Genomic DNA, 72,089 nt, shown 5'->3' with positions numbered 1-72,089 from the left:
AACCCACCGCCTCTCTTGGGAACAATGAAGTAGGGGCTGTAGAACCCTGACCTCATATCGGCTGGAGGGACCGGCTCTATCGCATCCTTCGCCAGGAGGACAGCGATCTCTGGGCGCAAGACAGGAGCAGCTATCGCTTTCACTGAAGTGAAGTGGACACCCCTGAACTTGGGAGGACGCCGGGCAAACTGAATCGCATAGCCGAGTCTGATGGTCTGGCGGAGCCAACAAGACAGACTGGGAAGCCCTAGCCAGGCCCCCAGAAACCGTACAAGTGGCACGTACCCGCGGCAGGGCAGCGAGGAGGAACGCAGGGACCGTGCTTGGGCGTCTCTTTGCTGGTCCGAAGCAGGGTCAGCATGTGTGGAACACCAACCTGCGTTTTGGCAGAGGGTGCATGTGTAGTACGGTTGACCGCACTCCCGAACCGCCCACAGCTGCTCACTGGCGAGAGAGGCGGGAGAGTGTGAATCAAGACTGACTCGTCCACAGCTCCCCGTCCCCTCGGGGGACCCAGAGATAGAGCCTCCATCTCTGGGTCACCCGTCTCAGGGCCACTTGCTCTTACGCTTGCCATCAGGTTTGGCTGGGGCCTGGATGGCGGGGCGGGTGCCCTGCGGCCGGCTCCACGGCGCTGCTTTGCTGGAGGCTGCTGCGTTTGCTGCGCGGGAGCGGGGGCACTGTGCAGCGGAGAACTGCTGAGCAAAGCTATCCACCACGTCATCGAAAAGGCCGGTCCGGGACACAGGGGCATTCAAGAATCAAGTCTTTTCAGTGTCCCTCATGTCAGCCAGACACAGCTAGAGATGGCGTTCCTGGACCACCATAGTGGACATCACATGGCCCAGAGACCGCACCGTAATCTTCGTCGCTCGTAGTGCGAGGTCCGTGGCGGTACGAAGTTCTCTGAGAACTTCTGGGTCGTGGCCACCCTCGTGCAGGTCTCTCAGTGCCTTGGCCTGATGAACCTGGAACAACGGCATAGCGTGTAGGGCGGAAGCAGCTTCACCACAGACCGTATACGCACTGCCGGTCAGGGCCGACGAGTGCCTACAGGCCCGGGAGGGGAGCAACGGATTCCCACGCCAAGTGGTAGCGGCATTTGGACACAATTGCATTGCAACCGACCGCTCCACCGGCAGGATACCCACATACCCCCGCACTGCCCCACCATCAAGTGTGGTGAGGGAGGACGAGCCACCAGATCGGTTTCAGGCAGTGAAAGGTGCCGTCCATGATCTAGTGAGCTCATCATGCACTTCCGGGAAGAAAGGCACCGGGGTGGGGCCCTGAGAACCAGCGCGAGCCACCCCGAGAAACCAATCGTCCAACAAATCGTCCAACCTAGGATTCCACTCGAGCCCGACCCTTTCGGCGGCCCGGGCAAACATAGCCACCATCTCCGGATCCGTATCCAGAATCGCTGGCCGCCCAGAAGGTGGCAGCAGTGCCAAATCATCATCTCCAGAGAGGTCTGACTCACCCTCCGATGCAGCGATCGACAACTGGTCGTCGAGGGGAGCACCAAAGGATACAGCTGGTACTCCATGAGAGAGTCCAGCATGTTCCCTCGGCAGCTCCACAGGCTGTGAAGTGCCGGCGGAAGGAGGAGAATTCCTCACCGTCACCGTAAGACCAGTCCGGCCACTGTCAGAAGTAGTGGTCCCCCGGCTTCCACCAGGAGGAACCCTAGATCTAGGCAGAGGCACGGGCACGCTGTCCCTTTGCAGGAAAAATGGAGTCTGGTCCGCAACGGTCATTTTCCTGCAGCATGACTCGTCCACGAAAGCTGCCTCAGCGTGATTAGTTCCCAGACACGAGAGGCAATGATCGTAACCATCACCCGGCGCCAGGTAACGACCGCATCCATTAACGCACGGGTGGAAAGGCATCTTGAATGTTCACTCCACCCGTGAATGCTCTTTCAGAGAAAATCACTCTTTTAGTGTGCTGAAGCACACAGGGGAGATGGCCGCTTTGCAACACAATCAGAGGGTAGTGCAAGCCGATGTGTGCAACCCACTCGACAGGAAGGAAACCACCGGCGCTGACGCGCCGTACCACCAGCACAAGAATGCCTTTTGAACAGTAGGTTGGTCAGGAGCAGAACGACGAACGCTCGGCTCTGAAGCGAAAAGCTGAATATGCGCTGCAACCGCTACCTACTTATACTCACGCTGTGATTAGTGGCAGCTGGATGCAATAATCGCATGCCAATATGCATTGGCTTGTTTAGATACTCTCATAGGGGATTGGTCTCTCTAAGCGAGATCCCAACTCATCGGTCACCGACGTGACTCGGAGTGACCGATTGATAGGGAACCAGATTATCAGAACAAGCTATTTATTTAAACACACACACACACACTGTCCTGAATGTGCCAGATATTGATCTGGTGAAATAACAAGCAAACAACAAATTTTTATACTGTAATATATCGTACTTTTAATTGCAATTAACTTAACCACACAAGTAGACAATGGTGTTCCCAAATGTGGTGACCATCAAAAACCAGGGATTAAAAATAAAAATTTAAATTTAAAGCGGAATGTGAAAAAAAGTTTACGACGCAAAAAGAATAATAAAGATTCTGCGATATTTCTAGATCACTAATCAAATGTGTGATAGGGATCTAGTGACCTCTTTGGACAGACATTACAGATGTTAAAGCTCCATTGAAGCTCTTTGGATCATCTCAAATCATGGTGCAGAACATGATCATCAGGTTTGACACAAACTTGTGGGGATCATGCAGCTCAAATTATGCTGTCATTAAAGCAAAAGCAAAATACTTAAGACATCCAGAAATGCATGTTAAAGGGATAGTTCACCCAAAAATGAAAATGCTGTCATTAATTACTCACCCTCATGTCGTTCCAAATCTGTAAGACCTCCGTTCATCTTCGGAACACAAATTAAGATATTTTTGATGAATTCTGAGATCTCTCTGACTCTCCCGTAGACAGCAAGGATCGTAACACGATCAAGGCTCAGAAACGTAGTAAGGTGATCGTTAAAATAATCCATGTGACATCAGTGGTTAAACAGTAATTTTACGAAGCTATGAGAATACTTTTTGTGAGCAAAGAAAACAAAAATAACAACTTTTTGACAATTCGTCATACATTGTTTATGCTTTGATCTGAACTTAAAAAACGTATCCGCGTACATACGTTGCATACGTTATATACATATGTGATACTCTCCAAAATGGCGCTATAGGGTTATTATAACAACAATAGGCACAAATTGTTGAATAAAGTCGTTATTTTTATTTTCTTTGCACACAAAAAGTATTCTTGTAGCTTCGTAAAATTATGGTTGAACCACTGATGTCACATGGATTATTTTAACGATGTCCTTGCTACGTTTCTGAGCCTTGATGTGTAAGGATCCTTGCTGTCTATGGGAGGGTCAGAGAGCTCTCGGAATTCATCAAAAATATTTTAATTTGTGTTCCGAAGATGAACAAATGTCTTACAGGTTTGGAACGACATGAGGGTGAGTAATTAATGATATAATTTTCATTCTTTGGTGAACTATCCCTTTAAATATGTCATTTCAAAAATAAAAAAATCATTAAAAATTAAATATAGTTTGTATGTATCTATGCACCACATGCATTTTAGCTGTATAAAAGCCATATTATGGGTAAATAGCTTTGAAGTTATTCATTTTATGCAAATTCCTTTTCAAGATTAAGATTGAAAAGAACAACATATAGACCTACACATATTTGTTTGTAGTGACAGAGAATAAGGAAACAACACTTTTATCTACTGCAAAAACAAAAAACAACAACAACAAACATACTGTATAGAATCACCGGAAAAAAAAAAGAGGATCCAAGCACTGCAGCAGCTAGAAGCTCAGTTAAATAAAAACATTTGCGCGTGTGGGTGCTGAAAATCATTCAGCCTTGGGGAGGAAAGCATACACTGTTTTGGGCAGCACAGGATATCACAGAGAAAGAATAAAGAGCAGTAAGAAGCATTTCTATGGGCCATGGTTAGATTTCTCAAATGTAACATGTTTTCATAATTTATACTGTGATGTTCACAAAAACTATTTCTAAAAAAGGATGGTCATTATGAATGAATGACAGGCACAATTAAGCAGTTTGTGAGGGTTTAAATATCACAACGGAGTGAGATGAACAGATATTTGGCCAAGACTCCAGTTTGTAATAAATCATACCTTATAAGCCCATTCACTAATTAATCATGCTTTTAAAATGCTATGTTTGACATACATAAAACTGTGTTTTTATGTTGTATATATACACCAGTCAAAAAGTTTGGAATAATTAAACACTTTATGTTTTTGAAAGAAGTCTTTTATGCTCACCAAAGCTGCAAAAATACAATAGTATTGTGAAAATGTATTACAGTCTAAACTAACAGTTTTCTATTTCAATATATTTTACAATGTAATTTATTTGTATGATGGCAAAGCTGACTTGTCTGCAGTCATTTTTCCAGCCTTCACTGTCACATGATCATTCAGAAATAATTATCATAATTTCGAATGGTGTGTATTATAATTTCCACAAATATGTGAAGCAGCAAAAACTAGTAAAACATTTCTTGAGCATCAAATCAGTGCTGAAGACTGGAGTAATGGCTGCTGAAAATTCAGATTTGCTATCACAGGAATCACTTTTCTCATCGTAAGATGGGTAAAATTTTAATGCATCCTCTAACAATGACAATCATTCATGCAAGAAAGAAAGCAGTAGAGCATAAGAGGGCAGACATACACACAGTAATATTAGCAAAAGAACACAGAGTTCAGAAACCCATGTGCTCAAAAGTCACGAAATGCACAACTTGCATGCACACCCACGCATCTATTTTCAAAATGCCCTGAGAATCAAAAGACTTGGCCCTGTGAAGTGCACTTCTAGGTCTGGGTTAATCGTGTTGTTTCTGCCATGCCCTCTTGTTGAGCACAAATGAAAAGGGGATTTGAATGTTTTCTCTGTGGGGCTACAGTTGGCCAAGGGCATGAGGCAACTTATCCAATTTCAGAGATGGTGTTTGGGAAGAAGGATTGAATAAATCCACAATATAATAAGCAAAAGTAAAAAAAAACCTCATCCATCAGTTTCAGTCTTGAAATGGAAACAAAACAGATCTTTATATTTTGACAGATCTTTATATGTACCTTTACATGATCACAAAACTGAAGCATCAACAGAACAGGGTACGTAAGATGCCGTTAGATATTTATGACGTTAGATATTTAATTTGATGGACTGGATATATTGTTCAGTTGACCTCTTATCTAATGTTTACAACTGTACTCGGTTACTTGCGTAACCTCGGTTCCCTGAGATACGGGAACGAGTACAGCGTTGCTAGACGCTATGGGAAAAACCTTTTTCTCTGAGGATTGAAGACTTTTTCAATCACGCAGTGTGACTGCACGGCCATTGGTTCGTGCAGTAAATAAAAACTAAGCAATGGCGGCAAAGCCCGCCAGAAAGGGCGGGGCCATCTGGCTATATAAGCGGGCGCTTTGCCATAGGTCATCAGGCCAATTTGACTGAAGCGATGGCCTGAGTCATGCAGCGGAATGGCATGGCACGGTACGCAGTACTCGTTCCCGTATCTCAGGAAACCGAGTACGTTCCCTTTCGATATTTCGTATTGCGTCGCTAGACGCTATGGGGAACAAATACAATCCCATCATGCCATGAAGAGGAACGACTGATACAACTGGCCTTGAGCAATAAAGACTCAAAGGGACCAATTATGAGCAGGAAGAATCCTGCAGGAGCCATGAGAACTGAGCTCTTAAGAGGTCAGCCCGGGCCTGGATAATCGTTCATAAGTCCAACGGTCATAAGTACAGCCTTAGCAGCTTCTTAGCTGCCTTAACAGCCTTAGGTCACACCTCTCGTGGAATGGGCTCTCACTCCAATGGGGCTCTGGAGGCCCAGGGAGGAGTATGCTAGTGTGATAGCGTCAACTAACCATCGAGAAATCCTCTGCTTTGTGACCGGAGACCCCTTGGTGCGACCGTCAAAGCAGACAAAGGGTTGTTCCGATTGCCTAAAGGGTGTGGAATGCTCGATCTAAGTTCTCAATGCCCTGATGGAACTATCCCTCTCCCCAGCATCTCCACTTCTAAGCTTCTCACAGAAAATGGAGGAACTGGTGTATGCAGGGACCAAACTCTCCCACTCTTTCGCTGCAAGCCCCCAGATATCAACTAAAAAACGGCGGGCCCCACAACCACCAAAGACTGCAGGCCCAGCTCACCCTCCTCCTCCTGCGAGAGCTCTCCGGCTGCTGCCACAACGCCAGGGCCCAAACCCCTCTCCATCTGGTGTAGGTGAACCAAAAGCAACTGATAACAGCTCTCAGTGATATGTGTCGGGTCCCTGCTATATTAGCCACAACATTCACAAATGTTTACAGAAAAAGCGGGAACCCAGTGTGCCTGTAGCCTCCTCTATTTCTGTTTTATCATGCGATAGAAAGTCTAAGGCCTTCTCAAGCCGTACGGCTGACCCATCTAACCTGCGGCCTATAATGCCTCAATCTAAGATTTCTGTAGAGACAAAATGTAATTCCATCAAGTTAGCATTTTTAAACATTCGCTCACTTAAAAATAAATAATTTCTGATCAACGATTTAATAACCACAAACAACCTGGATTTTATGTTTCTAAATGAAACATGGTTAGAAGACAGCTGGAGTGCAACAGTCCTCAATGAAACAGCCCCTCCTAACTTTAATTTTAAGTGTCTGCAGGACTGTTAGGAGAGGTGGAGGTGTAGCTGCTCTGTTTAAAGATGTTTATCAGTGCAAGTAAATGTCATTTGGTCAGTATTTGTCTTTTGAATACCTAGGTATTGTGCTGAAAGGTGCTCCACGCACCCTGTTTATTATTATTTACAGGCCTCCAAAATATTCTCCAGCCTTTGTTGATGAGTTCACTGAACTGTTATCAATGATTTCCTCAGAGTTTGACTGTTTTGCTATTGCAGGGGATTTTAATATTCACATAGATAATGCAGAAATCAAAACTACAAAATAAATTATAACTGTTTTAAACACTTTTGACCTGAGTCAGCATGTGCACGGACCCACACACAATCGTGGACACACTCTAGATTTACTCATCAGTAGAGGTCTAAACATCTCATCCATTGTAATTAAGGATGTAGCACTATCTGATCACTTCTGTATTTTCTTTGATATATTGATCTCAGTCACCACTGAATCTAGATCTGTCTCTATCAGAAAGAGATGCATTAACGAGAACACCAGTGCGCTATTTATGAAGGCAATATCATTAACACCAAGCATTTCTGCAGACCATGTTGATCTTCTCCTGGAGTCATTTAACTCAAAAGTTAAGAATGTTATTGATGATATTGCTCCGATAAAGGTCAGCAAGAAGACTGGCAGACAAAAATCAGTTTGGAGAAAATCAACAGCAGTTCAGAGCATGAAAAGACAATGCAGAAAAGCTGAGCGGATGTGGCGGAAGACGAAACTCGAAATTCACTATAACATCTATAAAGACAGCCTTCATGCTTTCAATGTGGAACTAGCCACAGCTAGACAGACTTTCTTTTCAAACCTTATAAACAGTAACTTAAACAACACTCGCAATCTTTTTGCGACTGTTGAGAGACTGACAAACCCCCCAAGTCAGATTCCCAGTGAAATGCTCTGCTAAATGATATTCGCTTCAATTCTGATTCGGGCTAAATACCAGTGCTGGTACTACTAGATCTTAGTGCTGCGTTTGACACTGTCGATCATAACATACTTCTAGAGAGACTGGAAAACTGGGTCGGCTTTCTGGGATGGCACTCAAAGAGTCTGCTTTTAGCTATTATGCGGCCCGCAGTTGGAACCAGCTTCCAGAAGAGATCAGATGTGCTAAAACATTAGCCACATTTAAATCAAGACTCAAAACTCATCTGTTTAACTGTGCATTGTTGAATGAGCACTGTGCTATATGTCCGAACTGACTGCAATGAATTTTAAGTATAATAATTTTCTTAAAATTTATTTTAAATATCCTTTTAAAATCCTTTTAAAATTCCTTGTTTATTATTTTTATTTCCATGTTTTTATTGATTTTTAATGTCTATTTCACTTTCTTTTATGTAAAGCACTTTGAATTACCATTATGTATGAAATGTGCTATATAAATAAACTTGCCTTGCCTTGATGGGGCAGAAAAGGTTAAACTCCTGGTCCTCCTCAGAAGGAGGAAGCGCAGAGAGAGTAATAACATGGGCCCTAAACAGAGTGTAGAGCACCTTAGGGACATAACCGTGTCTTGGCTTTAGGATGACCTTAGAGTTGTTAGGCCCAAGCTCAAGACAGGCAGGGCTTATCGAGAGAGCCTGCAAGTGACCTACTTGCTTCACCGATGCTAGCACCAGCAATTTGTGCTTTCGTGCTTCAGTGACAGTGTTTTTAAGCTTGCAGATTGTAGTGGCTCAAAGAGGAAGCCTTTGAGGGCTCTCTGGACCGTGGGCAGGTCCCATGTAGGGACTGTGAGGGGTCGGGGAGGATGAAGCCTCTTAGAACCCTTCAGGAAATGGACAACCAAGTTGTTCCGGACAACCGACTGTCCGGCTATAGGAGCGTGATAAGCTACTATAGCTGCCACATAGACTTTGAGCATGGAAGGGGAGCAACCCTTATCCCCCAGCTCTTGTAAGTAGGACAATATCACTGATATGTCGCATGTTGTTGTTTCCTCGCCGTGGGCCTCACACCAGCAGGGGCGTGTCTACGTGGTGAAAATTGGCTGGCCCCCTGAAATTTGGCTGGCCACCCCAGGTGCCCCCCCCCTACCAGATGTCTTGCGATATGCTTGTTTTTAGTTAATTTCTAACTGCATCTGGTGTATCTTGGCATGTGTAGGCAGCTGCCTAGGGCCGCTTTCTTCTCTTCTTTTTTAATTTTAGGCATTTTAGCGTGATCTAAATGACAAATGTCGAGAACGCATAATGTTACGCGATCATGTAATGCGCGAGCACGAATCTCTCCACTCGCAAGCGGATTTCCTTCACTCGCACAAAACTGGACGTGTGCTTTTAAATCTATATTGTTCTTTTATGAATTGGCTCGGGTCTCACTCAGATATTGTGTGTATGCTCAAACGTTATCCTCGCATCACTGAAGACCAGAAAAGCTTTTTTTTTCTAATTCAAGTGAAGAGTAGGCTTTTCTCACTAAATGGAAGCAAGCTGAATATAGTTAGCCTTCTCTAGTTATTAATTTTATTAATACTTATTTTAGTTAAGTGCTTAAATTGTAAATATTCATTTATTAAATTATTTTATGTAGTACATTTGTATTTTGTTGTTTTTGTATATAGTTATAGAAGCATATCAACCAGGTTCCAGAAATAATCACTAAGGCTGCTTCTGAAATAAGTGGGGGTGCTCTCTTAATGCACATTTTCACATATTTTGTCCCTTCTATTGCTATAAATATGCTGCTACTTTGAGAGCGAATCCCGCATAAATATGCAGATGTCATTCCCAAAACTTCGCAACGTGTGTGTGGGCAAAAAACAAAGTTCTACATTTTAAATGGATTGCTTAGAAAGCTTGCAAAGAGTGCTCATAACCAATAAAGCTGTCACTTTTTGTTCATCGCGATCTCACAAAGTTCTGTGAGGACCAATGAATCTCACACTGTGCAATTAATAGCCTATATAATATAAGCCTATTAACATCGTGTATCCAACCCCTCCCCCCGGCCACCCTCTTTTAAGGCAGTGCCCCAGACTGGCCCCCCCATTTAAAATGCTCTAGACATGCCCCTGCACACCAGGCGGAGAAAACCGACCACTTAATGGTGTAGAGGCGTCTCGTGGACGGGGCTCTAGCCTGCGAAATGGTATTTAGGACATTTTCTGGGAGATCTATTGATTTCCGTCGAGAGCCCAGAGATGCAGGGCCCACAGTTCGGGCTGGGGGTGCCAGATCGTTCTGTTCGCCTGAGAGAGGGAAGTCCCGCCTCAGGGGAATGAGCCACGGAGCTGCTGTTAGCAGCTAAGAGAGAGCTCTGAGATCCAGTGATGGTTCTTCCAGAGCATGGCCACCAGAAGCACTTTGTGCTTGTGTTCCCTGATTCGCCTGATTACTTGAGGAATCAGAGCGATCGGGGGAAAAGCGTACAGTAGGAGGTTGGGCCATTCATGGGCCAACGTGTCCTCGCTCTTCGAAAAGTAAGTTTGGCAGTGAGAGTTGTCTTTGGTGGCGAAGAGGTCGACAAATATCTACCAGATTTCCTGAACCGTCTGTAGGTGGAGCATCCACTCCTCTGCGGGGACGTTGTTCTAAGAGAGCATATCTGCTCATTGGTTCAGTAAGCCGGGCACATGAACTGCTCTCAATGAACGCAGGTTGAGAAGTGCCCACTCCAAGAGGCATTCTACCATCTCGAAAAGGCGTTTCGAGGAGAGCCCGCCCTGGTGATTTATGTATGACACATAACGCTGTCTGAACGGACTAGCACGTGGTGTCCCTTCAGGACTGGCAGGAATAACCAAATGGCTTGATATACTACCGACATTTCTTGACAGTTGATGTGCAGCTGGCCTTCCGCATTTGTCCAGGAACCGATGGTTCGCACAGAGCTCCCCAACCTGTTGGGGAAAGTTGGACAAGACAACCTTGCTTCTGTGAACTAAACCCATCCTCATGCCCCGCTCGAACCCCTGTAGGTCCTTCCAGGCGGCCAGGGCTGTCACGCAGGCCTGGTCCACCCTGATGCGGATGCGTGCATGACGCTACTCATGGGGCGGAATTAGAGGTTTCAAGCAGTACTGAAGGGGTCTCATTCTGAGAAGGCCCAACCGAAGCACTGGTGATGCAGAGGCCATGAGGCCCAGCATCCTTTGAAACACTTTGAGAAGGTAGGAGGCTCCAATTCTGATGGAAGCCGCGAGCTACTGTATAGCCAGATCACAATCTGGCACAACTATTGCCCTCATGCGGGCTGAGTCGAAAACTGTACCCAGGAATGCAGTTCGTTGGCTGGGGGACAGAGACCACTTGGCAAAATTGATCCTGAGTCCCAGGCACTCTAAAGTGACTGAGGAGGAAGGACCTGTGGGCTATTAGCTCGGCCTTCGACTGCGCTAGAATAAGCCAATCGTCGAGGTAATTCAGGACACAAACTCCTATCGGTCTCAGAGGGGAGAGTCTGACCTATCGGTCTCCTCGCACTTTTTTTTTTAAAAAGTGCGATGAGCCAGAGCCAGCCCAAAGGGCAGGACCGCGTATTGATAAGCCACTCCCTCGAAGGCAAATCTCCAGAATCGTCTGTGACGGGGGGGGGCTATCTGGATGTGAAAGTAAGAATCTTCCAGATCCAGTGAAAAGAACCAGTCCCCTGAGGGAATTTGTGAGAGAATCTGCTTCAGTGTAGTCATTCTGAACGGCCGTTTCATGCGACACGGTTCAGACGCCTGAGATTGAGGATGGGCCAGAGGCCGCCATCCTTTTGGGGACGAGGAAATAACGGCTGTAGAAGCCTGACTCACTCTGAGCTGGAGGAACTGTTTCTACAGCCCCCTTTTGCCAGCAAATGCTTCACCTCGGCTCGCAGGACGTGAGCGTTGCTGCTTAGCACTGAGTTGGACACCACACCGCTGAACCACGGGGGTCTTTGAGCGAATCAAAGTGAATAACCTCATTCTATATTCCCCCGAACCCAATGCGACACTCCGGGGATGGCCCACCAGGCCTCGGCCCGTGTGGCATGGGTGTTGGATTAATTCGGGTGGTGAGTCACCGTGTGGGGACTCGACACACCTGTTAATAGGAAGAGAAAATTACTCCTTGAAAATGTTTGTGTTTTACTTTTCCTCACTATAGTAGTGATCGGCTGTGTGGGCGCTATTTGAACCGGCCCAGTTCACAACAGTATGTAGACAAACACATTGTCGTCGACACCCCAAGCTAAACGGGGTGTTCGGAGGCGTGACAGGAGAGTGGTCAACCCCCCGTGGGCGTGGTCTAGAGTCTGAAGCTGACAGAGATAATCATAATGACATCCTTTTCTATCGATCTGCCTAAAAAGATCAAACCACTCATTAGAAGAGGGGTACGGATGATCCGTTCGTAGCGGACGAGGGGAGGCAGACAAGACACATACTGTCATGCTGTCAGATCTAAGCTGTGTGGAGAGTGAAACACGGGGCTTTGGCCAGTGTAAATTCACTCAAGCTTGAATGCTCAAACCCGCGATTTGCTATTTCTTCTCCGAGGTAACTGGGAGAGGAGAAACGCGAGAGCAGGGGAGGCGGGGCCAACTTCGTTGAAGTAGGATAACCACGAGCGCAGCATGGACAGCTTAATAGTGAAAGTAGAGCTAGCAGATCAAAAAGCTGCGAGAGGCGCTAATCCTTAGCGTAAACACACCGGCAGATCAAAGTGCTGCGTGCAGAGTGAAACACGTGGGGCTATGTTGGCGCGCGAAAATCACTCGAGCCTGACCGCTCAGCCCCGCGATCTCTCAGTGTCCAGAGTAGTATTGTAAGATCTGTATAGAAGGATTGTGCCACTCAATGCGATGAGGGGCGCTGATCCTCACGTGTTAACACACTCTAGCAGATTAAAGTGAGCACACGAGATAAACCGACATGCAATCACTCAAGCCTGATCGCTCCGCCCCGCGAGTTAAGTGTTCCTTCCTCCAAGGTGCCTGGGAGAAGAGGAACATGAAAGCAGGGAAGGCGGTGGGTGCCTTATAGCGAGCGAATCAGGGACAGCTTTCAATGAAGAGAGCAGCTTCAGTGACTCACACGTAAAGCTGTCAATGATAGCTTTCTACTCCGGTCCGCCCAAGAGGATATAGCCGCTCATGTAACGAGGGGCGGCGATTCTCACGTGTAAAAACACCAGCGGATCAGAGCGCTGCGGTAAGAGTGAGTACGTGGGTTACTTAGCTCCGTGGCTCTGTTGTTTCATTCTCCAAGCTTTGCTGAGAGAGGAGAAACGGAAGGGCGGAGCTGCCTTCATAGAAGGCAAGCGAGTGGAGAAGAGCGAGACTCATACTTGAGTGAGCATTCTGTCTCAGTGAAACGCGCAGTCTGTGTGGGCGTTGCCCATACAGGCAAAGCGCTCACTGCCCTTCTGCATCATGCAGAATTCCCTGCGTGAGCCACACTCGCAGTATATAGCCAGATGGCCCCGCCCTTTCTGGCAGGCTTTGCCGCCATAGGCTTGTGCAACGCCGCTGACGAACCATTGTTTCGTTTTTATTTACTGCACGAACCAATGGCCGTGCAGTCACACTGTGTGATTGAAAAAGTCTTCAGTCCTCGGAGAAAGAGGAGTTTTTCCCAGTACGAGTGAGGTATCAAAAGGGAACTATGTTTTCGCTCACTGGAAATTTGCAGAAATACATATTTTACGTGTTTCTCCTCCTGAACAGTCGATTCATAACAGTACAATATATTGACTCTTATCTATCTCTCAAAACCTTATTTCCGCTTGTGTCAAATGCAATATGCTGTCTACCCTGACTAATGTCTATTATTCTTGTGTAACGTAGTGCTTTGAAGTGAAAAAATGCCAATATTCTCTCTGACAAACACAAGTTAGTTTACCATTTACAGAGAAAGTATCCTCCTGATGTCTTGTAAATAAGAATTTACAAAATGAGGCTGTGTTGAGATTCTGTTTTTACAACAGTTAAATGAACAAGAAATTGTCACTTACACTTCTAGAACTGCCAGATCCTTGTTCCATTGTATTTTCTTAACAAAAATAGTTCCAAATGATGACCAAGTTCAGTGAATAATTTAGTAGGCCTAAATATACTGATTGATTCATTCCTGAATCAATCAGTGTGTTAAACGAATCAGTTGGGTGATAATTCAAAACTGTCAGAGTCGTTCTAATGGCGAGTTCACACTACATGATTTTAGCCCCGATTTTCACCCGCTTACAGGTTTTGTGAAATCGCAGACAAATGCCTGAAATTGGAGGCAAATTGGTGTTTGTTCATGCGAGTATCAGTCACGCAGTGTAAATTATCAAAGACGCGATCTGGATCTGAGAGAATCCAAATATTTGGGATGTTAAATATCTGGACCTATCTGCGATTCAAACCCCTGCTGTATGTGTTCTGACTGAAAAATTAATTGGTGATGACCTACAGCCAATCAGAGAGCAAGATACAGGGCAGCGGGAAGTTCAGCGTGGATTTATATGAAACGTAATTTGTGGACCAAAGTCTTCCTATTGTAAATTTATGCAGTATGTAAAGCCTGAGACACGCTGCACGATTTTCGGCTGTCCCAGACGAAAGACTGGCATCGTGAAACAATCGCGGCGATTACATATTCGCCACGATTGTTTCACAATGCCAATCTTTCGTCTAGGACAGCCGCAAATCGTGCAGTGTGACTCGGGCTTAAAGCCAGGCGCAGACCACGATTTTTAATAGTCCTTTACGACTGTTGCTTGTCAGACTGTACAAACATGATGACCATGTCACACTGTGGGATCTCACTTGTCATTAATGTCAGACTTTACGACAGTCAAGATGAGTTAAAAATGGGTGCGCGCAAGACAACTTGTCTGGAGTTTTACATTATCAAAATGATGGCTATCATGAAAAGTATATGAATTGGCGGCAATACCGGCGTATTAGTATAGTGTAAGCAGCACTACACACCCACATGAAAACAGCGGCGCAATCGGTGTTTATCATAACAAAAGGCAACATTTCATATGAAATCCATGAGCGGAGGATGGGAGCGCCAGAGTTTATGGTGGCTAGAAGAAATCTCTAGCATTAATTCGGATCATGGCTTGTCTTGAAAAACAAAGAAAGTTTGATGTTCATCATAGGAGAAGTCACACTGCAAGTCTGTGCTTCAAAAATTCTGACACTGCCAGAATTTAGTCGGACGTAAATTTTATCGCAACGGCCATTATTAGGCTGTCAGTGAACATGTCAAACCAGCATTCAAAGAATACAGATTTTAGCCTAGGATTTTAGGAATTTTTTAAGATTTTCAAATTTGTCTCAGACGATCAAATCGTGGCCAAAATCGCAAAGTGTGAGCTGGACTTAACCTCCTGTCGCCGATCCATTGTGCAATGTGAACACAGCAGCAACTTAATGCTACCCCAGATAGTCATACAGTGTGAAAACAACAGTTATCTGACGACTTTGAATGTCGTGCAGTGTGAATTTGGCAAAAAAAGAATAAAAAAAAAAAAAAACTGTTTTTTGTGCAGTCGGCACATTCACTCATAACATTCACTTGTCGCCATGTACTGGTGTATTGTAACCTCCACAATGAGTCACTTAGAGTGTAGACATATAGCCTACATTCATCCATTGCTTAAGACCAAATGCTAACACAGGTTTTCCCCTCACTATACTGCTGCCAAATCCATGTATCTAAACTTCATAGGCTTTCAATTGGATGAGCTTTACAGAGCTAACATGATTGGGACTTTTAATCACAGGGGAACTCTCAACTTTACATTGTTGAATGAAGTTTTAAGATTTAATTATATGATTTCCTTAATTTGCATATCATTCTCTGCTCTAAATAACCCAGGCACACTGCTGGCAGGCTTGTAAAACAGTAGTGAGAGCATATTTAAGAGTATCATTTCATATAATTTACCACTTTCAATGGTGATATATAAGTGTGTGTTTTCTTCCTCTGAGACATCATTTGGTTGTACCTCTCTAGTGTGGTTGTCAGCCTCTGCTTAACAGCCCTCTATTTCTAATATGATATTACAGCGTAACTTCAGTGAATCTGATGGTGCTGGGTGATGCATGCTCGAAAGTCGCATGTTTATTCAGCAACAGACCCAGAGAGTAAAGTTCACTCACATCACCTTACATCACGTCAGCCTTAATACAGCAGTTAATTAATTTACCACAGACTGGCAGTAAACTTTCATAGTCAACAAGCAGAAAAAGAAAAGTACAAAATAATGAGGGCATAGTTTTAATGTATGATGACCTTTGGACAGACACCGAAAAGTGCTCTTTCTGGGTGCACTGCACTTGAGGTCTTTGAGCTTGTTAAGTGTTGAGACAATTGCTGAGGTTTCTCCATGGGGAATAATAATATTGCTGCAGAGACACAATTTCCTGCCAACCATAAGACATATCGCTACTACGGCGCACAAGAGGTCTCCAGGGATTCGTACAGCAATCATTTGCTCTGCTTGGTGGTCTGTCTGGCAATTGATGTTGCACAAGCTCATATTGTTTGTTGTCCTGCCCTCTTTATCTACATGGATTTTTTTGCATGTTGCAGTATAAAATCACTTCTAACTAAAACATATTTAATCTCCCATACTGTCAGATTTGTCCATGTTGTAGAAATATTAAACCGATATATTAAGTTGGGGCACAGTATGTACTGTAACAGGTTTGACATAAGGGCTGGAGAGGGCGGGAGGAAATAAGTCCTGTGAGAATATGGGAAAATATTGTTTTATCTCGTCCCACCCTTGCCAGTGCTCTGAAATCACTGCATTGTGCTTCTTTTAAGTCATGTTTTTTTGTTTGTTTTTTACTGTGTCCTGCTGTTCTGGATTTGGCAAATTAATCATTATCCGTACAGTTTAAATATTGCCTTACTAATATAAAGAAGAGTCTAATCAGTTTATTTATTTAATGAACATATGACTTATATTATACATATGATGCAACTAGATATTATTTAACAAATGTACACTCATGATAATGCCAGAGGATGATTCCCCATCTGGGTAATATTGCTTTTATACAACAGTTGAATAAACAAGAGAAAATTTGATTTTAGAAACAATATTGCCACAGCAGAACTAACCATTGCTCCGAGCAACACAGCAGTGGCATCCTAAATGAATCAGTGTTTTGAATGAATCAGATGAGAAAATGATTCAAAAGACTTTTTTGAAAAAAAGTGGCTAGCACATTATATAGTATTTTTATTTCAAATGGTAGGCCTAACAGTAATCTATTCCAAGTCACTTGTTTAATTCTTAAATGAATCCATGTTTTTTTGAGAGAATGATTGGATGACTCATTAAACAGTTGTTTCATTCATGAACAAATTAGTGTTTTTGAATTAGAGTCTAGATCAACTAATTGACTAGTAAAGAGGTTTACATGTCGTTGCCTATTGGCGTAATGGTGTAACCTGCAGAAAGAGTCAGTAAAGACCAGCAGATAATTGTGGCTTTATTTATAAGCATATGGTGGTGGAAGTGCTGTATCATTTCCAATAGCCCCTATATAAGATGTACATTGTATACTCAATGAATACCGCAGTGATTATTATTATTATTTTTTTTTATTATTCTGTCTCACATGGGTCTCATGTAGCTTATTTCTGATTTGAGAATATTTTTGTGTATTTGAGTAATAAATAAGCTCCATTACTTGTACTCCGGCCTGTTATTGATTCACTGATTCTAACACATTCACCCAGTAACTTTAAAACCAGTATTGTTTAAATAAGTTTTTGCCTAACATAGCCTAATTATTTACCTCCATTCATACTGTTATATTAATTAATATAAAATATTTCCATCTGCTGAAATTGTAAAGCCTTTAGTTGATATACCACCTTAATTTTCATAATAATTGGTACAACAGTGATGGATAGTCCTCTTGTACATAAGAGTCCTCTCTATTTAGAGGGTGATTAAGAGGAAAGTTGTCTGATTTGTGACCCTAAGCATCTGGACCGGCTTTAGCTTCCTGTGACATACCATCTGTGTTGCCAGGTCAAAAACAACCTATTCAAGTGGGACCACCTAATTTTCAAGACTAATGCACTGAAAATGAGCACAGAATTGCACATCCACCACTTTCCTGGTGCTCTGCCAACAGTTGTTCAACTCTTGCCAAACTCCCTCGTTCTTGCAGTCTTTTTTACATGCTTGTTATTCAAACCTCCCAGTGCTAAATGTGCTAAACGAACTTGAGCGAGCCAATTTGCTAAGCATTTGTAAAGCCCTTCAAGTGAGATTATGTTATAGATGAACAGACAAAGGTTTACACAGCAAAGATGAAAACATAACATACAGTGATGTTGTTGCTTTTATTGTATGCCAACATGATACCCAGACACCTCTGCAAATCCTCATAATCTCAATGATTTAAAGTGTCGTTACTTCTTTTCTCCTGCAGGTGGTTCACTAAAATTTCAAGCGTCCCAGGAATTCCATGGATATTAGTTGTTCAATTCCACTGAGGCTTTGCAGAGTTCTTCATATTGGATTCATCACTCCTTTGCCGTCAACATAAAAGTCACCTGTATCCATCTTTGCACCTAAAGGTTGTTCCAATGCTCATGGGAAACTGTCTGCTGCTGTTCCTCTGGTGCCTCTTAGACAAAAGCTTTGTTTCGCCCCTCCACTCTTCATCCCAGAGCAGGATGGGGAAGGAGCAACACAGGAACATGATGGTACATAGGAAACATGGCATGATGGGAGTTCACAGAGTCAAGAGAGGATGGGTGTGGAACCAATTCTTTGTTCTGGAGGAATACATGGGATCTGATCCGCAGTATGTAGGAAAGGTAAGATTATATTGATTCTCAGAGCCGATATTTAGGGTCAAAGGTATTGAGAATAAAACTGTATGGGTGTTCAAAGGCTTGAACTAGAGCTTGTAGTTATTCTTTCATCTTCCTTTCTTTGTTCATGACAAGTTTTGAGTTGCTTGAAACTAAATATTCTATGTACCACATAACGGTTCATGAGTTGAGCGACCAGATGTTGCAATGGAGACTGCAAGACCTGGTTACATATAACAAGATAAAAACATAATATTGAGGAATTATTTGTTGCAGTTCATTGGAATTGGCAGAAAAAAATTGCATATTCATACATATTCTAAAAACTCCTGGGTTAAATACAAACCAGTGCTGGGTAAAATATGGACAAACCCAGCGATTGGGTTGTTTAGACCCAGGGGTTGGGTTACTGCCCAGAAGGTTGGGTTAAACATTTAACGCAACTGATGGTTTTAAACAACCCAGCATGTGTTCTGTCCAATATTTACCCAGCACTGGGTTGTATTTAACCCAGCATTTTTTAGAGTGTACATATAATTTGTACAATCAGATATATACTAAATGTATAAACATTTATTGCCGCAGATTTGCAAGAGTAGAAAATAATGCAAGAATCTCTCCGAACGTAATTTATTCAAAGCAGCAGATAAACTGATTAAAGTGTAGCGACTGAGAGCATGCAAATAAAACATTTTCAGCATCTTTGAATTAGGACGTACATGCATTTTTATTAATTGCAAACTATTCATGTGATTTTAAAGCGGTTCTTTCCTTAGTTTGACTTCAGAATTCTGATTTTGCACCAACCAACCAAAATGACAATCTGACATCAATGGACTTGGATTCACAGCATCATCTTTCTATCAGTGGGACATGTTCTAGTCCACCAAAACCGTTACATGTCAAACATAAAAATGTGGATGTTATAATCTGAAACCATTTAATTAGTATTCACAGCAAAGGGAGAATGTTAAAAAGGCTCCACATTGTATCCCAGACTGAAAATTCAATATCAAGGTCCTCTACAAAGGAGGTTGGGATTGAGCATCCTCAGTTTAAATGGGATCAGGGGTAAATTGAATAGTCTGCAGTCAATGCCAGTGCAATCAGTGTGGCTTAACTGAGTGCTGTCTGTGCAGATGTACATTGGAAGACAGGGGCTTGTCACAGGGGTGTTCTCAACCACATGCAACTTCTGCTTCTGTTGCTGTAACACACTGAATAACAACTCACTCTTTTTCACTGAAGATCAGTCAAATGACCAGAGGTGGGTAGTGTACCCAAAAACTGTACTCAAGTAAAAGTAAAAGTACTTCTAGAAATATTTACTCAAGTAAAAGTAATAGTATCGGATAAAAAAAACTACTCAAGTAGTTAGTTACTTTGGATCATATACATTTACATTTATGCATTTAGCAGACACTTTTATCCAAAGCGACTTACATTGCATTCAAGTTACAGTTTTTACATTTTATCAGCTCTTGCTTTCCCTGGGAATCGAACCCATGATCTTGGCGTTGCTAGCGCCATGCTCTACCATTTGAGCTACAGGAAAGCTCAACTGAATATAGTCTATTTTTATTTAGATATATAGATTACATTTATGTAATGCGTATGTGTATACACACACACACACACTGCCGTTCAATAATGTAATTTATTTCAGTGATGCAAATCAGAATTTTCATCAGCCTTTACCCCAGTCTTCAGAGTCACATAATCCTTCAGAAATCATGTTGATTTATTATCAGTGCTGCTCTTTTTAGCTTTCTATTCATCAAAGAATACTGAACAAAATGTCACAGATTCCAAAAAATATTAAGCAGCAAAACTGTTTCCAACACTGGTAATAAATCTATATATTATAATGATTTCTGAAGGAACATATGACTCCGAAAACTGGAGTAACAGCTGATGAAAATTCTGATTTGTATCACTGAATTAAATTCTATTTTAAAGTAAATTAATTATGTATTATCCTATAACCTCTGACACTGAAACCTCTGAAAACGCCTCACATGACTACTCTGAACATAACAAAACAAATGCATATTGACGGATCTTCTGTTCTGCAAAATGCAAACAAATGTAGCCTATATTTTTGCAAGCGTAAATATTGTAAAAATATGAATATTAATTGTGTCTAGAACAGCTCGCGCGCTTGCTGCGCAGAGCTGACGCGGGTTTGGCGGGTGTTCATTTCATACTCTGTGACAGCTTATTTAATGTATAAATTATACATTGTATTTAATGTAAGGTACATGTACAACAAACTGGTAATGTCATAGTGGTATCGTGGCCTATACCTGTGGAACAGTAGACAGCACACGCGGTGTTCATCTAATAAAAGATCTTCATATAGCTCTAGCAAACAAGCCTTTGCAGATTTGCTTTCAACTGACTGTAGATCCAAAGCCACGTCTTCAGCGCTCTTGATGTTCTTAAACTCTCTGTTATCTGAGTGAGAACCGCTTCAGAGACTCAGCGCGTGCGGCAGGGAACTGAACGAATCATTCAAACTGATTTGCGAACCGATTCACTGGTTTGCCAACTGGTTTGATAAAGCCTTTAAACAGAATCCACTCAAAAGAATGAATCATTCGCGAATGGGCATTGTTCATTGCCCAGAGAAAGTAGACGGCGCGTTTGGAATAAACCAAAGCATTTTTAACTTGTATTGCATTAAGATACAGTAACGAGAGGAGAGTCGCCCACAGTAACGAAGTAAAAGTACCGTTTTTTCTCTAAAAATATACTTGAGTAAGAGTAAAAGTACCCATTTTAAAATATACTCTAAAAGTATTAGTTACCCAAAAAATGTACTCAAGTAAATGTAACGAAGTAAATGTAACTCGTTACTACCCACCTCTGCAAATGACTCTGTTGCCTGTATAACCTCTGATTTATATAACCCCAAGAACAGCAGTAGCAAGAGCGAATAAAGCTTTAATTGCAAACAAACATGTTAGCCTGTCACTATAAATAGAGTTTGTTGGCTATAACCTCCTTTAACTCAGGACACTGGAAGAATATTGCTTACAGGCTACTTTTGAATTGCATGGATGATGCTCATGTTAGCATTAAATGAGCAAGCTGCTATTTAAAGAGTAATTATTAACAGTTGTTGACATTTTATCATCACTGTTATTTTATAATTTTCTTACTAATAATGTAGGTAGTCATTAACTATGAATTACCATGACAGTGCAGTATCGGAGAAGATACTTTTCTAGTTTGCAGCAAAAAGTTACAGAATCTCAGACAAACTAATATTGAAATGGTTCAACAGAATAATATAAATATGGGTATCTTTGAAAATTTCCAGATCCGAAAACATGACCTGAAATATGCAGGACTAACCATGCTCAAAAGAGTAATTTGTTTGTGAATGCTGTGTGTGTTCACTAAAAGAAACAAAACCAGACAAGACCCTTGTATCTCATCACATGCAATTTGGACTTCAAACTAAGGTAACCTTTTTTTTTTGTATAATCGCTAGAAAAGCGATGTATGATATCTTGATTTTAAGAATCAAGGTAGTTAAAATTAATATTGCAGTTCATCTGGAATTCAATATGTTCAGCCAGCTGTAGTTAATATAATTTATTTTGCTTTTACAACCCCATTTATCTGGCACAAAACAATGAGAATGTCAATTAGAGTGCGAGTATACTTTAGCAGATACATAAATGTTCTAATCAACATGTTGCGATGAGCAGCAGCTTTTGACAAAATACTATTTTCTTTAAAAAAGGACATAAAATTCTGCCTAACATCTGTGAATATGCATTTAAATAATTAATTAAATGTAATTAAAAACATTAATTAATTTACATGAACTGTCTGAATGAAACAGTCTATTAAAATGAAAGACTACAAGAGATCATATTTGATTACTGCCTCAGCTTATTTGACAGTAAAGCAAAATTAGATCACTGTAAAACTGCTGTGCTGCTTAAAAATGTAGATAAATTAGTAGTGCAGTTAATTTAGAAGCATTAGATTTAGCATTAGTGTTTTGTATAACACATTGTACACTTAAGATAGCAGGTCCCTATGTAATTTCATTAGATCATAACATTTTAAACTTTGCAGTTGTAGCTTCACACCTGCCATATCTGTAATGATTAGGGAGACTGTGATCAGAGATATCATGGGAAATTATAACATTCCATCATGCAATGTTTGAGCTGCTGCCACAATTAAAGTGGCATCACACGTGAAATGTTACATACAAGTTACATAACAGGAAAACGTCTCGGTTACGTATGTAACCCTCTTTCCCTGAAGAAGGGAACGGAGACGTCATGTCGGGTGACCGACAAATTGGGATCTCGCTTCGAGAGACCAATACACTTAGAGTGTAACTAAACGAGCTAATGTACATTGGCATGCGATTATTGCATCCAGCTGCTGCTGATCACTGCGTGAGTATAAGTAGGCAGCAGGTGCAGCGCATATTCAGGTTTTCGCTGAGGAGCCGAGTCGGCGACTCGCCCGCTCAGCGATGGTACAGCAGCCGTGGCGTGACGTCTCCGTTCCCTCCTTCAGGGAATGAGGGTTACATACGTAACCAAGACGTTCCCTTTCAATGGTCAACTCCAGACCACCCGTGCCACCGCCTGGAGTAGTCCTCGTCTGTCTGCAGTCAGAACGAGAACCAGATCGAGGCAGAGGCAACAGAAATCCACCCCTTTTCGAGGTATCAGAGCCTGGCCCACAATACAGAGATGATCATCTTCCCACAATGAGAAGACGATTCCTCCACGAACCGTGACCATCACCCGGCACCAGGTAACGATCAGACCCAGAAACGCACGAGTGACACGTTGTCTGTAGCAAGACCCAACTCGTCTTTACAAAGATGTAACGTTGAGTTTGCCAGATGCCATGTTGTCTTTAAAAAGACGCACCCGTGAATGCTCTTTTAGGGAAAAAGCTCTTTTAGTGTGCTGAAGCGCACAGGGGTGATGGTCGTCTGCAACACAAACAGGGGGTAATGCAACCTGATGTGTGCAATCCACTCGACACAGGAAGAATCACCGCCGCTGTTGCGCCATACCACCAGCACGAGAGTCTTCCGAAGAGCGCGCTCAACTTGTTGAATTCACTCGTCAGCAGAAGTCAGGAGCAGAACGATGTAACCGCTCGGCTCTAAAGCGAAAAGCTGAATATGCGCTGCACCTGCTGCCTACTTATACTCACGCTGTGATCAGCAGCAGCTGGAAGCAATAATTGCATGCCAACGCACATTGGCTCGTTTAGTTACGCTCAAAGTGGATTGGTCTCTCTAAGCAAGATCCAAATTCATCGGTCACCCGACGTGACTCGGAGTGGCTGACTGAAAGGGAACTTTAATTATAGCAAGCAAGAAAACCCCTGGAATGGGGAAATAAGTAGTTCTTTCTCAGTAGAAGTAAATTGTAGAAAAATACTGGATCGTATAACTTTGACTTAGTAACTGGATAAGCCGTCTGAACAGCCTATTTGCAGGTTGTGGTCAAATATACCTGTATAATGTTTCAGTGGTTGTCACAAGAAAGCCTTTAATTGGATTCTAATTTGAATGTTTTGCAGAGTTATTACAGTTATTTTACTAATAAATTATAATTACTATTGGAGATACACCAACAATTAGACCAGAGTAGAAAAAAAAATTGTCCTCTGAAATGCAAATTGTGATTTCAAAAAACATTTTTATTTCTAACAGTCAGGGAATTTCTTACATTTTCTTTAATGCTGACAAAGTTTCCAATGTACTTTATCAAACATTTCTGCAAGTTTTCTTTTTGTCTTAATTTTTCCATGTGAAGCAAGTTACACTTCTTGTTTGCCCTTTGCAGTTAGGATATATTACCCCACTGTCACATTTTCTTTCCAAGTATGACCTTTTCAGTAGAAAATAACTCTTCTTGAGAGCCTTGCCTTTTTACTTGGTATTTTACTGTCAACACTAAGCATCCTCCTTACATTTAAGTTTTTGAGCAGTACAGTCCCACATATGGGATTTAGAACGTTCTGTGACGTCTCATAACTGCCAAATTCAAATTGTGGTTTCTCGCGTTTACTGGTGCTGAGCTCGAGAGAGAGACGTGCACTGTGCTTGTCATATTATTACAACTATATAGTGTTTTTAACCACATAATGTTTTATTTTAGGTTTCAGACATTTAAATACACATAAGTACTAGTAAAACAATACATTTAGAGTTTGTAAAGCAACAATAACAATCCATTCAAATTGAATTTGTCGACGTATTTTATTCACATACATATTAGTGGATTATCTGCTATCTGTTAAGTAAATCATTTGATGGTCTGTTGTACCCAATCTAATACATTGTTTTAATTAGCTACTCGGCAGGATGACAGGATTTAGCAGGACAGAGTTCCTCCTCCTTTGATCATTGTGCATCCTTTCACATTAGAGTATTAATTCCAGAACTTCAAACTTAATCCTTCCTTTCCAGTCAAACTCTGTTTCACCCCAGCTCAAGAATTTGCTGTTTCCACGCTTGCTTTCCTTACGAGTTGAAAAGATAACAGATTCCTGCAATACTCTATAATCTTAGAGTCCTTATGTTTTGTAATTTGTTTATTTAGCAGTGTTTTATCTTTTCTGGAAAAAGCTAAGCAAAAACAAACAAATAAAAAAAAACCTCCAGTAAAGCCATTCAATTTTCAGCTGAAGGATATCTGTGCTGTAAATAAATAAATGTTGTTGAGCCGCTAACAGAAAATAAATAACAGAGTTATCCACATCAATCCTCTTTGGACATCCTCAAACTGTATGGATAATAATATGCCACCCACTCCATTAGCCAACATATAGTCACATTTTCAGAGACTGAAGTACTGTAGGATTGGTTTGGATAGGCCAAATTTGATTTAGTAAACGGATTAGAATATATTGTCATAGTCCCATTGGATATGCTAGATTTGTGTTTTATGATTATGTCTTCTAACACAAATGTGTCTGGTTTTTGTTTGTTGATTTGCATGCATTTGCATGTTTACAGGTAAATTACAGTAATGAGTATTTACACACCGGCTCCTGGTGAGATTTTTCATTGTCGCTTTTCACATTTCAGCTTCACTCTGACCTGGATAAGGGAGATAGTATGGTGAAGTACACACTCTCAGGTGAAGGAGTTGGCTCTATTTTCATGATCGAGCCAAGCACTGGAGACATCCATGCCTTAAGGAGCCTGAACCGAGAAGAGAAGCCTTATTACACACTGAGAGCGCAGGCTGTGGACGTGCTCACAGGCAGACCCTTAGAGCCCGAGTCGGAGTTTATTATCAAAGTCCAGGACATCAATGACAATGAGCCAAGGTTCCTGGAGGGCCCATACTCGGCTAGTGTCCCAGAGATGTCACCCGTCGGTGAGTTCACTTCTCATTATGTCCCAGATGGTTGAATGTTTGATACTGTGAGAAAATCTTGGATCTCAAAGCATGTTGCTTTAAAGTAAGATGAGAGCCGTTCATTCTTGATGTGACAATCTGAACTCTTCTTTTTTTATTGTCCACATACATATTCGAGGTCAGTAAAAGACGTTAGACATTAGTCTATTGCTCCTGGTAATTAACTGCACTGATTTATCCCTGCTGAAAAACAGTTTAAACCAGCCTAAGGTGGTTAGTTGGTCTCACAGCCTGGACAAGTTAGTTAAGCTGGTCTGTTTTGATTATTTTAGAAAAATTTTGGGCATGTTTCAGGTGGTTAGGCTGGGGACCAGCTGGCCAGCAAGTCTGATAACTAATCCCAAATGCTTAATCTTACAGCAAATGCTGTGGAACACTGCTTTCCCCCTTAGGAAAGCATTCACAACTGTTCTGACTCTTATATTTCTAAACAACATCTCGCTCCTCTCCTTACTTCATCTTAATACAATACATACAAGTTAAAAGTGCTTAATTTATTCCAAACACGTCTGAAGACGTGGCTTTGGATCTACAGTCAATTGAAAGCAAATCTGCAAAGGCTTGTTTGCTAGAGCTTTATGAAGATCTTTATAAGATGAACACCATGTGTGCTGTACACGATTCCACAGGTACAGACAGGCCTCATTCGATTACAGAACACAATACCACTATGACATTACCAGTTTGTTGTACATGTACCTTATACATTAAATACAATGTATAATTAAATACATTAAATAAGCTGTCACAGAGTATGAAATGAACACCCGCCAAACCCATGTGAGCTCTGCCCAGCGGCGCGCGACCTGTCCAGACACAATTAAAGTTCATATTTTTACAATATTTACGCTTGCAAAAATATAGGCTACATTTGTTTACATTTTGCAGAACAGAAGATTCGTCAATGTGCATTTGTTTCGTTATGTTCAGATGTCGGTAGCAGTCATGTGAGGAGTTTTCAGAGGTTTCAGTGTCAGAGGTTATATAAATTTATAATTTATAATACATAATTTACTTTAAAATATAATTTAATTCAGTGATGCAAATCAGAATTTTCATCAGCTGTTACTCCAGATTTCAGAGTCGTATTATCCTTCAGAAATCATTCTAATATTGATTTATTACCAGTGTTGGAAACAGTTTTGCTGCTTAATATTTTTTGGAACCTGTGACATTTTGTTCAGGATTCTTTGATTAATAGAAAGCTAAAAAGAACAGCATTGATCATGTTAACGTATTGGAATGATTATTGAAGGATTATGTGACATTGAAGACTGGCATAAAGATGCAAATTCTGTTTTGCATCACTGAAATAAATTACATTTAAAAATATTTTGAACAGCAGTGTGTGTATACACACACACACACACACACACACACACATTACATACATTTAATGTATATATCTAAATAAAAATAGACTATATACAGTATATGATCCAAAGTAACTAGTAACTAACTACTTGAGTAGTTTTTTTATCCCATACTTTTTTTTACCAAACCATTACCAAACTAATTGGTACCATTACCAATTACCAAACATTTTCTTTCATATAGATCTTAGTCAGTTCTTAGATGTCTTACTTAATTTAATGCAGGTGAAAACAAGGCTGCGAGGGATAGAGTTGCAGTCTTTACAATGTCACACACTGTAAAAAGGTCCAAGATCCTCCATAAAACTGTTTTTATGTTGTCAGCTGATCAGTATTTTGTTAAACAACAGTACAGTTCATTAAATGTACTGTACTTTATATCTCTCAGAGACTCATTTTTATTCCTGTCAAAAATTAAATATGGTGCTACCCAGACTTAAATTATATTGTGATTTGAGTGTAAAAGATTATCCAACAAGAGAAGAAAAAAAAAAGGTGGGAAAAATAGGTTGTTTATTGGATGTTAAGATGTGGGTGATGCACTCAAAAATGAATGCCAGCTTACAGTTACTTGAACTAGAAAAGTCCGGCATATACCATTCATTGAAAGATCAAGTTGAAATTTTGATAAAACGTGCAAAAAGATGTTACTCTGGTCTTTATATATTCATAATTATATGAAATTATTGTGCTAGTTAATGTGGGGAACTACATAGTTATATTAAATCCTATATAAAACCTATATTTATAGACATTGTATGGACAAAAGTATTGGGACACCTGACCATTACACCAACAGGGACTTTAATGACATTGTCTTCTAAATACATCCCTAAAAAACCCAGCACCAGAAACACTATTATACCTCTTCCACCAAACGTTACAGTTGGCACAATGCAGTCAGATAGGTGACTGTCTCCTGGCATCCTCCAAATCCGGACTCCCCATCAGACTGTCAAACAGAGAAACGTGATTCATCACTCCATAGAACATGTTTCCACTGCTCCAGAGCCCAGTGGCGGCATTATGGGTGCAACAGATCGTAGATGATCCGTACGGGACCAGTCCCCACGGTTCGGCACGCATGTGATTCGCGGATTAACTGTTAAATTTAACCATCATAGAGTGAAAGGTTATCATTTGCACGTGTTTTGTCTTGCCAAAGTCGAATCGGGTCGTTTTCTGTGCTCTACCGCTGCCGCATAATGCGGTAAACATAAGCAGAATGAAGAGAGAGAGAGGCGCGATTCAGATACCGCGTTTCAGATAACGCCTCAACGGATGGATACATACACACAAAGACTTTATAACAAAGTTATGTTAAAATGCTCGTTTTGGCAAGAATTCTAGTAAACACAGTCGGTTATGTCTTAAAGGGTACCTAACACACACAGTTTCACCCAATCTCATGTTAATCTTGAGTACCTGTAGAGTAGTACTGCATCCTTCATATCTCCAAAAAGTATTTAGTTTTATCATATTAATAAAATAAAGATACTGCTTTACTATTCTCTCCGGAAAAAGCCGAGATCCTGGAGGCGTGACGTGGCCGGAGCTAAAGAGTGACGAGCACTTGCGCCGATCGCCAACAAAACATTTGATGCCATTTCACTTATCTGCAGTTCTGAATCATGACCGGGATCTTTTATAGCTGGGACTGCTCCATCTTTCAGTATCAAATGATATGCAAATCCAGCGTCAAACTGGGCCTTGTTTATAAAACGCTCGTCAACAAACACACTTGAGAAACTCCATTACTGCCCCGAAAAACAAACTGTATCCACTGTTCACGTAACGGTGGGTTCTTTTGGGAAGTTGAACAAGGTTATCTTTCCCTCACAACCAAAAACACACTTCTTTAGAGACATGCTGCCGAATGAAAAGCGTTGATGGGCACGCTCTCGTTCTGGTCGATGCGTGCACGGGTGCGTTCTTCCGGGAGAAATGCCCATATAAGGAGTGTATTAACGTCATCAAGAACCACGATCGAAAAAAATGATCCGAAACGTGTATGAACCCGGAAGTGAGATTTTTGGCACAGAAATACTCTATTATACGTCCAAATAGTTTAATTTTTTACTTTGTCCATGCTTAGCATGAGAACTCTTTAGCATGACTACTCCGAATGCATGAAACAGCATTGTACCCCCCCCCCCCCCCCCCCCCCCCCTTTTAAGTTAACGTAGGCTATACAACTGAGAAGGAAACCGGATGTGTGTCAATATTAGGTCCGTGCATTTAGTCTTAAAAAGACAGCAGCCTATTAAACCTGCTTCTTTCAATCAAACAACACCACAGCTTTAACAAAGATTAATCTGTATTTAACTTATGCTGTACGCATTATTGTGTTGTTTTACACTTAATTTTTACATTTCTGCACCTAAATACCTACCGTACTGTCTTTATTTATAATTTTATGTTGTAGGCTGTTCATCAATACTTGTAATTTAATTGTTCTTGTTTTATTACTGACTTTAGTAGTCAAGTTAGTAGTTTCTTCTGGGTACAGAAGTACTTAAAATAAGCTTTTAGTAATTAATGAAAAGCAAACTTTTTTTGCTGATCCGAAAAATGATCCGATCCGTGAAGTTTGTGATATGTTGCACCACTAGGCACCAGGGGTTCTCAACTCTATCCTGCAGAGTTTAGTTCCAACCTTGATCAAACTCATCTGTCTGTAACTTTCTAGTGATCTTGAAGGCATTGATTAGCTTATTCAGGTGTGTTTGATTAGGGTTGGAATAAGGGTGGGCGATATGACCAAAATCTTGTATTGCTACATGAGTCATTTTATTTAATCACTGTAAAAATTTAAAAAACTTAAAAGTTTAAGGCAACCAGCTTCCGCAGATTTTTGTAGTTTTCTCAACTTGATTTTGTAGGAGATTCTTGAGTTCTCATCTTTTTGTTTCATAAACTGAAAATATCAAGTTGAGAACTCAAAAATCTGCTTAATCTTGTTACCTTAAGCTTTTAAGTTTTCTGAACGTTTTATTTTTTATAGTGATGTAACAATATATATTACAATACAATACCGATTTAATCAAAAACAGTAAGAGATTTTCTCTTTTTTGTTGTTTGATTTAAAAGGGGTGGTTGATTTTTTTTGTTTTTTTCTAGGCTTGATTGTGTTTATGGGGTGCAATCTAACATGTGTTAATGCTTCGTAAAAAAAAAAAAATATATATATATATATATATATATATATATATATATTTAATTTATTTTAATTTTTTTAAGAAATATTTATTTTTCACATAATTTACCTTTTATTCTACACCGTACTATCCCTTCTCTTATGATTTCCTCTGATTTCCTGGTTTTATGAAGTCCCTCCCTCAGAAATTTGTAATGAGCTCAGACTGGTTAGCTGGCCCAGTGTTTTGTGATTCGCTAAACCACCTAGTGCATGTCTAAACGTCACGCTCCGGTTGTATTGTAAACAATGACATCATCAATACTGATTATCAGTTTGAGTCAGATTGAGACACAGAGGATATTAGTGAAGAGGATTGCGCAGAACCTGTGCAAGCATGGCCCTTAATCGTATGTTTTTTGTTTGTTGTTGTCTCATACTTTTAGATAAGCTGTTATTTGTAAATACCACTGCTTATGTTAGCTTTTAATACAGCAGGGCAACCGCATGCGTGTCTATGTTTAACGCTTCTTATAGCTATGTAAAAATATCTGTCTGTCTTTACACATAAAGTGTATAATTGGAACAGTTCATTGTTTGAGCTGAGCTGATGATCTGAATGAGAGAGAGAGAGAGAGAGTTAAACACACACTTTATTTTACAATCATACCATGAAACCATTTTGAAATTGACAATTCTCAACAACGAATAAAAATAAATAAAATATATGTTGACTCTACTTAGAAACTCAACAATACCAATTTAGCACTAATTCATCAATGCTATCATAAAAAAAAACTGTATTTATACACCACTTTCTTTTAAATATTAATATAGCCTTATTCATTTTATAAAATTCATACTCTATTTTAACTCTAGATTTCACTAAGGCTTTAAACAGTTTTACTATATTAATTATTTTCCCTTCGTTTTCAATTTTATATGCTTTCCAAATCGCTAACTTTGCTTGACCAATTAAAAAATTGGAAAAAGTACAACGCTCACTTTGAGACTTATAATATTTACACCCAAAAATGAATATTGTTTTTGAAAAATTCCAACCAAACCCCTTAGAAATATTCTCCAAAAGAGATATAATTCTATAACAATTAGAAAAAATATGAAACACAGTATCTGGTACATTGCAAAATTTACAAACTAAAGATGTATTAAGATTACACTTGTAATAAAGATCTTTGTTGCTAATGTATATCTCCTGATCTTTTTGGTAGTGGGCTTTTAGAAAACAAATACCACGATGGCAATTGTACATCAGGAACCAAAAGAGGAGAGCGAGAGAGAGAGGGAGAGAGAGAGAAATGCAAAGTGTGTGCAGAGCAGGGGAACGTGAGGAACAGGATTAAGAACCTCTGCTTTAGAAGTTTAAGTCCTCATGATTAAGCTGCTTGTTTGGACTGCATGGCAACAACTCTTCCTCTTCTCTAAAGCAGTGTAGCATAGCCTCACCCTCTTTGTTGCATGTTCCTGGGGGCAGGGATTATCAGGGCTTGTGACGTCACAAACCCGGGAAGTAACTTCTTATAGTCCCTACGAGCTTAGACATTAAACTGCCATAACCTTAAAATATGATATCTCCGTTTGCATTGAACTTTAAGCGTCGTAACTTTGCAGATATTGTTTATGCTCAAACAGCAACATTACACACTAACTAATGTTAAAAAAGTGAAATCGCAATCAGCCACCCCTTTAACATGAATGACAGACAGCAGGAATTTTAGACTTCTGTCACTTTTAGAGCTGCCCAGATCCAATACTGTTACACATGTGTTTTCTTTCTCAGCTGTTTGCTTTCACTTAAGACATAAATTACTGTGTTTACAATGATACTTGCACACAATACAAGTGTGTGTATTTAACCATTTAAGGCCTAAAGAAGTGGCAAAAAATAACTCAAAACTCAATACGTTTAATACTCCCGCATGCATGAGCAGTGTCTCTCAGACAGCTAAAAAAACAATACGTTTTATGACCATAGTGCAGCAACATCACGGGAGTGTGTAAGTGCGATAGAGACGATAGTCCAAAATCTCTACTGGTTGACAAATTTCTACCGGTTAATCATGTCTACCAGTATATTGCCCATCCCTAAGTTGAAGCTAAACTCTGCAGGAAAGTGGACCTCGAAGGCCAGAGTTGAGAACACCGGCTTTACACCACTCCATTCAACGCTTGTCATTGTACGTGGTGATATGAGATTCCTGCCATACAGTTTTTGTGCTGATATTAATGCAGTGGAAGTTAGGAATTCTTCAGCTATGGAATCAGCAGAGCATTGATGAGTTTTACGCACTATATGCGACTCAGCACTCGGTCACCCTGCTCTGTGACTTTATCTCCTGCTTCACGGCTGAGGTGCTGCTATTCCTAAATGCTTTCAATTTCCAGTAATACCTCTTACAGTTGACTGTGGAATATCTAACAGTGATGAAATTTCACAAACAGCCTTATTGCAAAGGTGAGTTCTTCAGAACAACCCATTATTTCACAAATGTGTGTAAATGCAGACTGTATGGCTAAGTGCTTGATTTTATACACGTGGTAATGGGTCTGATTGAAACAACTGGATTAAATCATTAAGAGATCCATTTACTGTATATTTGTATACTTGTTATTTATATATTGCTTTTAATACACAATGTTCTAAAGCATCTTTACAAAGAATGGTGCTTTACAAACTCCAATGAGCAAGCCATAGGCGACACTGACAAGCAAAAACCTTCGGAGATGTTTAAGCTGATGAGGAAGAAACGCTTGGAGGAAGCAAGACTCAGCAAGGAGCCCTTTCTCCTCTGGCTGACACATGATTAAACAAATTGAGACAATCATAACTCTGTTACACAATGTAAGCTTGTTTACAACTGCAATACGATCATAAGTACATTTGTTTGAGAAGGCATTTATTGAGAAGTGTCTTAAGATTTTATGGTCTATTTTCATCATTACTGTCTGCATGTGGCAATTCTAGTGTCATTTTATTGCCTCTTATCGTCTCTTTCATGTTTGTAATCAGGCACATGTGTGATGCAAATAACCGCCACTGACGCTGATGACCCTACTTATGGAAACAGCGCACGGATTGTGTACAGCATCCTTCATGGGCAGCCCTACTTCTCTGTTGACCCCAAGACAGGTGAAATATTTATTTTTGGGGAGTTGTTGTATTTAACACATAAAATTTTGCCATTCTGTAGAATGCAGCGCTCTATTCTGCTTTTCTGCTGCTTTGCCTTTGGAATTTTATTAATGCCATCATCTCCTGATCAAAAAGCAGCTCCACTGAGAGGGAAACTATTAGGATTGATTAGTCTTGAGGAATGTCAGAGGTTTGCCTTTTCATGATATGGTTCACAAAAGTGTTGCAACACAGATTAATAATGGCCTGTTCAATTCTTCATATTGCTATAGGTCTTTTATGTCCATCAGAAGAGCATTGAACTGTAAGAATCATCTTGCTTTCTAACACTGTCCGAACTGTAGAACTGAAGGCATGACTTTCACTGAGTCTGTTAAGTTTACTAAATTGTTTTAAGCAAATGTCACTACTCTTGGCAATTTACAAAAAATCTAGACAACTATTAGAGCAAGAAATTATTTTCTAGTTTTTTTTTTTTTTCTTTTCGTTTTTTTTTTCTTTTCGTTTTTGTTTTTCTGTGGCACTTTCATTTGTAGTAGCTAAGTATCTTACCTTTTAAAAGTTCAGGTTCAGTCATTTCTTTTATTTTTATTTTTTCTCCAGCAAAGGTGCAGTCAGTTAATCAGAAACACTTTTACATTGTTACAAATTTGTAGTAAAAAAAAAAAAAAATGCTGTTTGTTTGATCTTTCTGTTCATCAATCCTTAAAAATGTATTAGAATTAAAAAATAAATAAATAGCTGTTTTCAACATTGAAAATAAGACATGTTTCTTGAGCACCAAATCAGAATATTAGAATGATTTCTGAAAGGATCATGTGAGACTGGAGAATGGAATATGGCCAAAAAAATAAATTATGTTTTAAAGTAGGCTATATTTGTCACGATGCTGGAGCGAAGGAGCAAAGAACGCGGAGATGCAGGAGAATTCTCACAATCAACAGACTTTAATAAACAAACCAAGGGTAACACAGGGCTGGCTGGAGACACACGTAGCACAGCTTGACGTACAAGACTTGACAAGGAAAAATGGGGCAGACAACACTTTAAATACATGACTAAACGACAGAAACTGACGAAACACACCTGGAATCAATGAACACATGATGATTATTATTATTATTTTTATTTATTTTATTTTTGTTACCATTATTTATCTAATATTAACTCTCTATCAGTTTATTTATAGTGAATTGTACATGTTCTCCCTCTGTTTCTCTCTCTCTGCATCAGGGATCATAAGAGTTGCCTTACCCAACATGGATAGGGAGCTTAAAGAAATGTACCAGGTGGTCATACAGGCTAAGGACATGGGCGGCCAGCTCGGAGGTTTAGCTGGTACCACAACCATTAATATCACTCTCCGTGATGTCAACGACAACCCACCACGGTTTTCTAAAAGTATGTTCAAAAACAGATGTGCAGGAATCCTTATAGAGCGCACTGAAGCTTACAGTATACTGTCAGCATTTCTATATCAGCAGCAGTTTATCCCTGGGGTTTATCTTAATGTGAATTTAATCTGGTTTCATATTTGCTTTGCTCTTTGGAAACCTTAAACATGAGTAAATTATTTGAATTGTTTAATTCAGTTAATGACTGGCACTGATAACAAAAAAGGGGCTATCTTCAAAACAGGGACTGAACAGTAATGCATGACCCGAGAAGAACCTCAGATTTACAATTGGCCATGATTAAGTCCTCAAGGGCTCTTGCCAAACACAAACAACTAAATAGAGTTGAATTTGCAAATGCGATTAGCATTCTAGCACTTTTCTCCAGAGCTGCTGTAGTGATTAGCGGATGATTGTTGTTAACTACCTCTCAGAGTAATTTCTAAATGTAAAGTCTTACGTCTTTTCCTGAGGGGAGAGTTTGATCACTGAGAAAGGTGTTTGTGAATCTCGACAGGTATCTTTCACCTGCGCATTCCTGAATCTTCACCTGTGGGCTCGTCGGTGGGAAGAGTCAAAGCTCATGATCTGGACTCTGGGAAGAATGCTGAAGTGGAATATAGCATTGTTCCTGGTGACGGAGGCTCCATGTTTGATATTTACAGCAACAAGAACACTCAAGAGGGAACAGTCATACTGAAAAAGGTAGCGTATGGCTTCTTCAAGTCACCTTTATTTATATAGTGCTTTATGCAATTGTGTTAAAGCAGCTTTACATTGTTAAAAAAGGAAAGTAGTGTGTCAATAATGCAAGAGGACAATAGCAAACAGTCATTTTTTCAGTTAAAGTCAGTTTGTTGAATTAATTATCTCATCGTCCAGCCCAGTTCAGTTCTCTTCCGATAGAAGTCTCGTCTTATGCTTACCAAGATTCCATTTATTTGAGGAGAAATGCATTGAAAACCGTAATATTATGGTAAAATAATAAAATGGTATTGCAATTTAAAATAAATGTTGTGTTTTTAATGTATTTTAAAAAGCAAGTTATTCCTGTGATTGCAACGCTGACTTTTCAGCAATCATTACTCCAGTCTTCAGTATCACATGAACCTTCAGAAATCATAATAATGTTTTAATGTTGCTCAAGAGATATTTATTAATATTATTGGTAACACTTTACTTAAAGCCTTTATGTAAAATGTAGTTTTAACACATTAATTATGCTTTGTAATGTAGCATACCTAATAATGGATTATACAATCTTTACAGTTTACAGTTTATACATTATAACATTTATTATCAATTCATTATGCATTTTAAATTTGGTTTAATTATTTATGACAAAATATAATGTATTGCAATACAGATTATGAATAATTACAATGCATTATACCCTTTAATAACCCTCATTATGCATCATACATAAAGGCTTTAAAGTGTTACCATATTATCAATGATGAAAACAACTGAAAACAGTTGAAAACACTTTTTAGGATTATTTGCTGAATAGAAAGAATATAAATCAGCCTTTATTGGAAATAGCAATATTTTGTAACATTATAAATGTCTTTACTTTCACTGATCAATTTAATGTGCCCTTGCTAAATTAAATTATTTAATTCCTTTACACAATTGTATAATCACCAAACCTTTAAACTGTAGTGTACATTTATTTATTATTTACATTTTATAATTGTAATATTAATTTATTTTTTACACGTAGCATTACATAGACATTTTGCATTAAAGGAATGGTCGCTCCAAACTCCGATTTTCTTTCTTCTGTTGTTTTGATGTGTCATATATAAATATATATGCACATGAATGAGAGATTATTACACTGTGAATAAAATAAAATAAATCTACCTATTTAAACTTTAAAAATCGTCTGTGCAAGTCGAAACAAATGATATCAAACTGACTTAAATCTATAACTAAAATAAAAATTAAAATTGGTTAAATTAATTATCTGAAATAAAGTAATGGCAAAACATGTCGTCATGACTGATTGATCGTATCATTTTTGTGTACATTTCTTTCTTAAGCAAAAGTTAGTAAATATAGTGCAGTTCCATACAGTATGTAGCTTATTCATTATTGCACATGAAATAGGAGCTCCTTTACTGCACAGTAAGTGAATTCTTTGACAGTATTTGGATGTTTATTTAGGCAATATTTATATGCTGGCTAAGGCTGGATGACATCAGATGCAAATCACAATGCCATTTGCATCTCTTTTTCAAACACACGTGAATTCAAGGATGATAGCAATAACCCCTCGTGCTCCTTCATTCAGGGGTTTGTGTGCGTTTACCCCGGGGTGAGACATATCTTATTACTGGATGGCCATCCATAGCATCCCGAATGAATAATGCATAAAGCCATAAAAGTGTGAATGCTTAACCCACACACGCAATGGCTGCTCTTGGACCTATCAATTCATTATATGCTTTGTGGTTGTCCTTAGAACATTGTTTTCCCATTCCTGTTTTGCCAACATGTGAAATAAAGAAATGGATTGGGGGTGATGACCACTCAAGGGATTGAAAAATACATTGTTTGAGTTTCCCCAAGAAAGAGCCCAATATTTTTATATTTAGTGGACATGAATAAATGAGTGCACTCATGGCCCTCAGAGCATCTACCTCTTGATGTGATGTGACAAGTAGAAATTCCCTCAGACACCCCGTTATTTGGCCAATCACAGACTTGCTGGCTGTGCTGTAAGTGCTTAGCTGAAACAAATGCCTTGGTAAAGGCGTGCGGATGAGGCTGGAATGCTCTTGTCCTCCAGGGAGTAGAGGGGATACTCTAAACGCTAGTGTAGTCTGTAGACATATAATGCCAGTCCACTGCTGCTATTCATCTCTCTAGAGCAGATGGTACGTTCCACAAATATGGTACACTTTGGTTCCATTTTTGCCATTTAAAAAGCACTAGCACTAGAAATATTTTTATGTTAGATAACATAAGTCTAACCTTGAATGAAAAATAAGTAAATACAAATATATTAGCTATATCTATATTCTTTATTTGCTACTTCCTTAAGATTTTTTTATTGTCAACTTCAAACCAGGTCCTTACCGAGTTAAATTTGGATTAATGTGCATCTTTTAACCTATAAGGTTTTAAGTAATGTTAATGTTAGACATGTACTAATATGTAATTATACATGTGTGTGTGTGTGTGTGTGTGTGTGTGTCTGTGTTCATTCATTTCTGTGAATAATATTTCCATGTATTGCATTAAATATAACATATAAATAAGTATCATACTTGACGGCATCCAACAAATATTTATAATACAAATTTGGCGATTCAGTGTAAAATTATATTATTTATGATTACAAATTTTCATGTTCTACTAATCATAGTTAAATTTGAATTAAATAAACAGCCTTTACATATATATTTCAAACTCTTTTTGTACCCTGATTGTGGAATCTCCTCACAATTCATAATTTAAAAATTAATCAATAGTAGATCATGAAAGGCACAGTGAAAATATTTTGCCGTCCTTTATTCCCTCTTTTTTTTATTCCACAAACTGAAGCTGCACAGGACAAAGTGACATAGTCCTTACATTGCAAAATGGGTGTGCCATATCTGTTGACCCAAAAAAATCTGGAAATGGATATGTGGGATCCTCACCGTGGGGCATGGAGGAGGGTCAATGACAATGCCCCTTCTCTCTGTCCTCAATAACATACTTCCCTCTCCCTTTATTTCTCTTTGACGAGATGCTCCATCACGCCCCTGCTCTGCTACACAGGGACTTTTCTGAAACGCTGAGGCTGAACATTTGGGGTCTCGTGGCTATATAGGCTCAGTGCTGCTTTGAGCATAAAGAGGATCAACTAAGGTAATGGGTTGAAGGGATAATTGTCTCTATATTAACAAAGGATTGAAGGGTGGACTTTGCTCTTGCAACATATGGGATATCTTAATCCTCTTCATTGAAAAAAAAAGAAAATTGCACGTACAGTAGAATGAACAGTAGTTTTGAAGAATTATGTACATGCAAATGAGATGAAGAATCCGGTAATATCCAGTCATATCAGCAGCTTAATAAAAGCTGTTTTATTGTATATAAAGTGGGTTGCCTTTGCCTTAATGTACTTTATAACTTCTAAATGCCTTTATATTTCTTTGAGGAAACAAGAATTCAAAGTTGGAATGGATTTTGGATACTTCACAACTTACAGTGTAGAAGTGCAATTAAGAATTCATGAATAAATGTCAATTAGTAGGGGAATTAATTAACGTTTTGGTATGTGCACTGTATCGAATAACAAAAACACTCCATGGACTAGCATCTGATTAGCATTCTCTTTTGAGGGGAGTGTGGATAGAAACGGGCCTTTGTGTAAATTGTCAAAGGAACAGCCTCAGAAGACTCTGAAACGACTAGATAAACAGTGCCATCTAAAGGTGCCCAATGTGACTCTGTTACAGAAGCACAAAATAACAGAGACATGTTTGGACTAAAACCAATGTGTTTGTAATGTAAACCAGACTGATGGTATTCTCCCTCTAAGGTCACTTGTGAGCTAAGCTTTACTGGCTTTACACCATTAACAATGTCCAAAGGTTGAAATACAGGGGCCACTGTGTTTCAGATTGGCCAGCTGGCTCTCTGTCCTGTCATGTCTGAGGTTGTTATTCTTTCAGCATGCTAGCGCTATAGTAGACAGTGAGGCAGGCGAGTATCTCAATGCTAGCTTGATATGACAATGGCAGACATAATTGTTGTTTGCTGTCACCAGTGATAAGACCTCCTGCAGAACAGCAGTGTGGTGTAGACATAAAGCTGATGCTTTTTAAGTAGTTCTAAGGTCTTTGAAAAAATCTTGGCTGACAATGACAAGAGTAAGTTGTCTCTGTAATCGGTCTTTTTTGATGAAAGTGTCTCTTTCACCGTTGTTGAGGACTTATATTCCCTAAGCTGCTCTGGAAGACTTATGTCTATTGTTTTTGGCTTGCAACAGACTGGGACAAATTGTTTTTTTTTACACTCAGTTGAAGTCATTAACCAACCCCAGTGCAGTAAAAGTTGTTTTCTTTTCAGATCAGCACACTGCATTCTGGTGTGGAATTATTTGTGCGAGGCGTGCTGAAAATTAATAGTTCATTTTTTAAGACGAATCTAAAATCTGTTGATAAAGATGCTGAAGATTTATCAAAAAAATAAATAAACAATGTGCATCAAGAATTGCTTCTGTTGCAAATATGAATATTTTCATGAGTAAAACAAGTCTTTTTAAAGTATTTTTAACACTGTATACTTAAGTTTTTTTTGTCTTTTTTTGTTTGTTTTGTTTTGCTTTGCTTTGCTTTGATCCGTTTTGCTTAATTTTGTTTTGTTTTATTTTTTTGTTTTATGTGTTCTTGTTTTGTTTGCTTTGCTTTGCTTTGTTTTTTTTTAAATGTTATCATAGCCATTTCTGCCTTATTTAACTCCTATTTGTTGTAACCTACTGTGTTGAAGTTGATTAAGCAGTGGTAAATACAATTTGAGACTTAAATAGACTTGGTTAAAATCAATGAATGTAGATGTTAGCACAAGAAGCACATTTCTAGGTTCTAGGCCACAATCATACACAGACAATCAGGCAACTATTAGAGGAAAAACTAATCCGCAGGACATGATTTATCATTTGTGTTCTGCAGTCGCTCTTATTCTCTGAGAGAGAACAAAGCTAATTTAACTAATTTTCTTGCTCCATACTGTCATGCTTTGTTTGTCATTGCATTCCTAAGACATTAATTATAAATTATTTGAAGTCTTTCTGTCTCTGTCTATCTCTCTCTCACATACACGCACGCACACACACACACGCACACACACACACACACACACACAAACACACACACATAATATATATATATATATATATATATATATATATAATAATGTTTTTGTAACAATATATACACTACTGTTCAAAGGTTTGGGGTCAGTTTTTTTTTTTTTTTGAAAGAAATTTATATTTTCATTCTCCAAGGATGTGTTAAATTGATAAAAAGCATATTGTTAGAATAATATATTGTTAGAAATGAATTCTATTTTGAATAAATGCTGTTTTTTCACAATTTTATTCATCAAATAATCCTTAAAAAGGTATCACAGGTCTCAAAAAATACTAAGCTGCAGAAATATTCCCAATATTGATAATAAATCAGCATATTTAAATGATTTCTGAATGATCACATGACACTGAAGCCTGGAGAAATTAATGGCTGATCAAAATTCAGCGTAGCATCACGGGAAGAAATTTTATTTTAAAGTATATTTTAAATAGAAAACAGTTAATTTAAATTGTAATAATATTTCACAATATTTCCCGTGGTAACTAAGAATTGCACAAGCTTCAGTCTGGATGCAGCACTTACAAAGAACTGAGATGACCGAACAGCTGAGAAGAGATGATGCCAACCCCCCAGAAGACCTCAGATGATGCCAACCATCAGACAACATACAAATCGAACAAATTTTGCTATAAGTTTGATCGCGACATATGATCATTGCTGTTAATAGTGTTCACCTCTGTGTGATTACATGACATTAACTAACTGCTTGATTTTTTTTTTTCTATTACTAAATATAATGAAGAAACTTACATTTTCTGTAAAGCTGCTATGCAACTGTTTGCATTGTGGAAAGCATTACACAAACAAACTTGAATTGAATTGAGCAATATTACTGTTCTGTATGTATTTTTATCAAATAAATGGAGCTTTAGTGAGCATGAGAAAAAAAAAACTAAAAATCTTCCTGATCCTAAACTTATGAAGAGGTGTGTGTGTGTGTGTGTGTGTGCGTGTACACAAGTGTGTACACTTATATACATATACATATAATAATTTAATCATATTAATGTATAGTAATGCAATAGAAGATCTCTTATGTAAATTATAGTTATTTTATTTTTTAAATCATTTGTTATTACCAGTTCCAATATCAGCATGGATTAAAGTGACTTTAATGCTGTTGCTGAAGTTCTGAAATCTGCAGTCTGTTCGGTTGTGCTTCGCTGCCACAACTCTTTGCTTTTCAGGTGTGACTGTGCCAAATTCTGCCTTTTATATGGCTGAATGAGCACAGTGAGGCAAGAGCCACTGGCCAAAGCCTTTTCTCCCTGCTTTCTTCTTCTCTTCCTTTATTCTCCCTCCTGTGATTCCAGGGTTGAGTGAGTGGCAGCCTTTCCCTTCCGTTCCCCTCACTTCTGATCTCTGCATGAGCCCTCTGTTGTGGAAAGCATTTTTACTTAGATCACGAGTTTTATGACCCGAATAAAGTTGGTGGTGTTTTGTTATTCTTTGACAGTATGCAGCCACAAACAATTTGACATCACTTCCTTCCTGCTGCCACAAATGACAATAAAATAGAGTTCAGTCCTAAGACTGATGATGTCTCATTATTCATTCAACAGCGTCTGGACTACGAGACCAGAAAGGCCTACACCTTTAAAGTAGAAGCTTCAAACGCAGCTCTTGATCATCGATTCCTACATTTGGGACCTTTTAAGGACACTGCCACAGTGAAAGTGAATGTTCTGGATGTGGAGGAACCTCCTGTCTTCAGCCGGCTGTCTTATAGAATGGAGACATACGAGGACACACCAGTGGGCATCATCGTCGGAGCCGTCACAGCTGAGGACCTAGATGTAGGCAACAGTCCTGTTAGGTAAGTGAGAAGCACACAAACACACACACACACACACACACACAGAGATGTGGGTCAAATCGAAGCACACTCACTTTTCCTCGCCTTTAAATACATGTGTATATACACAACGTCCTGTGGGAACTCCTTTCAAAACCACTTTACATGAACAAGTCCAAGTATACCAGACAACATGAAACAATAACAAATCTGTGGTCCCATGGGTTTAGTCCATTTGGCAATCTTGTTCTGAGCAGAATGTGCACTGCTTTGATTCAATCCACTCTGACAAACTTCTGGTGCGGTTTTCAAGCGTGGACCTTATTTAATGTGGCACATTTGCTTTTTTTAGATCTTAATTTAAGTGCCTGAAAGTGTTAGCTACAATGTTGATGTTAAAAGCATCTGAGAGCTTGACACAAGTGCATTGTCTTTATGAAAGCATTTGTTTTAATATGAATATTTCATGGAGGTACATAAATGGAGGTGGTAGTAATTTAGAAACTCTCAGCTCTTGTTAAATATTTATCATCTCTGGATTGTCTATTTGTTATATTTAGTGTTGCATTTATAGGTTCATTTTAATTCATGTGGATTTGAATATTTTTTTCTCTTTCAGCAATGAGTGATAATTATTTTGTGTATGATATTTATTGTTACATATAGATTTATTAGTTTGCGCTTTATTTTACGTGTGTCCTTGTTACAGTGTAATTGCATTTAATTAATGAGTAATATTAATGAACTACATGTACTTACTATATGGCTAGGGTTTGAATTAGGGTTACTTGCATGTTATTATGCATAATCTATTGTTATTATAATAGTAAGTACATGTAACGTGTAGCAAGGACATCTTAAAATAAAGTGTTACCTTTTATTATATTAGTTTTTGTTACATACAAAGTACCTATTGTGGGACGGACATAAGACAAGGTGAAAGGGGCATTGCAGTATTTGTATTACTGTTCCTGTCTGTGTCTGCATATTCCAGACAAACTGATGTTTCATCTTTAAAAAAAATATTTTTTTGAAACCTGATTCATTCAGGAATGCCACTGCTGTGTTTGTTGCTCTGAGACATGGTGGTTTATTCTCCATTTACTTTTTTTGACAATTTTGAGCTGTTTTTGTTGGCAGAGCAAAAATACATAACGTTGCTGTCAATATTGTGTGTAAAATGTAAGTTACACAATATTTACTTCTTGTTTATTGAACTGTTAAATATATCATACTCTGTTTTTGTAAACTGATTTTTGAAAAGACTGTGAGCTACAAGGCTGCATTTTTTCCCAATGTGTTATTCATAATTACTTGTTTAACATCAAAATTATGGTGAAAAACTACATTATATGATTTTTCAAAATATCACCAATTAGAGAAGCGAGGCAAGCAAATCATGCCAAAAGAATGCTTTAGCTTCAGCTATACTTAATTAACTGTTAAATAAGTAATCTTGTACTTTTGCATTTTTGTGTGGTTTTCAAATACTTTTTTGCTTCAAATCAAAGTTTGTAATGATTCACCGTTTGTTTGTTTGTTTTTTATTCCTGTGGGGAAAATGAAGTGGGTAGGCACTGTTGCACTGTATTGTATTTGATATACTTCATGTCTCGTGAAATATAGTGCATTATGCACCACACATAACTGCAATGTACATACGTCGCAAAAAAAGTATATGAATCATGTGTATAAAACATTTCCAAACCTCCATTAGATCTGATTTATATATTCAGACCCCCTCCAGTCAGGTTTTCTTTATTTAAAATGTATAACTTACAAAACTTACCCAGAGGATGGAATATTTGTTGAGGGGTGATTTGACAGCAGAACGGAAGTTTGTGAAGTTCAGTGTTCAGTAGCACTTACTAAGAATCCAGTTGAGACTCTGGCTGAGGTTTTGCTTGTATAGCAGAAAACCTTGGGCAAGCAGGTAGAGAGACATGTGAGACAGAAAGGAAGGGACAGGAATGCAACCCTGGTAAAGGTCTGGTGCTACAGGGAGAAAGCAGACATCCTCTTTCTTTACCTGATCCACTAGGCTGCTTATATTAAAGAAACGGGGGTCTCTGCAGGTCACAGCAGTGGGCTGAAAAGTTGCAGACTAGTTCAAAGAGAACAAGAGTGCTCATACACATGCAGACAGGAAGCAGAAAGTGTGCAAATATTATTCTACAACATCAGCATCTAGTGACAGATTTTATGATTTTATGTATTTAATCAAATGTTTATAATTAGAGTTATTTTAATAACATATTTTAGATATATAATAATTGATATAGTATTAATACAAAAATAAAAGGACATTTTCTTCAATTTTATTTTTTGACAAAGTCTCCTCCACAATTCTCATCGTGCCAGTGGATATGGAGTCATTTTGCTAGACTTTATTTACTTAAGGGCAAAACACAGTTTTTTCATGCACCTGTCAAATTTGAGATTTTGGGCTTTTAGGTTTTTCATAAAGTATTTTTCAGACTAGTGGAAAGAAAACATCCAAAAGACACTGTTAAGTATTTCTATATCTATTTGTGTCAATAGATTTCAATTACAAAACATATTTTTAAAGGCCGTTTTCTCTCCTACATTGAGCCATATATCTCCACTTCAGTTGCACTTACACACACCAAACTTTACATCTTTATTCCTGTCTATATCCTGAAGGTTTTTACAGAGGGATTTGTTCATATATAATTTGCTTGATTATATACAACATTTTATTCCCCCCAAAATTATGAAAATTTGTTGTTTTCTGTCTGTTCTAAGTATTTTCTGAATTATGGAGTGACAAAAGGAGATACCCAAAATTCCCTCCGTAAAAACGTTTGACTCTAATATATCAATAAAATGAAATAAGAATTTTGAAACCAACTTCATCCAGTGTTTAGATTTTTGTTCTAGAAATGTATGCAAATTAGCACATATTTCATTAAATAATGCCACATTTGCATATTTAAACCTAACATTTTTGAAAGTTTGTAATATAATTTTTTTTTTGCAATTATCAATGTAATCAATCAACTAGGTAAGTAAGGTGATAGCCTTTTTTCTTTACCCTATTCACCTGCAGTGTCTCGCCTTAAATATACATTTATATCAGGTCTCTGTACTTTAGATGGCAGTCAAAAATCAAATCAGAGAGTATGTAAAGGAAATGTTACCAATTAAACCTACATAAGCTGTATGTTAAATCAATGAAAATCCAACAGAAATTAGTTTTCATTATCATCTAGTGACACAAGACTTTCAGTGCATGCTTTAGACTTTCAGCCTTTTAATGTTTCTGAACAAATCTTTTAAGAAAACAACAAAGTTCAATCACTACCCAGCAGTTATTTTTCTGTTCACTGAAGCCTCTCCCTTGTAGAAGGAGGACGTGACGTTTTTTTTGTTTGTTTTTTTGCCAAGAAATACAATGCAATGGTGCCCATCCACTTTTTCAGTGGCCTTGGTTCTGGAAATATGTTTTCTATTATTATTATTATTATTATTATTATTATTACTATTAATATTATTAATTATCCCCAAAGGAAGTCTTCATTAAAGAGTTGTAAGCCACGAAAAACAAACTAACCAGCTAATAGTTGAATCACAACATTTAAACTTTGATTTAAAGCAAGACAGGATTTGAAAATCCGACAAAAAGCAAAAGCTTTAATGAGGGAAGGTGAAATATGTGGGTTGATGCTTCAGAAAAAGCATATACCATCGACTAACAACCATGTAGTTATAATTGGAAGTTATTCTTCTGGGAAGCTGACTGTTGCACACCCTAGCCTTATAGGGTGGCCAATAATGGAGACTTATTCACAACTAAATTGAGAATTAAAGAAATAATAATACTTCTGCTTTTTTCCAGTCAGAAATTCAGTCAGAAGTAGAACAAGACCGAATGGAGCTGAACTAGATTCGAGACTCAAACACTGAATCCTTCGGGCTAGATCAGTCATGAATTAGACTCAAAACTGACTCACTCACTGGTGGCCATTTACTGGCGTAGCCTACAGGAAGGGCCATTAAACGAATGAGAGAATGAGCCTGAATGAGTCATTTGTTCTAAAAATATATATATATATATATATATACATATATATATATATATATATATATATATATATATATATAAACGATTTAAATCACTAGGAAGAATGCAAGTGTCAGGGTTCTGTCGTGTCTTTCATGTGTTCCCGCCTCATGTTTCCTTATTTGGTTTGTTTCCTGTCCTTGTTTCATGTGATTTATTAGTTCATTCTGTTCAGGTGTGTTTGTCTCATTAACACGTGTATTTAAGTTCCTGCTTGTTGAGTTTCGTGTTGTCTGGTCTACTCGTTACTCCCCGGTGTTCCTGTCTGTGTCTTGCCCTGCCTTGATGTCATCAGTAAAGACTATTATTTAAAGTTATATCCTCGTTTGCGTGTCCTTGAGCCTCCCTGCTGTGTACACCGTGACAGAAAAACTCCACTATTACCTTTCACCTTTCACTTATTGAATATCCCACGAAAGATACTTAAAGAAATGGTTTACACAAAATTAATTTACTCTCATGTCATTCTAAAGCTGTATGACTTTCTTTCTTCTATGAAACACAAAAGAAGATATTTTGAAATGTCTCAGTGTATTTTTCTATACATTGTCCTCCAAAAGTTTGGAAAACGCCCTAGAAAAAGTGGGGTTTTGGACAATATTGGCATGAATCTTTTTTAATTTGTGATAATTTTGCACTTATAAGGGACAACACAAACTATGAAAACATATTTTATACATAGAAACAGTTTATACATAGAAAAAACTTACATATTTTATTCATCAAAATATCCACCATTAGCAGCTATTACATCTCTGCATAATCTGGGCATCCGAGCTGTCAATTTATTCAAACATTGACTTTCAATTGGCAATCATTTGTGGAAGCTGCAGTATTAAGGTGTGCGGACCCAAAAATCTTTTAAAAACCTGGGCCAAGTTTAAACCAGTAACCAGGCATCACAGCTGGCAAAGGGGTATGTCTGACTTTGACATGTATATATTGCCATTATTATGTTTTATTGCTGGTCTTCAATGATAATATCAAGTTACTTTAATGTATTTGCACCAAAAAATGATAAGGATTTATGCTGATATCATCCAAAACCACACTTTGCCAGGGGTGTTTCCAAACTTTTGGAGGAACATTGGAAGTAAATAGACACCAAAACTGTTGTTGTCTTCTTTCATATGAGTAAATGATGACAGTTTTTTGTTTTTTTTTTTTGTTGTTGTTGTTGTTTTTTTGTGAACTACTGCATATTTTTTAAATAATCATGAAACTCTGAAATAAAATCTGCATTTTATATTTGAGTTCTAATTCTAATCTTTACCAAAGTAATCTAATGACATTTCTTTAATTGAACATGATATGTGTAATCTGGTTGATCAGTTTTTTGTTGTCGTTGTTGTCTTTAATAAATTGGTTTGTAGATATTCTGTTGAGTGGAGAAAGGACTCTGAAAACCACTTTGACATTGACCCTGTTGAAGGAACTCTGTCTGTCAGTGAAGCCCTGGACAGAGAGAGAAATACAGAACACAACGTCACTGTTGTAGCAACAAAAGTTAGTAAGTATGGTGGATTGTGTCTTATCCAGATGCACAGCTTAGAGAACCAAGCAGGTTGGCATACATACTTTAACTGTAGATTCAAATGGGGATATATATTTATACCAGTCCACATTTTTATAGATCACGTCTCCATCTAGTGGACAAGAATGAAAATACAGCATTGCTTCACTCATACCGGCTAAAATAAAATGTCAAAATCATAAATAAAAGCCCAATCCAGTTAAAATAAGAGATTTGTCAAAAGACCAAATAAATAAGTAAATTATTTTTCATCAAGCTGATTTGCAAATGAAAAGCCACAACTACAAAGTTTTCTTCAGATATGAATGATCCAGCCAAAATTATTTTGTATTTTTTAGCTACAATGGATACGTTATAAGGATTTATTGTAACATGAAAGCAACTTCAAAATCATCAGATCCTCAAGAGTGTTACTGGGCGTCAGTAAAACACGTCAAAGACTTTCCGAATGCTTCATTTGTCCTATTTTTTCCTTTTTCAAATATGAAATGTGTCTGACATTTTTGCAGTATTCACTGATCTGATTCATGGACAATACTTTGTTTGATCTTTCAGACAACCCCCTGCTGTCCAGCAAAGTTACTGTCACAATCAAAGTGCTGGATGTCAATGAATTTCCTCCAGAACTTGCCTTTGTATACGAGACATTTGTTTGTGAAAATGCAAAAGTAGGACAGGTAAGTGTATGTGTCCGTGTGTGTGTGTGCGTGTGTGTGAATTTGTGTTTCTGGGCTTGTTGTTGGTGCTGCAGTTAATTAATGTGAGAGAACTGTGCCTTGATCTTCTCCTTTCATGCTGAAAGAGAGCTACTCCCAGTACAACGCTGTCTATCAGTGTCTCCCCATTCAGTCTTTCATACCAGAGAGTGAAGTTCCCTTGCTTGTATGTTAGAAATGTGCAGAATAAATGACACAACAAAGCCTTTTCAGAATTCACTAAAGACAGTCAACCGATCAACACAAACCCTTGAAGATGAATGTATGAAATTTTCAAGGGGAAGCGATTATTAATCAAGTTACATGCTGTTACACAATACTAAGAAATTCCTGAAAAAATATTTCAACAAATGGTTTAAACATATGTATAATAAGTATAAAAATGAATCAATGCGAACACAAATGTAGTTTCTTTGGCATTTTACAAACTGTATTTTTTAAAACTATATGAATTTTGATTAGAAGTTCATATTTTTTATGAATTCCTCATTTGCACATCTATTCTGACTACATAGAACATTTATAGACTATTAATATCAATGTATTAATTTTTATTAATTTAGAAATGTATTAATACAGATCTACCCCTGGTTTCACAGACCAGGTTTAAGCCTAATCCTCGACTAAAATGTAAATCTGAGCTATTTCAACTGAAAGAAACTTGCACTGACTGATCTTAAAATATATCGGTGCCTTTGTTTTGTCTCAAGATGCACACCTGCAATGTTTTTTTTTTTTTTTCTAAGTACGTTCATAAAAATGACTTAAATGTCCTAATTGAACTATGGCCTAATCCTGGTTTAGTCTAAACACTGTCTGTGAAACCGGGCCAAAATGTTTAATTCGTAAAGATGGATTATTTAAATGTATCAATAATCAATGTATTAGTATTTACTAAATGTCTAATAACAACAAAAGCAAAAGATCATGATAAATATGAATACAAATGTAAAAACAAAAGTGAATATTACACACTTCAAAAAATAAAAAGAAAGAAATTGGGGGCTGGAATTTTGACTTTATGAATGATCCTTTATGCCTGACAAGAGGAAATATACATGATTAATATTAATACTAACAAATTTGTTTTAAACCTTTTCTCAGTTAAATATTCAGAAAGAGCTGCCTTTGAAAAATTTAAACACTAACCAGTAAGTCACAACAACAATGGCTCAGCCAATAGCTTTAGTTAGGGGCGGGACTACCTGTATGTCCAACCAATGACAGATTGGTTGATGATTGGTTGAAGTGTTGAACCTGTTTAAAACCAATCATTATTTTCGTGGATCTGCGTGGTTTTTCTAGTGCCTGCGAAATAAAATGTATTTGCACACATTGATAGTAAGAAAGCATATTCATAATATACTAAGGGAATGGAGTAATTTTATTTTTTTTATTTCTCTCTGCCAAGTTAAATCCTGTCATTCTCTCAGAATGCTTGACTTTGTCATCAGAGGTCTGTGGAGTTGGCAGCACGCCCGTCATAAGTTCCACCCCATGTGGTTGAGTCATAAAGGTAGTGAGCAACCTCAAACGATCCCTTTGAGGTTTGATGAGTCAAGCACGTCAGTTCTGTCAATCAAACAGACTATTGCTGTCTTTTCAACACTATAAGTGCTTTTATGAAATATGCAAGCTCTTTCTGTGGTGATTTATTCAGTTGACTGTTCTCTAGGTGATTCAGCTCATCAGCGCCACAGACAGAGACATGCCCGCAGTCGAGCACCGATTCTACTTCAAATCCCCTTCACAGACCAGGAACAGAAACTTCACAATCAGGGACTATGGAAGTAAGTTGGAAAGCTGAAGATTTTATTTTATTTTATTTATTTATTTTTAAGCACATAGCTCATAACTAAAAGGTAAAAACATGAAATTGTCAAGTAGTCTTTTTCCAAAAGTATTTTTCCAATTTATTTGTTTTTTTTTCTCCATAGGGATATAAAAATATTATTCTGTGAAGAATTCTAAGCTATAAACCAAACCAGTCAGCTCCAAGATGAATCACACCATTTCTGTTTAAGTAAAAAAGTAAATGAAATATACATTATTACACACGCTACCGTTCAAAAGTTTGGGGAATAAAGAAATGATTCTGCCAAAGATTGATGATTAGCATTAAATTGATCAAAAGTGATAGTAAATATATTTATAATATTATAAAATATTCATATTTCACATTAATACTGTACTTTTGAAATTTCAGTTTGTCCAATAATCCTAAAAAAATATATCATGGTTTCCACAAAAATGTTAAACAGCACAACTGTTTTCAGCATAGATGATAAATTTGAGTTATTATTAATTTGATTTATTTATTGCAAATGAAATGCTGCCGTAACTACAACGTTTTCCTGTAGATTCAGATGTATTCATCATATTTACTCACACAAAGTTGTTCCAAACCTGTTTATTTATTTATTTTTTCTTAACACAAAATGAGATAATTTGAAGAAGTCTTGTAGTTAATGTAATAAAATAATCTGGGTTCGAAATTAAAAAAAATAATAATTGTATTTTATTTTGAAGAAGGTTTCAAATCTTTAATGGATGTCATGAAAGAAATTTAACATTTTTAAATTTTATTTAATTTTATTCAATTTTATTTTATTTATCCCTCAAAATATCATTCAAGATTCAAGATTTTTATTCGTCACATACAAAAAAAAAATCTTGAATCATCTGTTTCATTTTCATTTTTGGGTGATTTATCCCTTGTAAAGAAATATATTCAGGTGTGGGGCAGTCGTGGCCTAATGCATAGAGAGTCAGACCCAAAAGATATTCAAGTCTATAGTCTGATATTCAAAAACATGATGAAATCACATGGAATATTCTTTTAAAGATGCACTATTTATATTCATCAGCTGTTGCTATATTGTTGTACTAAAAGTAGGTTCAAATAGTTTTTTTAGGCCATGTTATTCAGATAAACAACATATATACAGTATCTACCAGGAGAACAAACTCTAAAATACCCGAGCTAGTGCTGTGACATGAATAGTGGTCGCATCCCAGAGCAGCACATCACCGCATGATCCATTTGTACAGACGCCTACAGCCTCGTTGCCTGCTCCCAAACTCCGTCCCCAGTGTTCTCAGCACATGAATATCATCAGCTGTGATTCACAGAGACAGGGTCACTCAGGGCTGCACAGCCAAACAGGCACAAGGTGTGCTTTAATGGCTCCTACCTTGTCAAGAGAAATCCCCCAGTTGCCCAGGCGTAACAAACCCCTCATGACGGGGTCAGTCGACCTTCCAGGCGAGGACAAGCACATCTCGGCACGTTGACTTAGTGCTATGAGCGCCAAGCAAAGCCCTCACTGTCAGACCAGCATGCGCCTGCCCTACTGTGTTTTCAAGCTTGATTATGAACCAGGATGCCACCCTGTTTTTGATCAGCAAGATTTTTAATGTTTTTTAAAGAAGTCTCACCAAGCCTGCATTTATTTGATCTAAAGTACAGCAAAAACAGTAAAAGTTTTAAACATTTTTACTATTTAAAGGGGACCTATTATGCTCCTTTTTACAAGATGTTAAATAAGTCTCTGATGTCCCCAGAATGTGTATGTGAAGTTGTAGATCAAAATACCCCACAAATAATTTTTATAGCTTGTCAAAATTGCCACTTTTTGGGTATGAGCCAAAACGCGCTGTTTTTATGTGTGTCCCTTTAAATGGAAATTAACTGCTGTTCCCGGCCTCCTTTTTAGAAGAGGGCAGAGTTACAAGAGCTCAAGCTCCGGCAATACCGGTGCTGTTCTTTCAAATAAACATTCCACTAGTAGTACAAGCCTGTTAACTTTACAGAAAACGTACTCGGTTTAAAAGTCAGTCACCTGATTGTACTGTGCATAATAAATGATCGTTTATGAATTAGACAGGGAGCATGGCACAATAAAAATAATGACAGCTGGTGTCATTGTGCCTTAGCATGCTATCACAAACTTTATATGCCCTACGTGCAATTATGAGCTTGACAAATTCAAGCGGTCGACTTCACATTGATTTCACATGCAGTTTTTAACTACCACATTCCTATTCATCATTCTGGTTGCATGTGAAGGCAGCATCAGTGAAAACAGGCATAGGTACAGTTCATTTTAGTGACGTGTTTCAAAAAGCAGTTCGCAGAGACGGAGAAGACAGAGCACACCCAGTTTGTTTACTTTTTTTCACTAGGGAGGTTCCCTTTAAAATAATGTTTTCTGAATATAATTTATATAATAATTTGAATATATTTTAAAATGTGATTTTTATTCCCGTGATTTCAAAGCTGATTTTTTTGCATCATTACTCCTGTCACATGATCCTTCAGAAACCATTCCAATATTCTGATTTGCTGCTCAAAAACATTTATTATTCCTATTATGTTAAAAACAACAGATAGATTTGTTTTTTATCAATTTGAAGCATCCTTGCTAAATAAAATTATTAATTTCTATAATGTCTTAAAAAAAGTACTCCAAGCTTTTGAATGCTATATAGTGTATAATGATACAAAAGCTTTTTATTTCAGATAAGTGCTGATCTTTGGATCTTTATATTCAAAGAATCCTGAAAAAAAAGAATCCACAACATTTTAATTGGATTCAAGTCTGGACTTTGACTCAGCCATTCCAAAACATTAACTTTGTTCTTCTTTAACCATTCTTTGGTAGAATGATTTGTGTGCTTGGGGTTGTTGTCTTGCTGCATGACCCACGTTCTCTTGAGACTCTGTTCTTAAACAGATGTCCTGATGTTTTCCTTTAGAATTTGCTGGTTTAATTCAGAATTCATTGTTCCATCAATGATGGCAGGCTGTCCTGGCCAAGATGGAGCAAAACAGGCCCAAGTCATGATACTACCACCACCATGTTTCACAAATGGGATAAGATTCTTAAGCAGGAATGCTGTGTGTTCTTTTCTTCGAACATAATTCTCATTTAAACCAATAAGTTATTTTTGGTTTATTAAGCTATTTTGGTTTCATCCATCCATTAAACCTTTCTCCAATAGTCCTCTGGCTAATCCACATGATCTTTAGCAAGCAATTTTCTTTTTGGAGAATAGTAGCTTTCTTCTTGCAACTCTGCCATGGACACCAGAGTTGATGTTGCTTGTCAGGCTAGAAAAGGTTACAACACCATCTCTAAAGAGTTTGGACTCCACTAATCCACAGTCAGACAGATTGTGTACAAATGGAGGAAATTCAAGACCACTGTTACCCTCCCGAGAAGTGGTCAACCAACAAAGATCACTCCAAAGCAGAACGTGTAATAGTCTGCGAGGTTGCAAAAGTTCCCAGGGTAACTTCTAAGCAACTAGACGCCTTTCTCACATTGACTAATGTTACTGTTCATGAGCCCATCATCAGGAGAACACTGAGCAAGTATAGAAAAGGTATAGAAGTATAGAAAAGGTATAGAAAAATATGTATATATATATATATATATATATATATATATGTGTGTATATATATATATATATATATATATATATATATGTATATATGTGTGTTCCAAGACCTGAAATGGGTGTGTCAGACAAATGAGATATTAACAATGTACACTTAGTGCTGGGAAAATCCCCCTGGAACGACCTGGGGTTAAGTACCTTACTAAAACAGAAACTTGCAGAACACACTGGCAATGTTTTAGCCTAAAGCTTTATCTACAAGGCCACACTATCATCTAACCAATACAATTTTTCAGTAAGGTTTACATTAAATCTGTAGTTAACACTGCAGATGATAGCTGGAAGAAACATACTTATTGAGATTAAAACACTCCTCAACAGCCTGAAGTGTTGTGCATCCTAGTTTTGTTTGGACTCCAGCTGTGTCAGAGACTCTTCTCAGAAAGGTATATCATACTTTTCCCAGGAGTACCTCATGTTAGCTTGTTATCCCCTTAACCAGAACCACTTTTTTCTGTACTTATTTCCACTTCAAAGGGATCCATTTTTCTTCTTAATTCTGGAATCAGGCCAGTCCCTGTACTGCATAAGTGGCTCGTGAATTCGTAACATTCTGTCGTGGAGAAATGTTGGAATGTCAGGTTATGATCCCTGAAAGCATGACTGTGATTGTTACTGATTATCTCCAGATGCAAATGTATCAAGTACAATCATGTGTGGCCTACACTAAATCTGCATTATAGACAGTCTCATGATGGTCTCATGGGCTCGATTTCAGACAACACAGCTGGAGTGATAACCAGGCGAGGGGGGTTTCGGAGACTGGAGCAAAGCATGTACCTGGTGCCGGTCGTTGTGGAGGACGGCGGGTATCCGATCCAAAGCAGCACGGGGACAGTGTCGGTGCGGGTGTGTACCTGTGACACAGACAGCACCCTCCTTTCCTGCAATGCGGAAGCCGTCTTCTTTCCCATGGGACTCAGCACTGGAGCTCTAATGGCCATTCTGCTCTGCATTGTCATTCTGCTGGGTGAGTTAGACACATTTGCGTCCAACAGAATACTGGCAAGACAAAGAAATATGCATTTTATTCATTTAATGTGATAAATAGAGAAGATACAAGAAAAAAGCAAGGGTTGTGTTTGTGTGGTCAAGTTGTTTTTATTTGTCATTTGATTTGGCCCAAGGCTCTGATAGCAGGACGCTAACATTACCGACAATAGTGCCAACCAAATAATAGAAGTATTTCTTTAACTTCTGGGAGTCTATGTCCCAGACGTTTATTTACTATTCAAAACTTTGAAAGAGTCTTATGCTCAAACAGACTGAATTTATTTGATCAAAAATACAGTAAAAACAGTAATTCTGTAAGATATAATTACATTTTGAAATAAGTTTTCTATTTGAATATATTTTAAAATGTAATTTAGTCTTGAAGGCAACTCTATTCTTCAGTGTCACATAATCTTACAGAAATCGTTAATATGCTGATTTGATTCTCAATATTGTTTTTACATTATTTGAATTAGAAGTCTATTGTAACAGAATCAATGTTTTAATGGAAACTTTCAATCAGTTTAATACAATACATTCTTGCTGAACATATATATTGATTTATTTAGTAACTCCAAACATTAGTTTAGGTTTTATTGGTTACTTTTGTCCCAGACTCAGACTTTCAATCTTAAAATATTAAAATCCATCATACAAACATAAACTACTAACCATTTTTAGAATCATTGTGTAAAAATGATTTATTCCACCCTTTGTGAGAAGAATCACGGCACCTATCACTTATGAAGAAAATATTTGAATTGTACTTAATTTCCAGTTAAGCTATAATTTTGTAATTATGCAACACATGAACATACTATTTTATTTTTGTATATTTAAAATACATTAATGCTAGCAATGAAATTAGCCTTAAAAAACAAAACCATCTTCTAGGGAAAAAAAATAATTTTCATCACAGAAAGCACATCATTTGCGAGGAAATGTTCATGACTTTCAGCAGAAAATTACTTACATTTGTTTTTTCTGCGATGCATATAAACATTGCTGGACAAATTAAATAAAATAGTGAGATATGAAAAGCATATTTTAAGAGTTTATGAAGGTCAAAGTTCCCATAGTTACACAAACACCCATATAATATAAAGTATACATAAAGCATGGAATGTGAAATCATCCTTGTAATAATTATTTAAAAACAATCTTCTATATGCGAGAAAAAAAAAGATCTGTAATGAGACAAGAGTACTAAGGAACGCCTAAGGTAGAATTGCAATAAAAGCTCTGTATTGCAATAAGTACTAGGTAAGTGATTTCTGTAGCAGAGAGTGACAGTGCGATGAACAGATATGCTTTGACTTCATATTTTCATTTGCCAGCGTTAGAAAAGAGAGATTCTATTATAAGGCAACCACTTGGGGGAGCTGATGCAGAAATAATGATTCGAATGTGATCAATATTATATTCTAAAACACTAGAAAATAACAACAGGAGAAAACCTTCCCCTAATAACACATGCAGGTTGATTTAGCCAAATTTTCCCTCTGCTTCTTCAGAAAGCGTTAATTGTTTTGGTCTAATCTTTAATTCTCGTAGCAGCGCCTGTGCCTTCCTGTTTCTTTCTCGCTTGCGTCTTTCTTTGAGTGGAGTGGGGCGAGCGTGCGCTGTCTGCCTCTGAGGATGGAGATGAAAAACTACCTCCCATCCTCTCACACGACCAAGGCACTACGATGGTGACAGACAGAATGTCAAAACTGCATTATGGCTACCCTCGGGCTGCCGTTCTCTTTAGTCCCATTTTCAAAACCCACTTCAGAACAAAAAAGAAACCAGCTAATGGCTCTGGAAAATCTGACCACCCCTTTTTTCACTAGTTGTTGTCACTTAAAGGTCCTGTACTGTATGTATGTCAACGTGTATTACGCCACAAAACAAGTTATGCGCCTCTGGTGTTTTGCAGTGATGGTGGTGCTCTATATGGGCCTCAGAAAACACAAGAAGGAGGACACTCTGATGTCGTCTAAAGAGGACATCCGGGACAATGTGATCCACTACGACGATGAAGGGGGTGGGGAAGAAGACACCCAGGCCTTTGACATAGGTACGTTACGCAATCCCAAAGGCATCAAAGAGACGACGCAGCTGCAAAAAATAAGATCAGAGGATGAGCCCGATCGGGCTAGTGCGTGCATGCCCAACGAGGACAGCGAGGACATCCGAGCCTACATCCATCACTGTCTTCTGGAGAGCTCAACACCTCCATATGACTCTCTGGTCACTTATGCATATGAGGGAGAGGGATCCGTGGCCGAGTCTCTCAGTTCCATTGAGTCCTGGGTGCTTGAACCCAAGGAGGATTACAGAAATCTCTGTGACTGGGGTCCTCGCTTCAAAACACTGGCTGGGATATTTAAAGAGCATGAGTGTAAGGACACAGAAAAGACAGAAAATGAAGCACACACTGAGGCACTAAATTACAGACTGGACTGAGAGCATTTTCACACGCTCTGTGAAAAACACAACCTTTATTTATTTCAAGCATGTCACTTGGAAAAGGAATAGTTCAATCTAAAATGAAAAATGTCATGTCGTTCTAAACATGTCTACCTTACTTTCTTCTTTGTAAAAATTTGAGGCTACTTTCAAACCAAACGGCTTTCTGCTGGTCAATGTGAAAATCTGTGTGAGCAATTTGTAGCTGAAATCTGTGTGGGGAAATCTTTTGCCCTTAATATGATCTCATGGATTCCTATTGAAATGACTAGATTTTGCCTGCAAAAATTTACTGAATATTGATAAATATGGCCGCACCTTAACACAAGACTGTTTATTTATTTATTTATTTATTTATTTTATTGTTTTTGGTATGTACTGTACAATGAAAGTCAATGGGGATGAAATATTGTTTTGGGCCCTATTGACTTTAATATGGACAAAAAGGTTAAAACTTCACTGAACAATGGTAAAAGTCAACACATCTTATAGAAGGCATTTTAAAAAAGTGTTGAGTGTTTTTTTGCCTATACAGTCTATACAATAAATTCAATGGGGGACAAACTTGTTTTGGACCCCATTGACTTTGATTATATGGACAAAAACAGCTGAAACTTCACTGAACAACAGTTAATGTCAACACCCCCTAACACAGCAAATATATATTTAAAAAAAAAATGAAAGACTTTAGTTAAAGATATACTCTATATCTGTACCTGTACAGTGAAAGTCAGTGGAGACAAAATATTTATTTGGACACCACTGACTTTGAGTATATGAACGAAAACAGTTGAAGCTTCACTGAAAAAAAACACAAAAAAACAGTAAATCTGACTGCACATTAACACATAAGTTACTGTGTTTGTCTATACAGTCTATTCAATGAAAGTGATCGGCTTTGATTATTTTTATAGTTGAAACAACTTTTTTTTGTCTTCCCCTGCAGAAGAAAGTCAGTCAAACAGGTTTGGAATGACATTAGGATGCGTAAAAAAAGACTTTCATTTTGGGGTGAACTGTTTCTATAAAGTTGTCGTCTATGCCTAGGGAAGGACACTGACAAGGCTGGCCATGTGCCTTTTCCTATACCTCATGTATATTTTACATTTCTGTTCACTATTTAGGAAAAATGTGGAACTGTAATTTTTCCGACTGCATTTTAACATCCGTTTTATATACTTCTACAAGTCAAAGAACCAAAAAAACCCTCTTTGATATAAAAAGTGCCTCATGAACTGCTTTATTTGTCTTTCAACTGTTGACATTGTTATTTGCAATGATGCAAGCAAGAGAAGTCTATAACCTCTTTGTCAATGGACCAAGAGGAGGAAAAAATAGGATAAACATCACTTTCAAAAAAGCATTGCCCTGCTAGCAATCCTTCCAAACATATTTACCAGGACTTAGCAGGAATTCTGCCAGGCCAGTGCCTGGAACCTCACAGCCGGTGCTTTTCACTGATGCCCCATGAACACATCTGTTTGGATCGCCCTCACTGACTGCCCCAGATTGTGCTGCTTGCTTCCATGGTGATTGAGCCCCTCCAACCCTCCTTACTGTCCTCCGGGCCTCTGCCACTAGTTTGATAGCCACAGGCTCTTTGCGCCTGCTGTCTTCCTGTCTAACTGTTGTGGTGGCGCTCTGACATCACCCTACAGCGATTCATCAGAGCCGTGGCTGTACACTAGAGCGGCTCATTCCAGTGATTCTGTGTTGGCCAGCTGAGTCATTATAATGTTCATTTTGACCCACATTTTATATCGGCCTCCCTGAGAGTGGAGCTAATGAGACCCCTTTGTCAGTTATCGAATATGAAAGAATCTCTTATCCATTATTGATTATATTGTATAAACATGTCTATAACACACTCAAATGGAGACTTTCAACAATAAAGTTATTACGTTTGTGATAAATCCTCTTTGCGTCTCCCTCCCTATTGATTCACATTTTATCACCCAGAGTTAGGCCTGTGACACAATGCAAGTTTAAGCAGATTTTTATATAATGTATAGATTTATATTCATTTTAATTAGATTTATATTAATGTTAATTATAATACAAATTAATTGTATTTTGCAATAATGTTCAAAGAAGTTGGAGGTTGGTACTTTTTTGTTTTTTTTTAAGAAGTCTCTTATATTTGAGAATATAGTAAAATACAGTAATATTGTGAAATATTATTAAAATTAAAATATATACATATATTTTAATATATTTTTAAATGTGATTTATTCCTGTGATGGCAAAGCTGAATTACTCCACTCTACAGTGATATATGATCCTTCAGAAATCATTCTAATATGCTGATTTGATGGTTTAAATCATTTCTTATTATCAATGCTAAAAACTACTTTTTAGATTTTTTACAAAAATCTAATTTTTTTTTTTTTTTTTTTATAAATAGAACGATCAAGCTTTATTTGAAATTGAAGTCTTTTGTAACATTATAAACCTCTTTACTGTCAAATTTGGCCAACTTAATGTGTTCTTGCTGAACACAAATATTAATTTCTTCATAAAAAATCTTACCGACCCCAAACTTTAAATGGTAGTGTAATTAAATTATAATTAATTACAATTTGTGTTTTTATATTACAAATAATTATTCAAATAGCCTATAAAATAATTAGTGTGAGTAAAAGGTATAACAAACATGATTTTCATGGAATCTAATTTACATGAGAAAGCTAAACCTCAAAGTGACGATAAACTACTTAAATCATCAGAATTTAGGACTGAAATAAGGACTGTTTATGTACTTTTTAATGTGCGCTTAAATAAAGGCCATCAGATACATTTTACATCCGCAAACAATGAGTAAGTACTTTGCTTTATAATTTCAGGTTTATGTTGATAAAAATGTTTACAATTTATTTTCTCTGTCCAAAGAGCTACACATGGCAAAAATAGGCTTTGTGCTTAAACTGTGCTGCTTAAGTAGGCAGTGTGAATGCCATAACCTGTTAATATGGGTGCTGAAATAAATAACGTACGTGTTGCTCACATGTGTGGTGTGAAAAAGGCTTTACAAACAATTTTTTTTTTTTTTTTTTTTGCCAATTTTGTGCACCTTACTCTTTCATTGTCAATTTCAACCTTTACAAATGCTGGACTCACCAGTATGAGTTAATAAATAGAATAAAATACATGGCCTTAATTATAATCTGCATGAAGAGACGAAGGAAATTACGTTTTTCCTCAGGCTACATCTGCATTTTGCATTGTTTTCTTCTTGTCCATAATCAAGTGGTTGATCAAAGAAGACATATATTTCATAAAAAAACATTTCCACTTTTCAATTCCTTCCCTTTTCATCATTAAACTATTTCTGTGCTCTCACAATCCAAAGAAGACATCTTACTCTACCAAGTATAGAGAATGACTTGCCTTCAGTTTTAAAACCTGTTAATACACTTAGAAATGTCAAGTAGATTCTAAATGTCAAGTTCTAAGTCTTATTGTAATGAGCCAGATAACACTGAACATTAATTGTGCCGTAAAGTCACACCCTTAATATAATAAAATAAGGATGATTTTAGCTTTTGACAAGTCTTGGTCCAGGAAAGTCATAAGTAACTGTCTCTTATCAACAACTATTTGAATTGTCCCTCTGCTCATGTATTGATTATTGCCGCTGTCTCGATAATATGGAAATTAATAGTTCCCTTCAGGAACTCGAGCTGCGTCGGAAACACTACGGGAACGCCTTCAGCGATATCAAGCTCTGAATCATATGTGTAATCAGACCAAAAGATGAGCGAGACGTCAGAGGCGGGTGACGTCATGACCAGGAAGCTTAAGAGCATGTGAGGTGCAGCCGACGTCAGCTTTCTGTCATTCAACAAAGCTCTCTGTGTGTGTCAGTCATGATCTATGTCTGTGAGTCTTATTTACTTTTGTCTGTCAAGTTACACCAAGCATTCAGCAACCAGAAACTCCAGCAATGTCTAAGTGCTAAGACAGTTAAGGGCGAAAGCAGATTGCGTTATAGTCTGTGTGTTCCTCCCTGCCCATGCTATATTAGTTTGTACGTGGTCTGCTTGGGAGCGAAGCATGCAGAGTCGGCTCTCAATGGAGGTAGTTACTCGTGCAGTTGCCAAGTTAAACATCGATTGGCCCACCGAGAAACAGGCTGAACCGCAGAAAAGTAAACTCGATGAACGATTTCTGCGTACTAAGCCGCTACCTCCACGCCGGCGCCTACCTTTTATTCCTGATCTCCACAACGAGGTGTCGAGATTGTGGAAGAAACCATTCCAGCCTGCTTATTCATCCCCGCCTCTGATTATTTTGGAAATAATCCAATAATCCAGACTCTCGCGAGCGATCTCTCTTCCGGCGCGGCATCGTCTCTGAAGGCTCCGGTCTTGACCTCCAAGCCGCTGCGCACTACATCAGCGCTGGTGGGCAAGGGGTACACGGCAGTGGGTCAAGCTGGTGCATGTCTGTAAACTATGTCTGTGTTACAGGCGTACCAAGCCGACCTACTAAAAGAGCTAGATGAAGGCGAGCAGTTTAATTCAGATGATATAACTGAATTTAGGAGAACCGCTGATTTAGCTCTCCGCGCCACCAAGGAGACCGCCCGTGCCATTGGGCGGTCCATGGCATCTCTGGTGGTGGCGGAGGGGCACCTATGGTTGACCCTGTCTGATATGCAAGAGAAGGACAGGGTCTTCCTTACGGACGCCCCACTTGCGCCTTCTGGTCTGTTCGGCGACGCCATCAATTCCGTTGTCGACCGATACCAGGAAGCTCATAAACAGGCGGTTTCTCCCTCACCGTTCTATAGCTCTGGGGGCTGCTGGGCGGGAGCAGCCCAAGCCGTGTACCAGCTCCTCATACAGGGAGACTCAAAAACAGAGCGTTGCCTCTCGTGCTCCTCTGCAAGAAGTCAGGGGCTTCTAAGACGAGGCCCGATCTGAGGGTTGTGCTTCAGTCCAGGAAGCCCTCGACGAAGCGGTCCTGACATCATAAGTTTTGGACTGCTGAAGGCGGCCCCTACTGGGCAAGAGCGGGGTGCACCGCATTACATGGTGTCCATCTCTCCTCAGCGCCCTCAGGAGATCATTCTACCAACCCTGCCAGTGTTCCAGGGCGCAGCAGTCTCCAGTGAGTGTCACTCTAGTTTTGTCCGCCCAGGATCGTAGCGGAGCTGAGAGCCTCGCCACCCCTTCGGGGGTCTCTCGAGCAGCTAGTTCAGCCGTCTCCTGCCGGTCCTCCGCTTCAGGGCACCGAGCTAGCAGCTCCAAGCACACCAGAGGCCAGTCTCGAGAGACTGGTTCTCTTAGTAGATTATTTAGCAGCGTGGTAACTACTGCCAAATGTATCTCGCTTGGTGCTGCAGACTGTAGAGAAAATCGTGTTCAGTTCGGCGCTCTGCCGCCCCCTTTCAAAGGAGTTTTTCTCACATTAGTGGGCCCCGAGCAGGCTCTGGTACTAGAACAAGAATTGAACACTATCTTGAGGAAGGAGGCCATCGACAGAGAGTCCAGGTTCTACAGCGGTACTTCATTGTTCCAAAGAAGGATGGGGGGTTGCGTCTGATTTTAGACCTGTGGCTATTGAACCGCTCAGTCATGTGTCTGAAGTTCAAAATGCTCACTGTCAAACAGGTTGTGTCTCAGATCAGGTCCGAGGACTGGTTTGTCACGATAGATCTAAAATATGCTTACTTCCATATATCTATCCTTCCCAGTCACAGGAAGTTCCTGAGTTCGCTTTCAGGGTCAAAGCTTACCAATATCTTCCCTTTGGACTCATAGCCTCTGGTCTCTCAACCGAGGTTGTTGAGACCATCCTCCAATCTAGAGCTCCCTCATTGAGGAAACTGTACGCCCTGAAGTGGAGACTCTTCACTTCATGGTGCGGAGACCGCCAGCTTGACCCAGTTAACTGCCCGATTGGTACAGTTCTGGAGTTCTTGCAGGCCCGTTTCTCCGCAGGGTTAACCCACTCCACCTTGAAGGTCTACGTGGCGGCTATAGCGGCCTACCACGCCCCTCTTGGTGGTCAGTCAGTGGGCAGGGACCCCCTAGTTACACGTTTCCTCAACAGTGTGATGAGGCTCAGGCCTCAGGTATGATCTCGTGTCCCTGATTGGGACCTCGCTGTGGTGCTAGAAGCTCTATGCAGGCCTCCCTTTGAACCTATCGAGGAGATATCAGATCGTCTTCTTATGCTTAAGACTGCATTTCTCTTAGCAATATCTTCTCTAAAGATAGTTGGGGATCTGTAGGCCCTTTCTGTGGCCCCTTCCTATCTCGACTTTGCGCCCGGTCTGGCCAAAGCTTTTCTGAACCCTCATGCGGGGTATGTCGCTAAGGTCTCCTCCTCTACACCACGGCCTGTCATACGTCAGGCTTTTTGTCCTCCTCCTTTCAGGGAGACTGACCAGCAGAGGCTTAATTGTAACGTAATAAAAAAAAAATATATATTAATATGTAATTTAAATAAATAGTTTAATGTAGCTTAAAGGGAATCATTTATGATTTTATAGGGATTTGAACAGAATCACTGTTACGGCGATTCACTGAACGAGCCATACAACAAACTCTGCACTGGATATAAAATCCAAAATATAGACAATAACTTGTAAGCACAAAACACAAGATACTTCTCTTTTCAATATAAATAAGATTGTATTTATATAAACCTAAGACATAAACTAATCTAACACATGAACACAAACATTCACACATTCACACGTTGCAGAAAGAGAGAAAGTAAGGAAAGGATGAGTTTAAGAGAATGGAAATGTGAAATCCCAAGCTTACAGAAATATGTTCAATTGCACAGACCTGAACAACCATCAATCACTTATTTAACCCTCGCTTTGAGTTTCTCAATGCAAACGCACATCAGATTTTCGCTGAGGAGCCGAGAATATGTGCCCCGGCCGTACAGCAGTGGTACAGCAACTGTGGTTACATACGTAACCGAGACGTTCCCTATCAGTCAGTTACGTTTGACGTAACGTCAGTGTGACTGAATAATGGGATCACTTGGAAAACGTCACTATTGCTGACCCCCTCCAGTGCTCTGCAGAAGCCGGCAAGTCCCCTCACACCAATTGGGGCGGAAGATAGGACAGGGCTTAGGCAGAGATGACAGTGGGTATGGATAACACTGGGAAAGCGTACCGCAAGTAAGGGAACGCTACGGAAGCCACATCCTGCGTAAAGGAGGTACCATGTGGAGATTACACATATGGACTGGTCAGGGGCAGTACTACATATGGAAGTCTCTGAGGTAGACTCAGCCAACCTGCGGTGAGATAGTCTCACGTAGCCAGTCCTTCAGACTGACGGCTGAAGTTCTGGAATAGATGTCCGCTTTCATTGGCCAAGGCCCGCCCATGAGGCCGTTTGACCGACATGTCAAACAACCAATCATAGTTTGTTTCGTTTAGCGTCACGTTTTGGGGCGTGGAAATGTCGCCACAATAACAAACTCTTTGTTTCACTTTGTGACCGAGGGGAGATCCCAAGAGGGTGCCAGATGAGGGCGCGGAGGATTTAACAGGTTCCACTTCAGCCTGTAAGCGTGTCTTGTAGACGGGGCTCTAGCCGAAGTGATGGTGTTTACTACCGCTGGAGGTAGCCGACCTAGAACCTCCGCGTCCCGTGCACAGGGGACAGTTTGCTCTTTTACCAGTTGACCCGAACCCCCAAGCGGCTGAGGTGGCTGAGCACTGTGTCCATATGTTCGCACAACTGCGCTCGAGACTGGGCCAGTATGAGCCAGTCGTCGAGGTAGTTGAGAACGTGAATGGCTGAAGTCCAAGAAGCGATGCTTGTCAGCCTCCCTCATATCCGCCAAGGTCAGCCATAGGTGGCGCTCCTGGACCACTAACGTGGACATCGTCTGACCCAGGGCCCGCGCTGTGACTTTCGTCGCCCTTAGGATGAGGTTCCTGCAACACACCTGGGTCATCACCACCCTTGTGCAGCTGCTTTAACGCCTTGGCCTGGTGGAATTGCAGGAGGGCCATGGCGTGCAGGGCGGAAGTGGCCTGTCCATCAGCACTGTAAGCCTTGGCTGTTAGAGCGGAAGAGAACTTACAGGCCTTGGACGAAAGGCATGGATTACCCCTCCAGGCGGCGGTGCTTTGCAGGCAGAGCTGCATGGCAATTGCGCGCTCGACTGGGAGGACGGTGAGGACAGAGGAGGCACTAGGCCTGTTTTGGGCAGAAAAAGGTGCCATCCAAGACATAGTCACCTCCTCATGCACCTCCGGGAAGAATGGAACCGGAGGAGGTTGCCGATGCTCGGCTTGCACCCCCAGGAACCAATCGTCCAGCCTCAAGCATTCGGGAGAAGGAGGAGGCCTCCAGTGCAGCCCGACGCTCTCAGTCAGTTCTGGATCTGACTCGGGCAACGCCACTCTTCCTGACGGTGGCAGCGCAGCCGAATCGTCATCCCCAGAACCTAGCTCGCCCTCCGATGCAGCGATCGACATCCTGTCATCCGCTGGTGCGCGCCGGGTCCCGCCCTGTCCGAGGACCCCGTGAGCTCGTCTGGAAACACCAGGTGGCGCGATGCGCTGGAGGAGTGAGGCGGGGAAGCTCTCGCTGTGATCCTCAAGTCACCCTGACCATGAGCCGAAATAGCCCTCCGAGAACCAGAGGAGCTAGAACGGGGCATGGCATGGGAGATACCCCTCCGTTTGACGAGGAGGTATCTGGAGCGCAGCATCGCGATGGTCATGTTCCCGCAATGAGAACATGAGTCATTCACGAGCGCTGCATCAGCGTGTTGAAAGCCCAAGCACGAGACACAGCAATCGTGACTGTCAGATGAAGCCAGGAAGCGACCGCATCCAGAAACACACGAGCGGGAAGCCATCTTTAAAAAGACGCCTGTCGCTCGTGGAGCTCTTTTAGATATTGCTCTTTCAGAAATACTCTTTTAGAGAAGCGCTGAAACGCCCAGGGGAGGTTGCAGCGCGACCGCAGAATGAAGAGCTGCAGCACGCCGTCAGAAGCAGCAGCACTGGACAGTAACCTCCGCTGACGCGCCGTAACATCAACACTGTCGTTTGCTGTCTTGCAGACACTCTCAGAGATTCGCACTCAAGGCTCGGCTCCGAAGCGAAAAGCTGATGTGCTTTTGCACGTGTTCTCCTTTTATACCCACGCTGCGGCGCGGGGTGCACGAAACACGCACGCCAACTGTCATTGGCTTGTTTTTTTAACACTCGAAGGCGATTGGGCTCTCGGGCGAGATCCCATTAGTCAGTCACACTGACGTTATGTCGAACGTGACTGACTGATAGGGAACCATGGTTACATACGTAACCTGGGACGTTTTGTAATGAACAAAAGCAATATAACCAATATATATTTAAAAGGACTTTGTGATATGTTTCTGGTATGCATCTCTCCTTAATGTTAGACAATTACATAATAATGTTTATTTACCCATTTGCAAATAGTTTTTTGTTTGCTTGTTTTAAGCCTTAAAACTTAAAGGAATAGTTTTAATTAATTTAAAAATTTATTTGACAAAAATTAATTTGACAAAAATGTACACACCCTCAGACCTTCCAAGATGTTGGTGAGTTTGTTTCTTCATTGGAACAAATTTAGAGAAATGTAGCATTACATCACTTGCTCCCCAGTGGATCCTCTGCTACCAGTGAATGGGTGCCGTGAGAATGAGAGTTAAAACAGCTGGGAAAAACATTACATTTATAATGATTTGGTTCTTTAAAAAAATGAGCTTTTCACTTCACAAGACACTAATTGATGGAGTCATGTGGATTACTTATGGACTATTGTTGCTTAAGAAAAACTATATCATATTATATTATATTGTTTTGTTTTGTCATGTTGTGTATGACTGTATCTTGAGTGTTAAGAATGTTTTTTTTTCTTTAATGAAAAACAATTTTTTTAAATGTGATTTATATATATATATATATATATATATATATATATATATATATATATATATATATATATATGTGATTTATATATATATATATATAATTTAAAATATTTGTTTTTCAAATATTTGAAATTTTTCAATTTTTTTATATTTTTTCCTTTTTTTTTTTGCAGTGAACACAAGCTTGCAGAAAGTTAATTGCTCTATGAGTGTGTTTTGAGCATCAGCAGTATCAGCAGAGCAGTGCAAAAAAAGAAAAAAACTGTGCTGCATTTCCAACCAGACACTTGACAGTGTCCTTTCCTGCCAAACGATTTATCCTTCATAAAACCCATAGATGCAGGCGCCTTAGACTTCAAAGGGTTTAACTTTTTTTTTTTTTATGCAGTCGAGGGCCATTGTAGAGACTCAAAAAGAAATCCCTTCTGTTCAATTGCATATCACACCAAAACCAAAAGAAAAAAGAATGCAAAATCAAGCACAACAGCATGTCTGTTCTAAGATGAAATGCTTTCTGCTGGAGAAGCACAGGCTGTGTGTCTGAAGAGGTCTTTACTGATTGCTGACCTACACCAGAAAACTGGGAAAGACAATCCACGCCTCTTTAATTAGAGGAATCATTTTACACAGGTTACCCTGCAATGTTAACCTATGAATCACTGTAGGATATCAGAGACCAAATCAGAGAAATTTAAGATTCGATCAGAACATCGAAAAATGAGGAACTGAAATTCCAGAGGGGCCCCAAGGCTGTAACAGGACATCATAAATCAGATTCCTAGCTTCAGCTCGTCTGAAGCAAGCGAATCAACCAACTCTGTCAGTAAGCAGCTTGCAACATTAAAACAAAAGGAACACTTATTGATAATTCCAACTCAGGAAGGAGACTGTCAAATTTGGGGCAAGTAATCAAGATTGGTTGTCAAAGAGATGGCCATCACATGTGTTCCACAATATAAATCACTTCCTTAGATTGACTTTTCCCCCAAGACACAGACCAGACTGAAATGCACTGAAGTTTTAATCACATATTATGAATGTCTTTTTAATTGAACGGCCTACGAGTTCATATTCGTGTTTGGTATGTATGAGTTTGAAAAATCATGCTTTAAACGTTTCTTCCAATCAATTATTTGTCAAATGTATCTTATTCTGGTTATAGAAATCACATCCAAAAGTATTTTTTGCAATACTTTGGAAAATTCGGACAATGTGACTGACCACGACATGTTGATTTATTGATTAGGTGGAGAAACAGAGCAACACCCCTAGCTAAGATAAAGTCTAATTGGTCAACACACGAGTTGGGAGGGGTCCAAAAGCCGCGTTTATAAACTCAGGACACCATCAAATCTCCCTCTTGTCTGTTTTGCTTTTGCCACCGCGTTTTGCCACTGCTCTTTGAGTGCCATTCCAGCATGCTTTGCCCCTGCACGCCAGCTGCTACCACGATGAGAAGAAGAACCACCTAGTCTCGTTACATCATTTTATTATTTTACTTTAGTTTCTTTTCTTTCCGTTGAGTTTTGTGTTCAAAGTAAAGTTTGCCGCAAAGTCCAGTTCGACTGCGCCCGCTTCAAACTTCAACTAGCAACTGGCTCTGGAACCATCTTCAGCCAACACCCAACGATTGGCTTCCAAAGACATCACTACAAATGACCACTGAACTGTCAGCCAATCAGCAACCTCGGGAAACCCTCTTTCTGCAAGGGTGATAACTGAAGGGAATCCCTTAACACAAAGGCAATGCAAGCAAGTCACTTCCAGGTTTTTGCTGAGTTGGTGCATTTAATACAAATTTTAGCCTCATTGAGAAACTCAATGCGAGGGTTAATTAAGTGATTGATGGTTGTTCAGGTCTATGCAATAGCACATATTGCTGTAAACTTGGGATTTCACATTTTCATTCTCTTAAACTCATCCTTTCCTCACTTTCTCTCTTTCTGCAATGTGTGAATGTGTGAATGCGTGTGTTCATGTGTTAGATTAGTTTATGTCTTAGGTTTATATATAAAGTCTTATTTATATTGAAAAGAGGAGTATCTAGTGTTTTGTGATTACAAGTTAATGTCCTAAACTGCTGATCTTGTTACTGTGCTATTTAATAGTGTTTTCACTATATTTTGGATTTTAATATCCAGTGCAGAGTTGATGTTATACGCTTTGTTCAATGAAATCGCTGCCGACTCAGTGATCAGCCGTGAAACAGTGAGTTTGTTCAAATTCCCTATAAAACCATAAATGATTCCTTTTGAACTAAATGAAACTGTTTCCCTTTAAATTGAACCTTACATCACTTTCAAAATTAATACTTAAGCAATATTCAAAAGCATCTGTTTTACTGAGGTTACTAACTATGGAACTATAAAAAATAAAAATAAATAAATAACTATTGTTGTTCCAAAGCCATGTGACTCACAATTCTGAGATAAAATATTGCAGATAAAAAATTCTGAGAAAAAAAAAAAAATTGAATTCTGAGAAAAAAAAAATGTATTTCATGATGGGAATTGTTTTTTGAATGTGGAGTTTGTACTTTACTTTACTTTTACTTTTGTCATTTAGCAGACGCTTTTGTCCAAAGCGACTTACAAATAAGAAAAAGTAACTAAAACTAAAAAGTTACAACTCTATAAATACTATCTACCCACATATTTAAGAAAATAAAGAAATTAAATAAAATTAACACATGCATATAACAACAACATTTCAATAATAAACATATCAATGAAAAAATTAAATAAAAAGCTACTACTATCCCTTGCCGGTGTCCCTGCCCGGTGGAGTCGCACGGTAGAGTCGATGGTCTTTACACTCTTTGGTCTTCACACTAAGAGGGCTTCACACGACGACTGCCGCGACCGCTGCCGCGGTATAATAACCTTTATTATACCAAACCAACAAATGATCATTTCAATTCAGCTGGACCCACTTTCCTGTTTATCAACTACAAATGGCCAAGCAAGTGCACACACTGACAAGATACACGATACAGTACGAGACCAAACGCGATTTCAGCAACTCTCATCCTAGTAAACAAAATAAGCGTTTCCTAGCAACGGCAAATGCGCTAAACACTGAGACAAGTAAATACACTTACGAGCTGATTTTAAACTTCCGCTGATAGACTGCTTCTCTTAAAGACCACTTCATTACACTGCCTTCTGCTGGCGCTTGAACCCACTTTCCTGTTTATCAACTACAAATGGCCAAGCAAGTGCACACACTGACAAGATACACGATACAGTACGAGACCAAACGCGATTTCAGCAACTCTCATCCTAGTAAACAAAATAAGCGTTTCCTAGCAACGGCAAATGCGCTAAACACTGAGACAAGTAAATACACTTACGAGCTGATTTTAAACTTCCGCTGATAGACTGCTTCTCTTAAAGACCACTTCATTACACTGCCTTCTGCTGGCGCTTGAACCCACTTTCCTGTTTATCAACTACAAATGGCCAAGCAAGTGCACAAGAGTTTGTCTTGTAATTCATATTTTTTTTTAAATCCGAATTGCAAGAAAAGTTGCAGAATTGATTCATTTATTTATTTTTTATTATTCCATGATGGAAACAGGCTTTATATTCATCTGATCATTTTAATTTGAGAAACTTTTTCTTCACACATCTTAACTGTGTCTCATTAAAAATATTGTTCCTATAGTTATTTCCAACTGAAGCAATCGAAGCACACTCAGAGATGTGATAAAAGAGTCCACTTTGTGATCAAGTTCTTATGAAATGTTTCTCTTCAGTGAACCTGTTGAATCAGTTCACATATCACACTGATTGAGTCATTTACAAATTGGACTGATCTGAATATTCTTGAGTGAACAGCTTACTTATTCTGTGATCCTGTCCCTGTAGCTTAGTTCACTGAATTGGACAAATCTGATTTAAAATGAGCAAAGAACCAGAAGGAATATGATCCCCAGAGCTTGAGTGTACAGGGAAGTTAAATAACGCCTTGAAAAATAATTGAAGAATTCTGAACTTTAGTATTGTCAAGTACTTCTCAAGTGTTTCGACTTGGTTGCACACACATGTGAATTATCAGTAACTTCAAATGATATTGAAAGTTTAATCTTTAGATGATTTTAGTGTAAGACAATTTTTTTAATAAAATAAATAATTTGGTTATTCACAGACGATTGCATATTTAATGTCTGCATCCACTAATGGTCCTTTCTGACTAGTCCTAAATTTGACTCTGCTAAATTACTCTTTTTGTCTTCCAAGTGAGAAAGACCATCATACTG

At 38.9% G+C, this 72,089-nt stretch overlaps 1 protein-coding gene across 1 annotated transcript; it reads left to right on the top strand.

Moving 5' to 3' along the window:
* Window positions 1–18,316: 18,316 nt before the first annotated feature.
* On the top strand, window positions 18,317–57,934 carry LOC306881453 (cadherin-12-like; the record flags this gene model as incomplete). Its single annotated transcript, XM_079435561.1, has 11 exons — window positions 18,317–18,550; window positions 25,638–25,932; window positions 33,515–33,634; window positions 34,871–35,038; window positions 35,549–35,736; window positions 42,464–42,717; window positions 48,154–48,290; window positions 48,870–48,991; window positions 50,706–50,820; window positions 55,212–55,463; window positions 57,405–57,934. 11 exons carry the CDS (start codon window positions 18,317–18,319, stop codon window positions 57,932–57,934), a joined length of 2,415 nt encoding a protein of 804 aa, XP_079291687.1.
* Window positions 57,935–72,089: the final 14,155 nt, after the last annotated feature.

Source organism: Barbus barbus (genome assembly GCF_936440315.1).
Source record: "Barbus barbus genome assembly, chromosome: 15".
Taxonomy (NCBI): Eukaryota; Metazoa; Chordata; class Actinopteri; order Cypriniformes; family Cyprinidae; genus Barbus; species Barbus barbus.
This window is presented reverse-complemented; position numbering and strand designations above follow the sequence as displayed.